Genomic DNA, 69905 nt, shown 5'->3' with positions numbered 1-69905 from the left:
CAGGGAATGGGAAGCATGACGGAATTCTGCCTCCCATGGCCAGGACCTGGCTCAGAGAAGCCCAGCCACCTCCCTCTCCTGCAGTTTATTGCAACTCTAAATCAGCTCCAGCTGCCCTGGCCGGCTGTGAGTCCAGGGCAGGAGGTGGAGATGGGTTTAGTGTGATGTTCCTGCTGGGTATGAGCTCAATAAAGGACAACGCACGTGTGGAATGCTCCTGCTATTCTCACACTTCAGGATAAAATCCAGCACTCTATAGGGGTGACAAGCCATGACAATGAAATTCATTATTTCCCTCTGTTCCACAAGGAACAGTGGAAATGGAACAATAGATTGTTGAGGGACATGACTAGAAAACAAACAGGGTTGGTGGATCTAAAACTTCTTTCTAGGCTTTGTTCCAGACCAGCATCCACTGCTCAGGCAAGTTAAATGAAAATGATCAGTTTATAGCTACATTTCTTGAAGGAGGTAGATGAAAGGATTTCTAATCTCAGTGCAGAGATAATAACTTAAACTCAGCTTTGCACACAGGAGTCAAATAGTTTGTAGCTAAAGCCAAAGATCTCAGATTAACAATATTCCATGCTTTGCACATTTCCTTATCTGCACAGTGGGGATGGGGCCATGTATCTTCCTTGGCATTGGATTATGATGCTAAATCTAAAAGTTCAGACAGGTACAAACATGTGCAAGAGTTATGATGAGCAGCTGCCAAGTGCACAGAACTGTGAATACTAAAACCTCTCTGTTGCCCACAGAAGCTGTGGCTGCCCCATCCTGGAAGTGTCCATGGCCAGGTTGGCCAGCACCCTGGGATAGTGGAAGGTGTCACTGCCATTGGCAGGAGGTGAAATGACATGAGCTTTAAGGTTCCTTCCAACCCAAACCATTCCATACTCTTGTGACTCATCACCACCACTTCAGCGTGCTGGAGATGATCTTGCTAGGAATATCTTTTCATTTGAATGTATTTAATTTATCATACACAAAGCCAATCCAAGATATGGAGCAACAGGATCTGGGACTGACCTCTGAATATCGATACTCTGGGAAAATGTACATGTCAGAGCCAACAGACAAGCAAGAAGATAGAGCTGTCAAACTGTTATTTATTAAAAGCAGACTCCCAGCTGCCAATGGTCCAGGAAAGTCTAATCATATTTTAGAATAACTGAAATGTCCTTTACTCCCAAGTCTGTTATGCTGCAAACAGGAAAAAAATTAAGGAGTTGACTAGTTTTCTGTTACCATGCTAGCAAAACCAAAGGCAACCTTTCGAGCTCCATTTATCTAACAAAAAGTCAAGTTCCAATCTGCTGCACCACAGCAATGCCACCTGATTCAGCAAATGTCAGTCTCACTGGTTAATAAACCCAAGGCCTAAATTGAAGCAGGAAAATTTTCCTGTCCAGTGGCTCCACTCACCTGGCTTGTAATAGCGGTCAAGAATGCTAAGGGTAAGGAATGCTCCATATCCATGTGCTGCAAAAGGAGCCTTTGCCAGAGCTGCCAGGTAGTCCATGTAGTACAGGGCAGGGCCCTCGTGGTCATCATAGCCAGCCAGGAGAAGGTTCACATGGTAAGGGGTCTGCCAAGAGAAATGATGTTTTTGTTAGAGCACTCACAGCAAATCTTTGCATCCTGATTTCCCATGCACCAAGGAACAGCAGCAGAGCTGATTACCCAATTCCTTATCATAAAATGCTACATCAGTCCTGTCTGCAGCACATTCTCAAGCTAAAAGTGATCAGGTCTTCTGGTAACATGGACTGCACAAGCAAATAAAACCATAGAACTCTTTTTCTCTTCAAAACCCATGCATTCGGGGGTTTTTTACAGCTTTCACAACACACTCAAACTTTAAAAAACTTGAATGCAGTTTTCACGCCAGATTCTTTCACCTCAACATAAAAATTATGGATTTTTACTGCTGACACGTGAGCACAACGTGAACATTTTGCAGTTTCTAAGAACTCTTTGTTCATTTAACCTGCCCTGTGCTCTCTTCCCACTCCCCCTCCCAGAGAGCACGGCCCGTCTCAGCACGTATGAAAGCTCTCACACACTGCACTTACACACAGTGTCCTGTTCACTGGCAATTTGGTTTTTATTGCATGTACCAAGTTTAATCTTTAATATTTGGCAGTTTACTCCATGTTCTGGGTTTAGTGTTCCACCATCATGAATAAATCAGACATCTCTTCTTCTCCTATATCTCCTTCCAAGATCTGTACTTTGTAAAACCATGAAACACACATGCACTGTATTATTTTTAAACACAGGATCAGAAAAAATTTGGGCATTGTATGTATTTTTAAAAGCAGCTTTTATATACTTCCAGTATTTCCATATCTACACAATGTTTCTTATTAAATTAATTGTACTAACAGGATATCTCCAAACTGCTGGAAAACCTGGATCAACAAAGCAACAAAATAAGAAAAAAAATGATGATGCAACTACCAGATTAAAAAAGCAAACAAAATTTCACCCTAAAGCCAAAACATTAACTGCATCATAGGAAAAGTCCATTTTGATACTCAATATAGTAAATTTACACACACACACACAAAAAAAACACACACCACTATATTTTTACTTTCAGACAGTATGAAAGAATAAAGCAGGCTACAGTTATATATAAAACATCACTTTAAATTGTGTGATTTAATCTTCAAAGCATCCAAGAACATTTGGAAAGAAGTTACCATGCAGCTGTATTGGTTTAATTAGTCTGTATTTCATCATTTATTTATTCTGAAACATCACACAAGTTGATATTTAAGAGCCATGACACAAGATCACTCAAATTATTGTGTGACTTGGAATTACCAACATTGGCATATGCAAGATACTCAACCATAAATAAATGGTGTTATACAGACTTAAACCCATCTGTAAACTGATTTTCAGTTTTAAGTTCTCTTGCTAATGGTCTCTGAGACTTCTTAAAACTCAAATGTAAATAATTATCCCCCATGCCTTATTATTCTAGAAAGGCAGGATTTAAACATTAGCAAATATACATAATCTATTTACTACTTCCATGATTATAAATGAAATTTGCAGCGTAACACCTCAATGCTGGGACTGGAATTTCTTGTGCGTCCCAATCCTTTTGTCCGTTCCTTCCTTGACTTCTGTAACTCGGTCCATGCCAACAATTCTCAACTCTTTACAAGGCTGGTGTTGTTAAAGAGCCATCAAATGAGTGACTAACACCCCAGGACATTATTTTTAACCCAAACTTCCCTTCCTACAGAAGCACCATTTCTCATCCCAAGTAGTTTTGCACTTGGTGCTGTTTGATTTAAAATAACAGCAGCAATTAGGAGATGTGTGAAATTGTTCAGAATTTACAGCTGAAGAGCACAGTTGTGCCAAGCAGCCCAACCCCGGCTCGGTGGTGACACAGCCCTGTGACATCTGGCGGAAGCCAAAGTCACAGCGAGGGGGGAAAGGTGGGAGCAAGGAAGCCTCCTGCCAAGTGTGGACATGGGGAGAGGAGCTGAAAGCTGCCTTTGGAATCCAGCCAGACCCTGTCACCTGTAATTAAACAGCATCACAATCAGAGACTGAACTTCATCACCTTTGGAGGGCAGGGGGCTTTTTTTCCTACTTTCCCCCCCACACACAACCTCAGCAGTGAGATCAATGCACCAAACATTTTTGTACCAAACTTTTCCCCACCAAACTTTTTACTTTTCAACTATTTTCCTACTCCTAACAGGAGGCACTGACATGTTTTACCTTTTAATTTTTATTTTCATGATCCACATGATCACATTAGTAGCCTCCAGGAATCCCTTATGCAGTTTCAAGCACCAGCATTAATCCTTCTGGTATCGCACACATTATGACGAAAATGTAACAAAATTCACAGGAAAAAAACTAACTCCAATAGCAAGGTTTGTATTGTAAAATTCTAAATGCCACAAACAAACCATGAAGTGCTAAGTTAGAGAAAAAAGCTTCTGCCTGCAATGTGGAGATCAGTGTAGTGTGACAGCAGTGTCAGAGAGCGCTGCGCGCCCTGGGGCGTTGCCATCTGCACCACAGCAGTGTTTTGTCTCCAGTAAATAAACACATCTGCCTCTGCCAGGGTCCTCCCCACGCTGCTGCCCATCTGGAGAAGGTGAGCTGGAAGACAGGCGTGGGCTCAGCAAGGAGTGGAGCCACAGGGAGGATCAGGCCCCAAGGGATGTGGCACAGAGGAAGACAAAGGTGCCACATCAGTGCTGCCTCCTGATGGGCAGGTTTACCAAAAAGCATGTTAAAGGTACTTCAAATCATATGTAATAAATAGCTGCCTCTGCTGAAAGGGGACAGGACACTCAGACTTATTTGTGCAGGTCAGATGTCCCTGAGATGAGCCATCAGCACCAGGGCCAGGCTCCAACAGCATCACTCCTTCACATCAGCCACGAGAACTGCACAGGAATGCACAGAACACACACAGACCTTCCAAATCATACCTCAACACAAGCTAAAGCAAACAGCATCACTGCCAACCATCACCTGCCAGCCATGCAGTTGGATGAAGCCATTTAAACCAGAAGAGCAGTGTGGAATCACAGAATATCTTGAGTTGGAAGAGACCCACAAGGAAAAATTTCTACCTGCAGCTGTGATCCGTGTCAGAAATCAGAACAATAATCTCTGGCTGTTCCTGTTCATGAGTTCTGGAAGAACTCTCACTCCACATGTGTAATTCTCAATAATACATCTCTGAGGTTAATACTGGCCTTTATTTGCTACTGTAAAACCTGATTTCAGGCCTGAGCAGTGCACTGTCAGAACAGCAACACAGTTTAACCCACACTCTATCCTTGAAAGAGCTGAACAACTTCATTCTCAACATCCTCTTTCTTCCTATTTTCTTTCATGTAGCACACTACATTCTTCTCAATGAAATGCTTCCTAACCTTAGATCATTAAAGGTTTGTTTGCCCTCTCACAGCAGCTTTTCATACTTTGAAAAAAATCACCCTGGGAAACATCACTAATTGCAGTTCAGTAACTTGAAAACACAACCCCAACTTGTATGTGGTATTTACCAAAAAGCCTCATGTTGCTGTTTACAAAAGGCACTTGTTTTCCTAAGTACATCAAACAGCTTTGCTCTATGAAATCATTTCCAAGAAGATTAAACGGATTTGGAGCATTTGCATGAAAACCCACAACCTTATCTCGATGTTCAAGAAGTTTAATTCACTTCATGTCTGCAGTGTGTGACAAAGTGTTTATCGGGCCCAAGGCTGCAATTTTAAGTCTATGGCTGTATCAGTTATTGATAAGTGATGTGATAAGTTTTTAAAATACGCAAATCAAGTTCTATTTTATTAAGACATTATTTCAGCAATGTGAACTCACAGAATCTCAAAATCAGTGATGTTGAAGACCTGCAAGATCATCAAGTCCAACCTGTGACCCATCAACCTCTTGTTCCCCAGACCAGAGCACTGAATGCAACATTCAGTTGTTCCTTGACTCCACTAAATCCCTGAGCAGTCAGTTCTAAATTCATCACTGAAGACAGCAGCTCCCACCTTTCCAGACTCCATTATTTGAGGATGGAAATGCTGCCTGGAAGCCTGTGCCAAAATCTCTCATGTTTACTCACCCGACTCCGGAGATAGTCCGCGAGGTTTCGCCGGGTGAAGTTTGCAGCTGCAGTGGGAGACAATTCATAACCTGGACAAGAAATGTGACAAATATTTATTTGGTAACAGCCCAAACCATTCATGTTTCACCTCCCACCTTCCCATGCCTTCTTTGAAATAACAAAATGATCTTTAGTGACAAAATGTAGGGGCTTTTGTCTAATTCTGGTTTATTCTGAAAGCTACAAGCATAAACACAGAACCACAGAAATACATGGCTTCAAAAAATTAAAGTATTAAGGACATGTAGCTTGACTTTTTTTGTCCAATATATCAGAAGCCCTGGTGACAGTTAGCATGCAATGGACATATTTAGAGAATAGTAAGTCTGACAGTAAAATATTTGTGTCATTTATATTGCAAAGAAGTTTGCTAGGATTTGGATAAACCATTTAATTTATACCATACAATCCAGACTCTATTTCTGCATCCTGCCTGAATTATCACCTTTGCTGGACACTAAAAATGCAGGAATCTTCACAGAAGGTTTGAGAACAGCACTTTCCACCAACATTCACCTGGAAACCACCCTTAGCTCTGCTCCCAACCCCCAGGGCCTGTCCTGCTTCACTCACCATTTCTCATTTTGTAGAGCTGAACATTTTTCTGGATGTATTCTGCAAACTGCACCGTGTCTCCAGGCTCCCCCACACACAGCAGTAAGATCTTTTCACTCATCTTAAACATTTTGTCATGGTCTAGGCAAAGAAAAATAACATTGAGTGCCATGGTCACAAGGAAGAATAAATTATTTTGCCAATATCCTGCCACATCAGGACTTTACAGAAGCAAGAAAGAGATTTGGAGAACTGCATCATGACCTGAAGCATCAGTAAAAAGCTCTTCTGAGCACAGACTGACATTTGGAGTTGGTGACACAGAACACAAGAGTTGTTGAAGAGAAACAAAGCCCTTAGGAAGGGAGGCATTCCAAAAATATATAGTATTTCCTACCTTAAAGCAAGGTAGGAAAGAATAAAGCTTCACACAGGATATTGTGTTCAAAGGATAAGGTTTTGCTTCCTGGGATCAGGAGTAAGAATTTTGCTGAGTGACTATTCAACTTTATTCAAATATTCTGCAACTGAAGCAAATAATTTATATAAAGCTGAAATATCAACACATTGAGCAAAAGCAATCTTAGGAAATCCAGAAACAAATTCTATGTCAAATGATGCCCTTTTACTTATATCCAGCAGTCCCAAAAACCAAAAGTTTACATGAATGAAGCTTTTCCAGAAACATTTCTTTTGCTTGTCATTTTTTGAGGAAAAAAACAAACCAAACTACCAAAGAGAACAAAAATTAAAGTAATGAATATAAATCATAATGAAACCTACTTATAAGCAGGAAATTAAGGAAAAATAATCCATATTTTTAGATGCAAGTGCAGTTTAAAACAGTTTTAAGTTGGTGTTGAGCGGATCCAAGCTGTTGCAATGACAGTGCTGAAGACAATCCTGTACTCACAGCATCTCCTCTCACCAGAGCAGGTATCTGGCACTTGGATATCCCAGACAGACACTGAGGAGGTGTTGGAGTGAAGGGACAATCCCTTTTCTCCACTGAGGGCTTGCACAAACACCAAGCCTCCACCTCTGAGCTTCCCCTCCAGCTCACCAAATGGTGCTGAATAATCTCTGCTGCAAGGCCGGCACCGAGTGTCACAATCCTCTAAAATGATGTCAGAAGTCATCACAGCACTGAGCTGCTGTCTGGAGCTCAGGGAAAGCCACTGCCACTGCCCAGCCCTGCAATCCCAGACTGGTTTGGGCTGGAAAGGAGCTTAAAGTCTATCCCCTGCTGTGGGCAGGGACACCTTCCACTATCCCAGGTTGCTCCAAGCCCCATCCAACCTGGCCTTGAACACTTCCAGGGATCCAGGGGCAGCCACAGCTCCTCTGGGCACCCTGTGCCAGGGCCTGCCCACCTTCACAGGGAACAATTCCTTCCCAATATCCCATCTAACCCTGCCCTCTGGCAGTGGAAAGCCATTCCCTCTGTCCTGTCACTCCAGGCCCGTGTAAATTGTCTCTCTCAAACCTTCCTGTAGACTCCCTTCGGGTACTGGAAGGGGAAATTAGGTCACCTCAAAACTTCTCCAGGCTGAAACTGATTTACAAATAAATAGTCTAAATATAGATCTGAAATTTATGGGTTCCCCCACCCCCTCAAAAGCAACTAAATCCTATGTTCAAAGTACATATTTCTTATACATTGTGAACAAACCTACTTTGAAGCAACATTAACTTACAAAACATTATTTACAATAATCAGATTTTTATTTTGTACATACGACCAGCTTTGTACGTACCACAGCCTCTAACACTGCTCCAATTGGCTATCACAGACTTGAAGTGAAATATTTGATGTAAAAGCAGTGCTATAACATTTTTATATAGCTTTATTTATATTCATTTGTACGGATCTAGCAATGTTCTATTCTACAACTTTTTTAAAAAGAGCTACTAAAGCACAGTCTTTAGAACAGAACAAGCTTCAGTCTAGGTCATTGCAACAGCAGGAAGAAAAATTGATTTTAGAGAATTCCAGAGACTTGGTGATGCCCTAGATGTTTTACCATTCAAAGAAACCAAAGCCATGTTTCAGTCTGGCTCCTGCCCCCTGTACTGTGAATTTCACTGACACTTTTGGTCCCCATAATGCCTTTTCTCCCATTAATTACGTTTTATAATGATTTAGGCACAAATGAGCACCTCCTGTCACACATCGTTATCCCTGCGCAGTTTTTAAACACTTTTACATTGCTGTGCAGAGCGAGGTTTGGGACCACAAGCCAACGCTCACCTGAACAAGTAAATTAAGCTGACAACCCAACACAGAGCGGTCACACTCGGTCACGACTGGGGACTTTACCCGGAGCAAGCGGCTCCGCGCTCCAGAGGCCGCCCGGCACTTCCTACAGCCACTACACCTCCCTGAGGAGCCCGGCAGTGCTCAAAGCCAGAAACCTCCCCGGGAACAGCCTCCCCTCAGCCCGAGCGGGCCCCAACCGCGCACACCGCGGGCGCGCCCGGGGCCCTGCGACACCCTCCCGGGCCAGGGCTCAGCACAGGGCTCCGACACCTTCCAGAGTCTCACCGTGCTTCATCTGGATGATGCTGGTGGCCGCCACGGTGTCCGCGGCCACCAGGACGTAGTCGGGGCCCTGAATGCCGATGAGGTACTCCATGGCCGTGACACAGCGCGGCCCGGCCCGGCCCGTCCCGCCGCGCCTGCGCGCCCGCGCGCGCCGATGGCGTCACCGCTCGCGAGAGCCGCCGCCCGCGCGGGGCCGTGGAGCCCTGAGGGGAGTGGGGGGGAGGTGGGAATGTGAGGGGGAAGAGGGGGAAAGAGTTCCATCGATTGGGAATAACGGGGTGGTTAAAGGTGGAAAAGGAGAGGGTGGCCTCGAATCTGAGCAGGTTGGGTTCCATCCCTTTGGAATAAAAGGACGGGGGGGCCTCGAATCTGAGGTGGTCAAATTCCATCCGTTTGGAATAACGGGGTGGTTAAATGTGGAAAAGATCCCAGAGACACAGAATGGCTGAATGAGGCACTGAGGTTGGAAAGACTTCCCAGGTCACTCTCAGCCCACCGTGCCCTCCACTAAACTATGCCCCCAGGTTCTGAATCCATGTATAAGATTCTCACGGAATCATCAGGGCTGGATTTTAGATCATTCAGTCCCTCAACCAGCACTGCCTTTGGAGCCACATCACCCAGCTCCTCTTGGACACCTCCAGGGACAGTAACTCCACCACCTCCCCAGGCAGCCTATTCCAATGTCTGACCATGCAAACAGTGAAATTTTTTTTCAGTATCTGATGTGAATCTCCTCTGTCTCAGCTTGAGGCCAATTCCTCTTGTCCTTCACTGAGCTCACTGGTCTCACTGTAGGAGAGATGTCCCCACCTCACCCACCCGCCTGTCAGGGAGTTATGGAGAGACAGAAGGTCCCACCTGGGCCTCCTTTTCTCCAGGCTGAGCCCCTCAGCTCCCTCAGCCATTCCTGACACTCCAGATGCTTCTCCAGCTCTGTTCCCTTCCCTGGACACGCTCCAGCCCCTCAATGTCTCTCTTGCCATGAAGGGCCCAGAACTGCCCCAGGATCCGACGTGCAGCCCAGCAGTGCCAGCACAGGGGGATGAACAGTCTCCCTGTGCCCCAAACCCATTGAAGTTGGCTCCCCACAGCCAAAGGGACAATCCCAGGCCTACCTCTGTCTCCCAGTCTGGTGATCCCAATATCCTGTTCTCCTTCCAGAAGGGCTTTGCTGAGCCCTCCTGGGTGCATTGCTGCTGCCTTGGGCTGGGAAACTCTGTCCTGAGGGATCTGGGCTCAGCTTTCTGCTCAGTCTCCATCTCATATGACCAGTGTGGGGCTGTGGTGTGACCCAGGATGGTGGGATAGGAGACATTTGTCATTCCAGGGATTGTTTGAGCAATGCTTGCACCTGCTTTTGTCCTTTATTGTCTCTCAATGTGATGTTAGTAAAGATGACGTTACAGTTACTGGAATGCCTGGATGAAGTTTCCTGCAGGAGCTCCTGCTTGCCAGAGAAGAAGAGAAAAGAATCTGCATGTTTCTGCTGTTTCAGGTGCAGGAAATGAAGGTGCAGAGAGGAGAAATGATTTAGGAGATCACAGGGCAGGGTAACAGAGTGGATGGGAATAGAAATGTCTTGATTCACTGAGCTTCTCTCCAGCTGCTGGAGCGTGTGGTTCGGATCACCAACCCCAACATGAACCCTGCAAGGCTTACACGGGGCTTTGCTCCTAATCTCCCTGTCTGGGCTCCACAGAGCTTCTGGAACTGACTTTCCATAGGCTTAAACATGGTGCCTTTTCACAGATTCCCCTCAGGGATGGGCTGGGACAAGCTTTGCCTTATTCATCCCATGCCCAGCCTATGGCAATCCTGGTGCCAAGTTTGGCTCTGTCCTTCCCACTAAAATGCCTGGAGAGCAGCTTTTGCTGAATTTTTACTGAGCAAAGCTACAGAATCTCTTTCACATGTTTATTTTGACAGTGTTAGACACTACCTGGTTGGAGGTGTTTGTCAGTGGAATTTAAATCCTGAACCTGGCTCGCCTGGCATGCAGAGCAGGCTGGGCATCTCCCTTCAGTGCTTGCTTTCAGGGGCACAGCAGCATTGCAGAGGGATTGTTCTGACCTTGGGGTGCCCCATTTCCCTTCAGACATTTCCCAGGCTAACATCAGTGTGCAGACACTGTCCTCCTTGCCCACCACCAGCAAAATTCCTTCCAAGGGTCTTCATTCTTGGCAAACATGTTGGGGAATGTCAGTGCCTGGCTCTGTGAATCCTACAGGCATCCCTCTGCCTCCCAGAGCTGCTCTGCTCCTCACTGCCAGGCTCACTGCAGAGTGTTTTCCTTCCACCTGCTGGGCATCCATCAGAGTGTGTAGGTGAAAATGGATTGTAACCTGTCCTGCCAACAGCTGATTAACGTTTGTATCTCTGGCAGGATTGATTTGAGGGTGAGAGCATTCCAGAGTCCAGCTGGGGCCCTGCTCCTCGGCTGGATGCTCCTTCCCTGTGCTTCTGTCATGGTCACCATTGTCTGCTTGGGGTGGGGAAGAGGATTATCCTCTGTTTTCACTTTTCTCCCTCCCCAGCAGTGCAGACCATCTCCTCACTGTGGTAGCTTTGGGTTCCCTCTCCCAGTCTGATTTGTCACTCAGACCTCAGTGAGGTGGGAAAGCAGCAGGCACTGCAGGCTCTGCTACACAAACCCAGGCTAACCCCAAAAGTATGTCCAGCACTGAGTTGTGTGTGACTCATAACTGCACATAACAGCAGGACAATCAATTTCATGATTGTTGCTAATTATAAAATCAAACCATTAAAGTAAAAGCTGCTTCAAACCAATGAATAGTTTTTTTCCCCTGTGTAGAGGTAGAAATCAAGAAATCTAAATATTTAGCCAGAGATTTCTGCAATGCTGTAGGGGATTTATTGACAGCCACATCTAGTCAAAACTTTCCCCAGTTCCTCTAGCTCTGTACTCTTTGAATTCCTGCTGGTCACTGAATGATTTCTTTTCTTACTATTTCCTGTGCTTTAAAAGTGGGGAAAGCGCAATCAAATTATCGTCATGCTCATTTGGTTAATCACCCATTTAGTTACTTATTCAGTTCATTAACAAGACGCTGGCTATTGTCAGTGTGGAGGAAATTCTGAGAGGCAGGCAGTTAGGAGACAGGATATAGGAGAAATAGGCCATTACTCCAGCGCAGTGAATGGCAATTTCTCTCCCTCTTTTCTGCCATGTCACTTCAGTGCACAGTTTGTTCTGGATTTAAAAAAGCAGCCAGCAAACACGAAGAAAGCATTCTGCTGCAGATCACCGTTGTTTGTTAGATTCCATTTAGGTTCAATCCAAAATTCTGCAGAAGACTAAACCACCTATTTTAGGACTCCTTTTTTTCAGTTGAGAAAAATGTGCTGCTCCACAGGTCATAAGATGCCTGTAATTATGACCCCGAATGGATAGAAATGCTGCTTCTTGAGACAAATTCTATCTGACAGTTTTTACAGTACGTTCGTTCAGAGCAAAATGCCTTGTCCCCTGTCACCCGGATTGAAATTATTAAGGAAGACAGACATTTCACTGACAACTCTAGCCTCAGGGGGGAAAATATTCCTTCTGTTCCCCTCTGAAGGTCAGAGCTCATATAATGCAAAACACTTAGAATGCGCGTACACATGCTCACGCACATGCGGATGAAACTTTCTCTTCAGCAGAGCTCTGGATGGGTTTGATGGAAAATAGGAGCCCACTGTGCAGGCAACTCAGGGAGTTTGGGCCAAAAGAAATGGGCCTTGCATTTCTTCAGTGTTAATTTTCATTGTCTTGTAAGTAATCTCTTTCTTCTCTGCTTATAAATTACATCAGGAGATGGTCATGTGTACTCACATGTTCGTACTTCCCCTCACATGATACGTGCCCAGACATGGCACATCAGTCACTGGCAACTCCTCTGACAATGTGGGATCTGTGGGATAGTCACACTTCCCTGGTATCTGTTTATTCTTTCAAAACATTTCGTGCCTTCTTTTCTGTGCTGTTAAAAGCCCATTTGCAACCTGTGTGTCCCATTTCTCACTTCAGCTGCATTGCCAGCTGTCATTTGGCCCAGTCTGTCACCCAGCAGTGTCCCCCTGCTAGGGATGTGCAGGTCCTCTCCTGTCAGAACACCAACTCTGGCTGCTCCAGAGCTTTTTCATGCTGGAGGAAGGGCAAAGCCTAGCCCTTCAGTGCCTCCCCAGCCCCGGCTGGACGTGTGAACACAGCAGTGCAGCCGCAGATGAGCTGTCAGTCACCATCTTGTGCCTGTAGATCACCAACCTCACTTAATCTAGGGCTGAAAATTGGACCTGAGCCAAGGTGACCAGAGGTGAGAAACCAGCCCACAGCTCATTAACCTCTTCCCATCACACAAAGGCTCTGTCTTCTCCAGACCCAGTGATTTGGATGGCATCAGGGTCATGCTGGGTCCCTGCTGACCACACACGTGTCCTGGTGTCATTTGCACCGAGTTTCCCTGGCAGGACCCAGCTCCCAAGCACTGACCCTCCTTTTCAGCCCGTCCTAGAAACACTTTCAGGGTGTTAATGGGCAGCTGCAAACCAGCTGCCCTCCCAGTACCCCAGGACTGAGCCCTTCACAGAGCTGGCCCACACATCTTCCAGAAGCCCATGGATTAATGCCACCACTTGCCTGTGGACCTGAAAGACCTGCCCAGACCAGCTCATTCCCATGGCAAGGATGTTCTCAAGTGCAGACTGGTACCAGTGCAGGGTGGGAAACAGAGCTGGGAAGCTTTTGTGCTGAATTTACTCTCAGAAAAAGGGTGGAAATCCCAAATCCTACTCTGTGCTGCCTGTTCCATGCATCCTGCCCCACTGTGCTCCTGCCAGGTGGGAACACAGCCCTGTTCTGCCCAACTCCTGCCCCTGTCCTGGCTGCCCTTCCCAGAGGGACACCAGCTCCTGCACAGCATCTTCCTTCAGATCTGAAGATCTTCCTTCTGCAACAATCTCCAAACTTTTCTTTCTTCTTTCTCTCACTCCTTCTTTTTCTAAGTTTAATTCCGAACAGCCGGTTGTGTTCAGCCTGACTGGTTTGTTATGGCTTATAATTTGTGTTAGGATTAATTAACTAATTACCGACAAATGTCCGTTGGCAAGATTCTGCTTCTGCTTGTCAACTTGAAGTATTTAATTATTTTAATCATTTACTTTCATCTTCAGAATTTATGCTCTTCCAAGAGCGTTTCTAGGCATCTTTTAATTATTATTCTGATTTTTTTTCAGAGGGGTGGCGAGCTGGAGGGAGAGAGCTGGGGGATGGGATCAGTCCTCATTAACTATTTCAGTGAGGAAATTTCCTTGGAAAGCCCTCCATGATTTTCCGATGCTGGTGCACAGAAGGGACAGTCTGGAATGCAGGTGTATGGGAATGCACAGAGAGGGATAGGCTGGGCTCTCACATCCCAGTAAGAGTCCTCCCTTCCCCCAAAGGATTTCAGGGATGCAGACTGGGGATGCCACGGGACCTATTCCTTGGTCTGGGAGTCAAGCAGATGTTGATTAACACAGACACTTTATCCACCAGGAATAACCCCTAAATCCAGGGGAGTGCTCAGGACACCCTATAAGGCACAGAAGAGTCTCTGCAGGATGAAAATTGAAGTGGACTCACAGCCATGTGCCAGCAAGTAAATAAAACAGGATCATAAGAAAGCATCCATTGATAGAGGTTTTTCACCTTTAAAAGATTGTGAATGGCTGAAAAGCCACAAATTGAACCCTGCTTTGATCATCTCATGGGTTTGAACATGTAAAGTGGGAATGCATCAGAATAGATTTGGGCTGGGATCCTGTCCTGGGGCTGTGGGCATGTATGGAAATCCCATCCCACAGCTGTGGGCATACACAGGAATCCCAGACCCTGGACATGCTGCCAGCCATGGGACAGGAGGGCAGCAGGTAACTGGAGCAGTGGAGAATCCAGTCAAGGACATCTTTTTTTATACCCATGTGGGTTCCACAGACAAGATCTCACCTGAGCACACTCTGAATGAAAAGTCAGTTTGCTCAGAAAAACAATGGACCACCTGAAAATATATTGTATAAATAATTCAATGTATGCATTTAATGCCTTCCTTCCAAACACACTGGCCTTGCTGTTCCTTCCCCATTTTGATCTCCAGGTGGGGCAGGGCACCACAGTGATGTGAAGGTTGTGCACTTTTGATTTGCACCTGCTCACGCAGTATGATCCCTAACTTTGGGTGTCTTCCCTGTTTTTCCTTCACACACTGAAGCTGCAGCACTTATGTGGGATTAAAACACAAGAGAAAGAAGCATAAGAAGCTGATAAAAGACAGTAAAACTGAGTTTTTCACTAATACTTGTCTTCTGGAAAGTATTAGTGAAAGACGTTTTTTCCCTGACAAATTCTTTATGCTGCCAAGAAACCAAATTCCAAGGGGCTTGTAAACTCTTCCTGTGGTGGGCACTGCCCAGGCAGGCACAGCCCCACATCCTCCAGTGGGACACACATACCCTACTGACTTCAGCAGGAGTCTCTCCAGGAAAGGCTAATGAAGGATTCAGCCCCAAGAATATTTCTTTCCTGAGACAAATGAATCCCTTGGACCAGAGCACTGAGGAGAGTGTGCTATTTAAAAGGTTTCTTGAGGGTACATAATTATATTGAAAATAATTAGGGGCAAGGCAGCAGTATTATTACTACTTATCATATCACTCTAAACTTAATCCAGACTGATCTTTGGGAATGCATTGGGAATGCAGAGGATGGACCTTTCTTGAACAAGATGGGTCCGTGATGTTGCTGGTTTTGGTTTGACATGGGAGACAAAAGTTTCTCTTTAGGAGTCACCTATGGAGACAGCAGCTTTGTCCCAGAGGGGAATGGAGGACCCAGGAAGGCTGTAGCATGGCCCTGGAGTCTCTGGAGTCTGGACTTCCATGGTAGTCCTTTGGTCCTTGGACAAACATGTTCCTGGCAGCCTTTAAGGTGACATCCCAAACCCTTCCCAAAGACACAGCAGCCCCTGGGGTGTGATTTGTGAGGTGAGCGGAGGCTCCCAAGGAGCCCAGGGAAGAAGCATTGCCCTTGTGAGCAGTCATGGAGAGATCTAAATGAGATTGTTTTAATTAACTTCAGAACCCTGTTAATTAGAAGCCTTTCTGCATTAAAAATTGCTCCAGAGACCAGACCAAGTCATGGCTACACATGAAGGCAGAGGAAGAGGCAGGTCAGGCATGGATGGATCACAATTGGAACCTGTTTGGAGCAGAGGCTGCCAAATGTCAGGGTTAAAAATCCAGCTGGGGTCCCAAGGCTGCTCAGAAGGCCCAGCTGAGAATCCCAGGGCAGATCATGGCATGGCAGGAGCAGAGCAGAACTTTTTGGAGAGGTTAAGAGCTGCTGTGGGACCTTGGGAGACAGGAGACTTGACCAAAACCCCAAGAGAGCTGGGCTGGAGTGTCTGGGAGAGCCTGCAGCCAGGGAAACTGAGGCATGGGGGGGAGTACAGGATCAGGGGAATGTGCTATAAAGCTGTGAACAGCTCCTGGGATGGGCTGTATGTTCCCCAAGAAATCATCCCTGTGGAGAGCACAGGGGCTTGGAGGGCTCTCCAGTGGAAGGGGAACAGCTCTGGGGTCACAGAGGAGCAGGAGCTGGGCTGGGGCTGAGGCTCCTTGTGAGAAGGAGAGCCTTGTCCTATTGAAGGCTGACAGAATGAACTTCAGTTTATGCCCCTGGCAGTTTTTTACAGCTCAGCTATTCCATTTAGGGCTTGGGAGCCAGTGGAAGGAAGCTCGGATCGCTTCACTGACCAGCCATAACATCCAGCCAGTACATTAACTGCCCTGCTGCCCTGATCTGATGTGGTTTTACAGACAATAGCTACTGGCTATTTAGGCAATGTATAAATTAACATATTCTGCACAAACTAGGAACATATTTAAATTAAAGGAAAGTGCCCTTTATTTGTCAATCATCCAACATCCACATTTTTACATTCCTTTAAAAAGACAATTTCAGCCATCTTATTCCTACCTCAAACTGTTCGTCTTCATGAGGGAAAAATGTTGTTTGATTGCTCGATTGTTGCTCTGCCCCCCCTTCCCCTGCCTCTTTCCTTTAATTAAAACAATCCCAATCTGCTCTCCTGGAATTTCTTTCCCAGATTGGCTCAGTAACTTGTGACCTTCATTTCTGCTCAGGCTGGAATCTGCTGGCACGCAGGGTCAGAGATGAGGAGATAACAGAGTCACCCCACAGGGTCACCACCAGAACATGGGTGCACACAAGTGTTTCAGGTGTTGCAGCAGCAAACTTTATCTGCTGCTGTTTCACTATTGATGCCTGACATGGCACTAAAGGAGAAATGGGCATTGGGGAAGTGTTTGATTTGACAAAATCATGTTCAAAGGGTGAGAAAAATGACCTAAGTGATATTTTCCAAACTGTATCAGCCTGAGTCACTCAAGTCTCAAGTGCCATTTCCAGTAATTTTAAGACCTACATGATGCTGGTGAAAAACATTTCCAAGAATCTCGGGGTTCCTTGGAGCTCTACAGCTCTTGCAGATGTGAATTGCCACAGCTCAGCAAATTATCAAAGGGCTTTTCTCTTGACAGCAGCTGTCTGCAGTGAGGCACCTTTCCCTGCTTGATGGTCTGATCAGGCACCAGCGAGACCTGGTGGCTCTTAGCAACATAATTCTGTTTGAATGTTTGAACTCTGTTTTTATTTCTTTCTATGTTTACAGAAGATGCAAGTTAAATGAATAAAATGCAAAATAAATCTGTTCTGAAACCTTCCTGACTGCCCTATCCTAGCTTCTGCCTGGCTCCCATGGCATAGTGTTGAGAGAAGGGAAATAAATTTCAAAAAAGGGAAATATTGCTAAGAAATGCCCGTTTGGCAAAGTTTGCCTCTGCCTGTCAGCCAGATGCCAACACCTTGCTTTTCCCAGCAAACCAGGGCCAATGTGTCTATTTAAGACCCAAATCAGCATCGATCAGGATCTGTCAGTCACTCTCCCAGAATAAAGTGCCGGGGTCTGGAGCGTGGACGGTAATGGACACATGCTCCAATGAGCTTGCAGCCATCCCATCACATGCCCCAAGGCTGGAATTCTTTTATTATTATTATTATTATTATTATTATTATTATTATTATTATTATTATTATTATTATTCAGAAATTAAACATTTTGTTTGTTAAGAAACTGTATTTAAGGTGCTGAAATTGAGCTTTCTTTAGCACAGAGGGGCCTTTCCTGTAACTATCAGCTATGGAGAGGATTTGGAGAAGCTGGCTGGGTGCTGAACCTGGAGTGTGGGGCAGCCTCAGCTCATCCTACAGTGGTCCCAAGGGGTGAGGAGGAAGAGAGCTGCTCCAGCAGGCAGCATGGATCCTACGTAGTCTGACAGCATCGTGATGCTGGCTGGAACCAGGCTGTGAATAATGTCTGAGAGGTGTGAACGCTGCAGTGTGCAGGAGCCTCCACATTATAACAACTCACCAAGGGAAAACCACCCCGACAGCCTTCAAAATGGAGTTGCCTCCTCCCTGCTCCCCTCCTCCTCCCACCTGCCTTTCATTTTTCCTCATGCACGGAAGGTATTAATTACCCAACGTCCTTTAATGGCTCGCAGGAAGTGCCCCGCAGCGATCCCGGTATGCAGAGAGCTTTGCCCGGTAAGTGGACAGGGAAGAGGAGCACAGGGTGACGCTGCTGGGGCATGAGCTGTTTCCTGTAGCCCTGTGGAAGGGACCCCATTTTTCTGACTCCTCTCAGCAGCTCTTTTATCTCTGGTGTTCAGCTAAAGCAGCTCCTGTGCCCTTAGGGTGTCTGGGCAGGGTTTGTTAACCTCTGGGACAGGCAAACCGTGATTTCTCTCCTCCTGGGAATGAGCACAGCCGCTTGTTCCTGCTCACTGACATTTGCTGCTGCTGAGCTGTTCCTAACCTGGCTGAACTGTGCCTAACCTGGCTGAGCTATGCCTAACCCTGTTCACCTGTGGGGAGAAGCCAGAGGAGCATGGCCAGGTAACCCACTCCACTATGGGACAATAGACGGGGACACATTCCACTGCAACCCCCATCCTGCAGCAGAATGCAGTGTTGAGATCAGCAAGTGCTGGGCTCCAGGACTCCCCCTTTCTGCTTCTAGCTCTGTGCTCCAGCTGTCAGAGGAGGAGTTTGGGCACCAGGCTTGTGTCTGGCATGAGGAACCACTACCCTCTTCCTGCTTGCAAGGACTGCAAGAATCTCCTACAAAATTGTGTTTGTACCAGTAATTTTAATGAATAATTTGGAAAATAAGTATTTGGAGCAGCAGGGCACAGCAAATTTTTAACCCAAAAAACCTCTTCCTCAGCACTGAAACCTGGGATGCTACTCCCTGGGGAGGCCCTGAGCTTAAATCTGTGCTGTCTCCTGGTGCCAGACTCTGCTTTCATTGCACCAGCCTAAAACCAACAGCAAAGCACTCAGCAGATTGTTCTACAAAGAGGTGGATATGGGCCAGTTCCAGCCTATCCAAGGCTGCATGAGGCAGGAACCAGGGATACCTGAAATACGCTGGCCCTTGACGGACACAGTGCTGTGAAGCTCTGGGAGAAAAGGTGATAAAAACCCTCTTTTGAGAACAGACATTAATTCACAGACTATCACGGCCAAAGATGAACCCTTGGTTTTGCTCTGCCCTGCCCTTTTCCACCACTGCCAACTCCATCCCTGCTTTCAGCACCAGGAGAGCTGAGCACCATCCCTGCAAAGCCAAGTGCCTGGTGCCTGCTGGTGTGGGACCTGCCAAGGCAGCAGGGCTGAGCGAGGGGAGCACGGAGCAGAGCAGCAGCGCACGGGAGCAGAAGGGCATTAATCACCTCACTGTGATTAGGGGCTCACTGAGCACAGGCTGCCTCGGGGCCTTTCTGCTCCCTCTGATGCCCCAGTTTGCTGTGTTCTCCGACAGATGCAGCCCAGCCATGTGCACCAGCCCCGGTGGCTCCAGCTCCTGCCCACCCTCTGCCAATGCTGCTGCAGGTTGTGTTGCCAGGATGGAAATGGTCATTTCTTGATTGTTTTTAGTGCTTTGCTGCACTGGAGACGGGTAAAAACTGAGCATGTCTCCCACTGTGCTCCAGCTCCCACCTGTGAGTCCCCTTTGTGGTTGAAACCTCATTCCTTGTGGAGAAATGAGGTGACAGCAAGGACAGGATGGCCAAGGGTTGTCTGGGAGCTGAAGCCCAGGAAGGACCATCAGGAACACACCAGGGCAGCAAAGCTGATGGAAGAGATGTGTAGAAAGCAGGAACAAGGGGACGCAATTCTCCCAGTGTGGCCTGGGCCACACTGCCCAGGGGAACAGCACCCACCTCACCAAGTCAGGTGTTGGGACATGCAGAGATGGTTTTTCCCCCACCTAGAAATACACAACTTTATTCACTCGGAGCCATCCTTTCATTGCACGGAGATGGATGTGGCCTCACACGTTATTTTAACTTCATGGCTCTCCCATCCGTACATAAAACAGCCCAGGGAGCTGGAGTTGATTCATCTGTTTGCCACAGAAGATGGATCAGTTAGCAAATTATTTTATTGACCCGCAGCGCTGCTCAAGGTCATTTGTTTCAGTGGACAAGCAGCATGCCTGGCATGCAAACGGGGCTGAGAGGGAACCTCCATATGCGACTGGCATATCCCAGCCCCTGGCCTCATTCTGGAACCCTCAGCTCAGGCTGGAGCCCTCACAGCCCGGCTGTGCTCATCAGATAAGCTCAGCATTTGGGCTGTGGTGATGTAGCTTGCTCAGCTGTCTCCAGGCTTCCATCCCTGGCTGCTGCTGGGAAAGAAAATCCATCCTATTTTATCAGAATGTGCTTTGGAATCTTTTTGCTGTGTTCTTAAAGGGCAACAAAAACCATTTGTGGTGAGGAAGGAAAGAAATGGAATTAAGTAGCTCAGTCCTCATCCAGACATAGCCCAGGTCTGTAGATTGTAAGGATGAAGCATCCACTGTAGAAAATCCAGGCCCTTCCCAGGCTGTTGGTCTCCCAAACATCAGGCAAAGAGAAAAGCATAAAATTTCTTACAAAAAGGGGGTTACCTCTGCAGGTTTGGTGAGCATCCCTCCTTCCCCACAGCCTTGTGAGGTCCCACCCATTGCAGTGACTCCTGGCTGCCCTGTCACATCCCACCCTTGGTGTCCTGCTGCCATCCACTGCTCCAGAGCATTTCCATTTCCCACTGTCCTCCCTGAGCTTCCCATGGAGCTGGGGCCTTGCTAACCTTCATTGACTTGCCTAAACATTTATTAATTGATTGCTGCAGGGTTACCACAGGCTTCTGCTGGCATTCGGGGGAGATGGGATGTCCACGGAGTATCCTCTCGTGAACTCCCGCTGTACCTCCGGCTCCGCGGGCTCCGCTCTGCATCTGCTGCTCTTGCTGCTGGAGCAGCTTTTAAGCAAAGACATATGGGGCCCATTAACACGGTTTTGCTTGTTTGCAGAGTCTGATCTTGGGAAGAACTGGCTGATTTCAGCTCAGAGTTAAAAGTCTCAAGCCTAAGTGATGCAGGAGTAGAGCTGGAGCCAGCCCTGCAGCTGGCTGTCAGCACACAGGGGTTCATCAAGCTGAAAATGAATGTGGGTGAAATCTGCAATGGACAGAGAACAGATTAATTTTATCAAAGCCACAGATGTCTCCTTTTGCCCAGCTTAGTGCTGGCTCCTTCCTATGGTAGGTTTCATTCTACCTGCAGCCTGTGTGGATGGAGGGGAGGGGAACTGGGAGGAATGCCCAGGCTACAGGGATATGCAAGGAAACAATCCTGATCCAAAGTACTTAAGAACACCTCTGTCTTGCACCTCTGCCTCAAGAAGTGGATCTAAAGTAAAAGCTGGGCTTTCTCCATCTGTTGCCCCACCCTAGTCTTTACGCTTTTTCTTAACTTTACAAATGTGCCAGATTTAAAAAAAGAGAAGGAAAACCAAAAAGGGAAAGTAGTACATCCCTTTGTGCAAGGCTTTCTTCCAGTCCCTGTTAAGTTCCTGTACATGCTGACAGTTTTACAATTTACATGACAGCTGGCTTGCTTGGAGGAGATCTCTGTTAATTAAAATAACACAAAGGGAAAGAAGCGAAATCGTGTCAGCGGATAATTAATTCGGAGCAGGGCACCAGGCTGTGCGCCGATCCCGCTAACAAAACTCTGCAGGAATTCGCAGCTTTACAGTCCCAGTCCTGCTGAGCCTCCTGGAGCCACTCACTGCTCGGCCCCGTTCTCCACACCAGGCTATCCCTTCCTCCAGGACACACTGCCCTGCCCTGGGTGCACGCACTGCATCCCAGAGAGAGCTGGGATTCAGACACGTGCTTTCCTGAGGTGCTGGGTCCAGCCCCAGTCCTTCTGCCCTCCTCTTCATTGCCAGGGCTCTGACTCTACCAAAGGGATCCTTTCTGCTCCTGCCCTTTTGTTCTGAACCCACGGGCAGAGACCATGGGGAGCATCTCATCCCCCACTCCCTTTCCTGCTCAGTGCTGGGAGCAGCCAGCAGGTACCCGGCCAGGGGCCAGCACAACCGAGGCCAAATCCTTCCTGGCGGCAGCTGGACGGGTTATCTCTTTCCTCCAGCCCCACTCAGCATCAGAAGCTGATCCAGAGGCAGCTGCTGGAGAAGAGCTCTGTCTTTCTTGGCCAAGCAGCAAATCTGTGGCAAGATGAGCCATCGGTGTCTCTCTGTCAGGATGGGACTTACAGGACAGGCAAGGAATGGGTGCATGAGGGTGAGCCCTGGGAAGATTTGGGGAATCCAGGGGAGACTGGGGAGCAGGGAAGGCATTCCTACATGGAGTAACAGGGAATTTAGTGGGACTGAGGACACTGAAGCGAGCCAAGCCCTTGGCTGCCGGCCGCAGCTCTGGGGCGCTGGCTGCATGCAGGCTGTGCTGTCACCATGCTCATGTCCCTCCGTGCCACCCCAGTGCCAGTGGTGGCACCTCACAGTGTCCTGGTGCTCCCTGTCCACGAGCAGGGACAGTGGGTGCTGCCAGCACCCTCCCCAAAACCAGCCACTCAGCACCTCACCAGCCGAGTTGTGCTTCATTAACGATTCTGCAGCTCGCTGTCGCTGCCTTAGTGTGCTGATCAGGCGGGCTCAGAGATGGGGAACAGGAAAAAAACATGGAAAGAAAAGAGAAAGAGCAGCCCAGGGCTCCAAAGCAGCTGAGGTGTCAAAGACAGAGATTTAATGAATGTGCCTGCGGTTCACCTGAACAGATGAGCATGAGCTAGAAGGAGAGAAGGAAGAAAATGGAAAAAAGGAAGGATCATTTTTCAGATTGGCAGCTCCCCTCCCAGACATCTTTTAACAAGAGAGGGGAAAAAAAGGCTTTAAAGGGCCAGCCAGCTTCTTCCCTGCATCATGGTGGGGATCCGGGTGCTCTGCACCCATTAGAGGGGTCAGGCTGGGTTGGGGCTGTGACTCCCAGCCCCCCGTGTCCCCTCAGCTGCCTCAGTGCTGTAGGGCCTGGATGCTGTGGGACCGTGGTGGAGAGAAGGATGGGGAGCAACTTCTGAAAAGGGGTGAGAGGAGGCAAAGCTGCTGGCTCATCCATCCCTGCACCAGCCCCACAGAAAGGCAGCAGTATCTGCCTTCAGAGCCACTCTGTGCCCAGAACACAGCAATAAATGGTGGCTTAGCAAGGGCCAGCCCAGGACAGCAGCTCTCCCATGCCCAGAGCACCTGGGACACCTGGGCATCCCTTGGCTCTCAACAGTCCATGACTCTGCTCCATTGCATCTTCCAGGAGTTGCTCTGGGAGAGCCTCAGTTCCAGAGTTTCTTTGCAGTTTTTCAAAAGAGAGACATTTCTTCTCCAGTGCAGCTTCTTTTCTGTAACCATTTGCCCTGCATAAACCAACAGTCTGTGCCCAAGCAGTTGGCCATCATTTTATCCAATGTTTCTCTTTCAAATGTCTACTGGGAACAATATTAATAAAATACTGTATTTATATAATAAATATTAATACAATTTTATTTAATACAATTGTATTAAGTGCAATGTATGATTTGTCCCACGCCAGCAGCTTCCCTTTGCTCCTTCACATGGGGACCCACACCAAGGTTCTCATTCAGACATCACTGCTGAGCTCCATGGGCCTGCAGGATCAGGGACAGGAGTACTCCAAAAATAAAACCAGCAAGGCCAGCATATCCCCATTTTGTTCTTGCCCCTCCCAGCTGGGTGCTGGGACCTCTGGGTCCCCCCCAGCCCGTCCCCCACTCCAGCACTGTGCCAAGCGCTGCGCGGCTGCCACAATTAGGGCGATCTGGATTTCTTCGTAGCTGCAGGACAACGTTTTTGAAGGCAGGACTTTGATCTTATTTCCTAAGAGTTTCTCTTTCCCTTCCTTTTCATGTGTATTTTCCCTGGGTTTTGTCTCATTACTCAGGTGAAGGCTGATGTTCCCCACGGCGGCCGTGCCGAGCACGGTCCCCATTCACCCCCCGCCGTGGGGACCCACGGGCTCGGGGACGGGGCATCCTCACGTCCTGGAGCAAGTTTGTCCATGGGCCTCTCCTGGGCAGAGGCTGCCAATTATGCTCAGCATGCCGAGCTCTGTCACATCAGGTTCTTGTCAGGGAAAACACTGCACCGGGGTCCTCCTTTCCCCTGTTTTTTTTTGTCTGTTGTTGCTTTTTTCTTGATATTTTTAATGATTTTGCAAAGGAGCCCTAACAACAGAGATGAGGGCATTGTCCATGTGCTGCTCTGGGGAGTCTGGGACTGTCACCCCCTGGCAGGAGAGGATGGGCACAGGGACAGCCCTGCAGCCTGGGGAAGTACCACCAAAGTCCAGGCAGCCACAGGGAAGCTGTCAGTCTCTCAAGATGTGCTGTTGGCTCAGACCTGAATATCAAAGTCATCCTGGATAAATAAATAAGCAAATCTTGTCCCCTGAACATTAGCATTTCTTCTGAAAACAGGCCCAGCCTTCTAGCTGCCCTAATCCTACCCAACACCAATCTCCAATTAAAACTCCAGTGCTGAGTGAGTTGTAATTCTTAGCACCTCAGGGCCATTTTATTAATATCTTTTTTTTTTTTTACCCATTAAAACCTGTTTTCTCTAAATGAAATAAAATAGGGGCAGAGATAACAAAACTCATTGCTTTTTCATATATATATATATATATATATATATATATATATATAAAAGAAAGAAACAGTTTGCATTAAAAAAAAGAAGTTAATAAATGGCCGAGCCCCAACAGATGGGGGTGTGTGTGGAATTTGCATTTTTCAGATTAACATGCACGAGCAAAGATAGAAAACGCACTTGCCCCGGGGAAATAATTTGAGAAATCTTTGCATATTTTATTTAAAAGCATGCCACGTTAGGCAGGGTAATAATGCAGAGCGATGGTGATTAGGTTAGGCCTGGAGGGATTGAAGCCTGGGACCCTCCCTCCTCTTGATCCGGCTCATCCTTTTGCCAAGCCCCCCTCAAACCCTTGGTGTTACAGCCCAGACACCCATCCCAAAATCCAGCCCTGTTGGTGTGTTAGTGGTTTAACCCCATGGATTTGAGGCAGCTCCTGGCATGTGGTCCATGAGCTGCTTCTCTCCTCACTTCCAGGGGACAAAAGGATGCCAGTTTAGTTTCATCCCAAGCTCCTGTGCCATGGGATCCCCACACATATTGGGAGGGATGCCCTGCTCAGGATTCAGCCTTCTCACAGGTGAGGTGTCTCCCTGGGGCTCTGCAGATCCTCTGGGATTTACAGCATTCATTTACAGGAGTAGTCAATGGTCCCAACACCCCAATCCCTCAGGATGCTTGGGAAATCACCAGGTGGAGTTCAGGTGTGGCAGCACCGAGGTCCTGCTTCTGCCAAAGCTTTTCTGCCATTATCTCCTGTTTGAAGGCAGGGAGTAGATCAGAGCTCATCCCCAAAAGTGCTGGGGACACTGTGCATGGAATGTCCTTTAAAAATTCATGGACTTTCCTGAAGGATTCAGGTAGCTTGGGAGAAATTGGGTGATCTTTCATAACCTCTGACAGCATGCTCGTGGCATTTATAGAGCCCCAGACCTCTGAGCTGAAAGGTGGTTTTTCTCTCATCCCACAGTGAGGAAGAGGAAGATGAAATAAGGTCAGTTTCAGGTGACAGTGGCCCTTCAAGACACACTTCCCCCAGACAGCAGAAATGGGCAGCCTGTGCCCTACTCCAGGGTCACAACCATCAACCATCAGCACTAACCAACACCAGGGCTAGGATGCTGCTTTGGCCTTGAAAATATTATTCTCCTTTTTAATGTCAGCCTCTGCATTCTGGTGTTTAAAGCTTAAGATCTTGTTTGCCAGGTTTCTTTCAAGATGATGAGATTTTGCCATCATTCAAGAAATTCTTCAGCTGGGGGGTTGGAGGGAAGACAGTCCTGTGCAGTGAAGCAGAGCTTGGAGCAGCTCCCAAGCAGCCAAACCAGTGGTGGGCACTGCCCATTCCTTCCCAGCCATATCTGGGGGGTTCCAGGCGCTCAGCACCCGCAATGTTCCTCAGAATCACCACCAGCACCTCTACACCCTGCTGGAAAAATGGCAAAAGCCCTCCTGCCTGGCAAAACCAGGCCCTTGGAAAGCTCCTGCCACTTCCCTGGCTTTGAAATCTGACCCAGAGCCTGACTCTCTCCCTGTCTGCTCCCATTATTAATAAACTTTGAAGGGCTCCCTTCTGTCCTTAATGAGATTAGTGTTATTTTCATGCATTGCTGCAGGGCAAAGGACTGAAAAAGTGGCTGATCTGTAAACTAAAGGGTGCTAATCTATAGAGGGTGTGTCCCCCATTCTCATGGCCTCGGGGGCTGGGTGAGAGTAATCAATTAAAAGAGGGGATTAGAGGTGCCGTGGTCACCTACTTTATTGAGGTCACCCTGACACCCTCCCAGCCGTGGGCACAGGCAGGTCCAGCTCGGTCATTGAGGCTCTTAGAATTAAAAAAGCCTTAATCACCAGTCCCTGTTCAGGCTCTGGACCCAAAGGAGCAGTAAGGAAAATCTGTTGTTAATATATTAATGGGCACAATTTGCTTAGCGGGTCTGTCTGGGCTTTGTAAATTAATGCTAATTTAAAGCACAACCTCACTGTCTTGTGTTTATTTTTTTCAACTTTATTCAAGTGCCTCCTTTTTGCCAGGAACTTGGGGAGGAAAAAATACTTGACCTGGCCAAATAGGGAGTTGCTTTTGCTGTGGATTCGTAGATGTTCCAAAGGCAGATTGTTTAAGGAAGGAAGGGGTGGTCTTGCGCTGACTGAGTGTGTCCAAACACTGCTCCAGTGGCCATAATTGTGGAGAGAAGAGATTTTCTCTCTGAGGATTTCCTTACCAGAAATGCCTTGGGTAGCTCTGGGCAGGGATTGAGTCGCTGCCCCTGTGCCCTGTTGGTTAAAAACCAGCTGCACTGTGCATGTTGTACTCCTGGGATTTCTGTCCTTCACTTTGGATCACAAATCTGTGCCTGAAAATGGCCCAAAGCCTTGACCTGCCCTGGCCCATCTTTGGGGAGAGGAAAGAGCAGTTTGCTGCAGGACTTGGGCACTGACAGTAATTAAAAGCCTCTTTGCAGCCAGCAGGAGCCTCAGAGCATCCAGCAAGGACTGCAGCACACCTGAGCCCTGGGCAGTGGCATGCAGCACACCTGTCCTCTAATGTCCTTCCCCTGGGATGTCCCACCCACCTCAGGAGCCCCCAGGGCATCTGCCAACCCCGAGCCCAGCAATTCTCCCCTCAGCCAAGCCATGCCCCAGCAGCATCCTGAGCATGGTGGGCATGGGAAGCAGGGCAGGGGTGCCAGTTCGGGGTGCCAGCGTTGTCACCCGCAGATGCGGCTCGGTGGCACTGTGCTGACACTCATTCACCCTGAGCCATCGAGACTTGTCACTGCCACTGTGACACATCTCCAACACCCACAGGGTCCCACCCCCCTGCTCCCCAGAGAGAACCCTGCCCTGCTTCTCTCCTCACTTCCACATGTGAAAGGGATGTCACCTTGGGTCAGTCCCGAGCCCTGTTGCTGTTCTGGAGTGCTAAAGGGATTAACTGCCGTCTCCTGAGCCAGGCTCAGGCTCATAACGCAGAGACTGTGAAAATAATTGCCTTAATTTCAAGACCAACTTTAGACAGAGGAAAAAATTTATGCTATGGGGGAGACAGCACCTTTTCTGGGTGCTGGGGGAATGTCAGGCCCAGAGGAAGGAGTTTTCCATAAATTGAGGCTGGGCAGCATGTGCCAGGAGCCAAGACTGTCCTGGATGTCACCAGGCAGTTGGGATGTGTGGGACAAAGAGGTGTGGGCATCCTCAGTTACCAGTCCTGGTGATTGTAAGACTGCTGGTTTTATATGGGGGCTTGTGGCTCACCCCATGACTGCCTCAGAAGGGAGATTCCTCCTGTACAGAGCTTTATATTGGGAATATGGGCACCTGCTCCTGGCTCGGACCTGAGCTGGGAGCTTAGAGGCAGCAGCCATTAGTGAAAAGCAGCTGATCCAGTGACACATGGCACAGCCTTGGAAGTCCTCAGGCTGGGCAACTTAGGAGCTGTCATTTGCTATGAAGACTTTCTGGAATTTTGTCTAAGGACAGGAGGAATAAAGGGTTTCTTTGGGCTGGAGATGCCACTGGGGACACGGAGGCTCTTGCTCCACCCTCAGCATCTCTGCTGAGCCCGACATCAATGAGGTCCCAACATCCCAACTCCTCCATAGGACCAACCCCAGCCCTGGCGCTGCTCCCTGGGATGAGGGACAGGGTGACCGCTCTGCCTCCCTGCCTCCACCCCACCTCCTGCGCCAGCCCCTGGAGGGACGGATGCCCCGGAGGGCTCTGGTGGGCCGGGAAGGGGGGACAGCCCAGGGCACCCCCCAGCCGTGCCACTAAACCCCGGCGCTGGCAGTGGGCTTAATCCGCGCAGCCCCGCTCCGGGCTGCATTGCCATGGGCGATGCTGGATTAGGGACCGGCCGCCGCACGCCTTTGTCCTCCCTTTGTGCAGCATTTTGCTCGCCTCTGCCTTAAACCTTGTAACCATTTTGCTGCCTTTTAAAACCGCCTTGAATAGGGGGTGGGATGGAGAGGGGTGCGGGGGAGAGGGGCCGAGGCTTTGAGGTTGAAGAGCGGCATTCAGGCTGCAGCTGCCCCGTCTCAGCACATTCCCCGTGACCCCCACGGGTACCGCCGCGGCCACCGAACAGCATTGGCAACGCGGCTGCTCCGGGACAATCCACCTGCTTTCTCGGGACAAGCACTTTCATGCCTATTGGGATTAGAGATTTTAAGTGTCGTTCCAAATTGTGCGGATAAACAGTCTTGTGAAAACTTGTTATCGTGGGGAAACGGCCCCGCTACCACCCTCCATCCCTGGCCTTTTGTTTGGGCAATTTTTATTGCCGGATTGGATTTGATGAGGTTTAAGGTTTATTCTTAGGACTCCATTGAAGAGCTGATCCTTTGTCTCCCGCCGTGGAGCGTGAAGAATATGAAACGTAGGCAAAAATAAATCTGCTTTTCACACGTATTAGCCCCTGGTACACGTGGGGACCACCAAACGCAGCTGAGAGCAGCAGCACCCCCGGCCCTCTGCCCTGGTCTCTGGCTGCACGAGGTCCCTCTGGCCTCCACACCCTCTCCCCAGTTTCCATAGTCCCCTCTGAACAGGGGACTGGAACAGGGAACAGGACTGAACAGGGAACAGGAACCTGGGTGGTCACCAGTGGCCATCTCCCAGCACAGTCCCACTGCAAGAGCCACCCAGGGCAGCTCTGGTGATACAGATTTAAGAGGTGTCAGGTCTGTAAAGAGCCCAAATGGTGGTAGTGGTGGGGGGAACAGCCCTCCCTTCCCACCCCCACAAAACCCCAACCCCACAGGCAGGTCAGTCCCTTAATCGCTTCATTTATCACCAATGATTTCGGGAGAGATTAATCAGCAGGGTAATTCCTGAGGAAAGGCTGCTGCAGAGGCTGCTTTCATTTCAGAGGAGCTCCCTGCAAATTTCACCTTTACTGCAGGAACCTGCTCTGACACGCTCCCAGCAGCACCGGGATGAGCCCTTGCCCTGGGCTCCATCCCCACCTTGTCCCCTGAGCCCAGGTAAGGCTCGTGCCTGGCATTTGAGCTGGCGACTCCCGAGCAGCCTCCAGGGCAGTTTTGGCAGCACCAGGACCAGCAGCAGGCGTCTGGCACAAGCCTAGAGGTTGAGTTTCTGGAAAGTCTGGAGCTGGAGGCGGAAAATCATGCAAAACTTGGCGCATTGGGCTTGTTCCAAGCAAAAAAACCCTCAGCCCAGGGCATGGAAAACTTGCTCAGAGCTGAACCAGAGTAGGGCTGCCCTGGAGGAGCTTGGATGGTTTCAGTCCACACCTCTCCTGGTGGCTCCCAGTCCCTAGAGATCACTGGACACAACTTCTCCATCTGCCAGGTCCCACATCTGGGAGCTGCCACAGCCTCATCCTCCACCACGAGGAAGGTGCAGGCTCTGGCAGCACCAGCAAGGATGCAGCCTCCTCTGACAGGGCTTGGAAAGAGCTGGCAAATGAGCAGGATGGGACAAGAGCTTGCCATTCCAAGGATTTATAGCTTGCCATTCCAAGCATTTAGGATGCTTGGAGATGGATATCTGCTGTCTTTATGGCTGTTCCACCATGATATATGATGGAAGGGGTGGCAAAGGAGGAGCTTGGCTGGGATCCCCACACTGGTGGCATGCCCTCAGGACATTTATTGTCCCCCTGTCCCACCAGGCAGCCCTGGGCAGGGTTCACATCAGCCTATCCCCCATCCACCACATCGTTTCCTGCTTTGCATCTCATGAGATGATTCCCCAGATACCCAGGGATGTTCCAGCTCCTCCTGTTTGGATAAAATATCGGTAATTACACGCATGCCTAATTTGAATTATTTCCACAGTGCAATCCTGGCGCTTTGGACCTCACTGAGTAACGTGGCAGGAGACTCCTTGCTCAGCAAGGAGATGTTGGGTGGTGGCACTTCTGCTTCTGGCCTGGGTGACCAGTGTGGCCATCAGGTGACCCCCATGGGGTCATTCCCAGCACCCAGAGAGGGCACGTTCCCAAATGTGCTTTAGGTGTCCATAAAGGTGATTGGAGAGGGGAATTTGACATCTGCTTTCAGACCTGCCGTGGGTGTCCCCACAGTGAGGGTGTGGGGGGTTAATTGCTGTGCCCATGGCCTCCTTTGTTGCCACAAAGCTGACAGATGCTCTCCCAGCCTCCACGCTGCTGTCAGGAGCTGTGGAGCTGGTGGAGAAGGTTCTGGGTGAGTTTCCTTGGCCCAGGCTGGGTAAAATGTCAAATTTGATTTGTGTCATGGCTCCTCCTGGCCCTGCAGTTGATGAATGCTGAACTGGGGCTGGCTGGAAAACATGAACTGGTTCATCAACTGTTCAAGGTTTTAAAACTTGGTTTTCTTCCAGCATGCAACCAAACCAAGTCCTTTGGAAAGTTTTCCATGGTGAGCTGCCTGCATGTCCCAAGGAGCTGGGGGCAGAGCAGAAATCTCCCACAGCAGGTGGAAATTTTTGGGGTGCATATCGCAGCCATGGGCATCTCCAGCCCCCTGTTCCCTCTCTGCTGCCTGCCCACACTGATCCCTGCTCTGGCAGGTCCCTGCCCACACTCTTGAGCACATTCTGTGTGCATGGTGGGTATCCCTCAATGCAGGGGTCTCTGCAGCCCCTCACAGCCCCTCGCTGTCATGTTGTGTTATTTGCTCTTGAGAAGTGACTGATGAACCTTCTCCTGCTGTTCTCCTCTCTGCAAAATTCCCAGTGGCCACCCAGAATTGCCAGGGCACCAGGGGGGATGCTGGAAAGGAGACCCCAGACCTCAGCACCCATTGCTGCCTCCCACCCACTGGCATCTGCAATGGGTGCCTCCAGGATTGGAGAGGGGTATTTTTTGGGGATTAGGAAGTGACACCTCAGGTGGGACTCATGCCCTGATGCCGTCCTGGGCACCCCCCACCCAGGTTCCTGCCCACTCCTGGCTTTGTGGGCAAGGGTCCGGGCAGGGCTGAGCCCCTTGTTCGGGGCACAGCAGCTCCCCCTCCACATCTCCTCCAATTCTTAATTCGTTCTCCATCATTTTTGTCTCCCCCTCCTCCCCCTCTCTGTCTCAGCTGCCTGATGAATGAAGGATGGGTTTTTAAGCCTTTTTTGCCCCCAAGGCCTGTAGCTCTGGCTCGGCTGCTATCGCTGGGATAAATGCAGCTTTTGGGCCCGGAGCAGCATCCGTCGGAGCCGCGGCCCCCCGCGCCGGGTTATCAATCCCCGCTCAGCATCGCCAGCGCCGGCCTGGGTCCTCTCCACTGGGAGCCCTTTTCCTACCCTCTGGCCACAAGAAAGACCAGTCTGACTTAATTCTGCACAGTATCAACACCAAACAGATTCAGCCCAGCACTACTGGCTCTCCTAATTTGGCTTTGTATTCCTTGGTTGTCATGAATTTTTAAAAAGTTTCCATTTCTCCCGGGTTTCGGCGGGTTTGCTGGGGTGTGTGTGCCCCAGTGCTGGCTCTGCATCCTCCTCCTTGCCCTCCTGGAGCAAACAAAGGAGACAGAAAGTCAGCTTGGAGCTCCTCAGCCTGGGAAGTTTTTGGATGGCTTGAGAAACCAAGGGTGCCACAACTCAGGAGAAGAATTGGTCGGGGTGGGGATTGGATCCAGCACTCGAGTCCTGGCTGCCAGAGTCCTCCCTCTGGCAGCACTCAAACGTGAAAATACAGATGGTGCCACTTGCAGGGCAGAGCTGGAGACTTGGGGGAGGCTTTGGGAACAGAAAACAAAATGAGACAAGCCTTAAATGGACTTTAAAAACTCAGATGTATTTCTTTGTTATTTCACTTTGTTGTTTGTGTGAAATGCAGCCTCCATCTGTGACTGGGAGCTGGAAGCTGCCTTCTCCCTCCAGGCCTGTCCAGAGCAGAGAAATTAAGCCAGGACAGAGGAAAATGGAGATTCCAAGACGGAAAACATAGATAGAGTCTGTGAAGGCAGCCGAGCCAGGCACTTCAATTTAAGTCTAGCACACAAAAGCTGGAAGCCTCACTCTGCCACACTGACCTGAGCTTTTGTCCACTTCCAGTGGTCCACAGAGAGCTTAGAGACCAGTCTGGCCATCCCAGAGGCTGAAACCTGGGCCCAGCCTGCACCCCAGGAGCTCCTGTCTGCAGAGGTTGGCAGTGGTGACACTGCAGTCCCCTCTATGTCACAGAGCTGGAACCTGTCTTTGGCAGCCCCCAGCCCCATCGCAAAGTGCAGCAGCCTGTGGGGAATGGTGTCCCCCCATCGTGGCCAGGAGGAGCCAGCAGCCCCCCCAGTGAGCCCCTGGGGCTGCACAGGGGTTTGTTGGCTGTGCAGGAAGAACCTTTGCTTTTAGCCTTCAATCAAACACTCATGGACAGGCCCTGTGTGTGTGGCACTTGGATTATTAACATCTTGAAGGAATAAAACGCAGCACTGGGGCTTTTGGGATTCAACCCAATGCTTCCAGGCCCCAGATATTCCAGTGCTGATGCTGAAAACCAGGAAGGCATTCCCTGCAGCCAGACAGCCACTACATCACCCAGGACCCATGTGAGGAAATAATGATGTACAGCTGGCCTTGGGGCACTCTTTGCAGCTCAATTGGCCTCCCTGGCAGAAGAATAACCGAGAGTTTATTGCCTCTCTTCCAGTGATCTTTACTCCCAGCTGTTTTCTCAGGGAGGCCTGGATCCCCATACCTCATCTGAAGAGCCACGAGCTGCTGGTGAGGCACTGAGGTGCTGGTTCCTGGGACAGGGCTCTGCTCTCACAGGGGAAATTCTGCCCCACCTCTGCCCAAAGCAGAGGATGATGTCTGGGAGCCCTTTTCCCCTCTTCCTGCAGGTGCAGTGAGCTCCTGGAGCAGCACCAGCACCCTTGGCCTCAGCACCCAACCATCCCAAATGGACAGCACCCATGTCCTCACTCCTTCACACCACACCCCCTTCCCCAGCACCAAACACCCAGTGCACCTGTGTCTCAATGCTGTACCTGGACAAAGCCCCTGCAAGGGGTCCAAGAGCCCATTTCTGACTTAAATCCCACCTGCCTGGGCAGGAGAAAGGGAAAAAGAGCCCCTTCATGACCAAAGCTGGTGATTCCTAGCTCCTGGTGCTGTTTACAGAGGGCAAAGGTGAGGTGGTGGCAGGTGATTTTTTTGCCCCTATCCCTGGCCCTGCTGCAAACAGCCGGATTGCTTCAATTGCTACAATTCCTCTGTCATTAAAATGTAAATGAAAACAGACACAAAAACAATCTGAATTTCCAGCCGAGTTGCTCTTGCTTAATATTCTACCCCAAGGGGGATGTGCGGAAGCAACAACATTTCAAAGGGAATCATTAAAGAAGGGAGGCTCTATCCTGCGTTTCCATCAGATAGCGCGGCAGAGCTTGGGGTCCCGCCCATCCCAACGCCGCTGCAAAGGACGAGCAGGAACCGGGTCCTGCCAAAACGAACCATCCAAGGTGAGGAGGATGCCCACACTGAGCTGGGCTGTGCTGCTCACAACATTCCAGGGTGAGAAGGATGCTCCCACTGAGCCGGGCTGTGCTGCTCACATCCCAGGGTGGTCCAGCTCTGCCTGTGGTGCTCCAGGTTCATGTTTCCAGCTGCAGCCATCAGGCTGGGATGATGCCCAGATTTTAACACATTCCAAGGTTTTAGAAATACCCTGGAAGGGCATCAAGGTTTGCAATGTGTCCTGACACCCCAGCAGTGCAAGATGAGGGGAAGATCCTGGTATTGCAAACCCTGCCTCCCTTGTCCACCCCGAGCTCTTGGCACTGCTGCTGCTCTGCTCTGTTTCAAGCAGGAGGTCACTGTATTTCTTCTGTATTTATTCTGCCAGTGTGAGGCAGTTAAAATGAAATGTAAAACATCAGGGAGTGAGAATAGCCTGAAAAATCCTGTGAATGGTGGTTCTGTCCCAGTGGGTGCTGCTGGAACAGGAGGGATGCACCAAGGCTCAGGGCCACACATGAACTCCCAGGATTTGTCTCCAGTTCCCACTGGTCAGTGCCACTTACCCAGGGCTGCAGGAAAAAGGAGGATCTCTCTGTGGAGAGACTGGAGCAGCAGGACAGAGTCCCCCTGCTCCCCACCACCCTCCTGGACCTCCCAGGCAGTGGCAGGTGCTCCCAGCACGGTGGCACATATGGATCCTATAAGGGCTGAGCTCATCTCTCCAGGCAGCCTCACTCCTCCATGCCCCAGGGAGCAGCCTGGGAAGGATGGTGACAGTGGGACACGGGGTGCCCAGGGGGTGATACCCCTCAGCACCCTGGGTGCTGCCTGAATGTGACATTTGGGGTGAGAAGAGCAGCTCTGGCTGTGCTTACCTTCCCAGCTGAGAGCAAGGAAAACCCTTTACCCACTGCCAACCAAACATGTGGGATCTGGAAGTCTTCGAGACACAATAAACAAGGGATCCTGGGATGCTTTAAGTGTGTCCCAGTCTGGATCTCTGGATAATGGCCTGGGATGATTAATTTTCTTTTGTACTTTCATTGCACCAGTTATCACATCATTCAATTCTATTTTTAAAGACTTGTTTTTAAACCCACAAAATACTGGAAAGGGTTAGAGCGGATTCCAATTACAAGGTAAAATATTTCCCTCTAAAGCTTTATAAATACTTGATTTTGGTTTAATGCCATTATTTTAACTTTCAAAGCAAGGCAGCCTTTGCCAAACCCTGCTTTGTGCAGTAAAACTGGCCCAGCGTCACAGGGATTTGATATAATAGTAATAATAAACTTTCAGAGGAGGCCTTAAAACCAGAGGGGCCGTGGGTCAGGCATGGGAATTCAGACTTGGATGCTGTGGGGTCCATAGCTCAGATCTCCCTGTGCTTGGGGGAGCCCCAGCGTGGCTCCAGATCAGACCAGTGGCTGGATCCAGATCCTGCTGCTGCCATTCCCACCCACCTGGGGGTGTTTGGGGCTCCTGCCCTGAGAGCCAAGTTAATCCCTCTGTGAGGTGAGAATTCAGCCCCTTTATGGAGGCTTGGCAATCCCTGAGGATGGGGAAATGCCTGGCATGGAGTCCTGGGTCAGATCCTGCCTGTGGCACCCATCCCACCTGAACTGCAACCAGAGGGCTAAGCACAGGGTCAGATTATCCTTGGGGGTGGGACCCTGCCCAGATTGTCCTGGGGGGTGGGATCCTGCCCCCTCCAAGCTGGCCTGGGCTCAACCCTGCAGCATTTTGTGTCATTATTGTTTTTTCCCCCCCGCAACTGGTCAGGTTTTTAATTAATTCCCAAATCTCATTTGGGGCACGGGAGCTGGGGGTGGAAAAGCTCTGTCTGAAGTTGATTTTGCAAATCAGTTCTGGCCATCTCCAGCCAGGTCCTGGGGCAGGAGCAGGGAGGAAGCCTCTTGTTGCCAGAGCAGATCCACCTCTTTGATGTGCTCCTGCAGTTATTCTTTCATTTCTTGAGCAAATATTCTGGATTTTCACAATATTTACCTTGGAAATAATTATTTGTGTAAAGCATTTGACCAAGACAAACAGAGAATCTCTGTCTTGCTGCAGGGCTGGGAGGGCTCATTTTCCCCCAAACCTGAGGGAGCATGGGCTCCATGGAAAGTGGATGAGGTGAGAAACGGGCTCAGAGAGGAGCACCCCCCATCCTGTGGAACCCCCGAGGGCTTGGACAAACCTCCCGGCACGGATGAGGATGGAAAAATGTGGCCACTCTGCCCTTCGTGCCTTGCTGTGTCTGTACATGGATCCCTGAATGGCATCCCTGGATTCCCACAGACTCAGAGGCTGGAAAGGAGAAGCAGGAAGGGGTGGGGGGAAAGGTGAGAGAGGGTTCAAAGGGCTGCTACAGCCTCGGTTTTTCATCTCTAGTTAATCTCTGTGAAGCCTGAGGCAAAGTCACCTTTGGGTCAACACTCAGGTGTTGTTATCTGCCACCCCCATCACCCGGAGCTGCCCCCAGCCCTCCCCACGAGCAGGGCCGCAGGGCAGGGTGCCAGGAATGCGGGAATCCGGTCCCCCCGGTTCCAGCCCGGCTCTCCTGGGGCAGAAGGTGAATCCTGCACTCAGACCGCACCCCAGCTGCCCCACGGCAGAGAGGGGAGGAGCAACACACACCGGGGTTTAAAAAAAACCTGCAAAAATGGAGCCTGGATGAACTGCCAGCGCTGGCCCAGCAGGCCAGCATGCCCAGGGGTGCAGGGATGGGAGAAAGGTGCCAACACCTGTGCCCTCCACCTGCCATTCACCCAAGCTCCACCTGCACATGCCCCAGCCCCTACAGTGAGCAGGGGGTGGCTGCTCCCAGCCCTGCAGCCTTGGAAAGGGAAAGGAAGGAACAAATCCAGCTGGGGCTCGGCTCCTTCAGCTCCAAGGCTTTTATTAAGGTGTGCAACATGCCCACAATCACAGGTCTGGGATACAACAGAGGCAGCAGGAGCTGGACACGAGCGAGCAGAAGGGAGGTGAGGGCAGCATGAGCCTTGCAGGAAGCTGCCAGAATCTTCCAGTGCTGGCGCAGGTTGCTTTGAGCTGAGTGCACCCCTTGCCACCAAAATGTCCTTTTTGGAGGAGGATTTTTGTGGATCTCCTCATTTCACCCACTGGCAGCAGCCCCAGGGGGAGCAGAGACTGTGCTCCATGTGGGGCAGGAGGAGGCTGGGGCTGCCCCTGGCCTGTGGGGCACTGGTGGGCTTGGCCACAGTTGTTTATCCACAGTCCAGGAGCATCTGGTGGGTGCCAGGATCTGACCAGGCTGCCAGGTTCTGCTGCTCCCTGGGGTCCTGGTGAAGTGGCTCCTCCGATGGCAGGCAGCAGTTTGGCTGGGAGGAATCTCTGGAATCCCTCATCACCCTCCTTTGCAGATGAGAAATGGAATCAGTGCCCAGCTTTGCTTGGCAACCAGGGCAGGATGGGGAGTGCAGACCCCTCTGGCTGAGCCCTGCCCACTGCTGCTCCTCCACATCAGCACTGCAATGGAATGTGTGTTCTATGGATGCACAGCAAAGCACAGCAAACACACACAGCAGCTCCTTTTCCATCTCTAGGTAAGACAATTGTTCTTTGGGTTCGGTGTACAGCTCTTGCTAGATAAAATGCAGATTAAAAAAAAAAAAAAATCTTTTTGCTCCCAAATGATAAATTAATATAAACACCAACACCACAAGTCCATGAGCAGCTTTGGGATCATGCACTGAGTGAGAGCATTGCCCACAGCAGACAGACGTGCACACACACATAGACCTAAATTAACTTTTCACTAATACTGACATTAAAAACATATATTGTGTTGGATCAATTGACTCAAATTTACTTTCCAGCATTCTGAGGTCACTTCTCAGAATGACTTTTTTTCTCTTTTACAGCCCAGGACACCTCACTCTCACCACCAAGCAATGTTTACCAGGGGCTGGGCTGTGGCTGCAGGGATGCACTGGTGCAGGTGGGATGTGGGGATGCAGCTCGTGCTGGAAGTGCTTTGCCCAGGGAGGTTCAGAAGCTTCACTGCCCTGGGGCCCTCACTGCCCTGCAGCTCCAGCATGGCCATCCCAGCACTGGTGTGGCTAAGCCAGGCTCAGCAATGAACTAGATTAGGTTTAAAGATGAGCCTGGCCACCTCAGGCTCAGCAAACCCCAAGGTCCTGAGGTCAACCCAGCCCAGTACCACCCCAGACCGGGGTGCAGGACAAAACAAATTCCAGTGCAGAGGACGATGGAGATGAACTCTTCGGGGACTCGTGGCTGCGTTGGAGAGAGAAGGGAAGGGCAGGGTGGGCACCCAGGGCCCCGGTGAGCGCTTGGCACAGGATGGAGATGCCACCAGCCAATACCACAGCATCTGGAGGGTGAGGGCTGGGCTGGGCTGCGCTGGTGGCACCTCAGGGGCCAGGGGCAGCTGCAGCAGCGACGCAGGCTGGGCCCTGCTGCATGCAGCGGATGAGCTCCTTGCGATTATCCAGGATGGTGTCGAAACTCTCCTGCAACCGGTTCTGCTGGTCCACAACTCTCTGCTGCAGGCCGTGGATCCAGCGCAGCAGGGCCAGGCGCCGGTACATCACCAGCTGGATGTGGTGCTTCTCCTTCTCCTGCTCCTTGAAGCGCTCCTTGTCCTGGAGGTGCTGCACGGCCTCTGCCAGCGCCGGGAAAAGGGTCCCCAGCTCGGGCTCAGCTGGCCCTGCCTCAGGGGGGCTCTCGGCTCGGGGGGCAGAGGCAGGAGGGTCCCAGGTGGTGCTGCAGGTGCTGTCGGGGCTATCGATGCTGAGGGAGCTGCTGGCGTAGCCGTTGTCCTCTGCAGGGGAGCTCGGGGGCTTCGCACATCCCCCGGCCGCCTCCCGGGCAGCGCTGTGTCCCCCTGCCCCGCTGACCTCGGCTCCCTCGGGGGGGCTGCGCTCCCCCTGCTCGGGGTGCGTGTCACCCAGGCCCGGGGCAGTGTCCCTAAGCCGGCCCTGGACCATCTGTCTCTGCATTAATAACAGCAGATTATCAGATGGATTTGTGGTGTTTTCGCTCTGGCTGGAGCCCTCCTCCAGCGGGGACCCCGGCGCTGGCTGGCTCCAGTTCTCGTTGCTGTCACACACCTCTCCCACGAAGTTGGAGTTGGAGTCCGGCCCATGTCCCGCCCCTGGGAGGGCCGTGCCCAGCGCTGGGCCCCCCCGGCCCTGCCGGAATGGGGCGTTTGCCGGGCAGACAGCAAACATCTCGCCGGTGTCCTGCCTGCAAGAGAGACATGGAGCCGTGACACACCTGTGGGCACCTGGGCTGGCACAACCAGAGCTCGGGGCAGCTACAGTGGGGAAAAACACGCTCATTGCTTTATTTACCTCTTTAAAGGCACTGGACCTACCATGGGGTGAAGTGTTCCAGGGTGTTTGACTGCTGCTCTCACCATGGCCCCATGCAACATCATGGAATCATGGAATGGATTGGGTTGGAAGAGATGTTAAAGCTCATTTAGTTCTCACCCTTGCCATAGGCAGGTGTGCCACCCATCCAAGGGCATCTTCCCACCTGATGCAGAAGCTCAAGGAGCCACTTCCCATCCCATCTCCCTTCCCTGAGAGATCCAGTCCCAGCCCATGTTCTTGCAGCATCCCTTGGGTGATGCCAAAGGGCATCACGGGGCACAGGCACGCAGCTGCACGTGCTGCTGGCAGCATTTGTGCTGTGGCTGATGCAATTAATTTCATGCTGGTAAAGGTGTGCTTGGAAGGAGATGCTTTCCCGACAGCAATAAATGTCTTTCAGCAGCTGAGACTGCCTGGGCTCCTCTGCACAACCTCTGTCACCAGCTCTGCATCAGGGTGGGGGGCTGGCCTCAGCCTGTGCCCAAACTGGTGACACCACTGACCTTCCTTCTCTGCAGGACTGGGAACAGACTGGCCCAGAAAAGGGAAGGTTATCCCAGCGTTTCTTGCTGGGTCACCGGCAGCGAGAGGCGCCCTCCAAGCCCTCTCCTACAAGGAATCCTCACAGCAATTGCAGGAAGGAACCCATTGGGGTGTCCCGGTCTGACCCCGGCCAGCAGCGGGGCACCAGGAGGGTGCAGGAGCCCGTGCCTAGCCCAGGCTGCTGCCAGAGGCCTGGAACCCCGGGACCCCCACCCCGCAGCCCCCGCAGTGACTCGGTCCGGGGCTGGGTGACACCCCCATAAAACCGCTGCACCCCACAGAAGAGCTGCACCCCATAGGAGCTGCACCCCACAGGAGCTGCACCCCACAAGAGCGGGGCCGGGCTGCGCTGCCGGGGGATGCTCGGGCGGGGGAGGGGTGAGTAGGAGAGCATCCCTGCCCTGCAGAGCCCCCGCGGAGCCCCCCGGAGCCTCCGGGATCCCAGCCCCGCTGGAGGGGTCCCGCTGCCTCCGCAGAGCCCCCGCAGAGCCCCCCGGAGCCCTCCCCCCGGGAGCCGCCGCTCCGCTCCCACCGCCCGCCCGGCCCCGAGCACTCACCGCCCCGGTCCAGCCCTGCTCCGGCCCCGGCCCCGGGCCCGGTCCCAGCCCCGGTCCGGGCTCCGTGCGCCGCCGCCGCCGCGGGTGGGAGCGGGAGCGGAAGCGGCCCCGCGTGGGGAGGTGTCACGGCCGCACTTCCGACAGCGCCGGCGGGGCTGCTGGGGGGGACAGGGATGCTGGGGAGGGACAGGGATGCTGGGGGGGGACAGGGATGCTGGAGGGGACAGGGATGTTGGGGGAAAACAGGGATGCTGGGGGAGACAGGGATGCTGGGGGGGGGACAAGGATGATGGGGGGGAAACAGGGATGCTCGGGGGGAGCGGGATGTTTGGGTAGAACGAGGATGCTCAGGGGGGTAACCGGGCTCTCGTAGCCGCCCGGTCCTGCCCGCTGCCACCCGCCCCTGGCTGCCGTGACTGTGTGTATCTCTATGGGTCCATGTTCACCCACGGCATCCCTCGAGAAACTCCCGCCGTTGTCCTCCACGGGAAAGGGGAAAACTCCCACCCGTGTCGGGGAGAAGGAGCTGGACCCCCCTGGCAGGCACAGCCCGGCGCTGGGTGGGAGGTGGTGGGAGCTCCCCGACACGGGCGGGGTGGCTGGATTGGGACACTCTGGCTCCTTCCCACCGGCCCGTGGGTCCCGTGAGGCTCAGCAGGTCCCCGTGGGGATGGGGACGGAGCTGAGCGCTCAGTGGGTTCTTTATTCCCCTCTCCCGGAGCCGGGGTGTCCGCGCTGGGAAAGGAAAAGGCTCAGGAACATCAAACGGTTCCCACGGGCCCCCACCCGGCGCGGGGGTCACATGAAGCACCGGCAATGTCTCGGGGGATAAAGAGGCTTTGTGGGGCTGGGAGCCGCGGTGGGGGCAGCCGCATACTGCCCAGTCACCCACAGAGCTGCCCCGGGCGGGGATGGTCCTACCTCCTGCCGGATCACTCGGTGTGGCCTTCCCTGGCATCCTGTGCGAGCTCTGGGATAGACACGGCACGAGCAGAGCACCCTCCACAGCCCAAACCCAGGCTGGGCTCGGCACCTCTCACCTGCCCCGAGGGGGAGGAAGAGGGATGGAGGTGCTTTCAGGATGGACAGAGGCCCTTTTGAAAGCTCTGAATTGCTGGATGTGGGATGTAGGGAGCAGATGTTCCTCCATGACATGGTGAGGGTTTGGAGCAGTGGAATATATGAGTGATAAACAAGTTGGTTTAATTTCTCATCTGCCTAACAGGCCCCTTGAGAACCTCTCCTGCTCCTGGTTGCTCCAAAGGCTTTGACAACTCCATGGAGGAGCAGTCAGAGGGGCAGGACCAAGAGCTGTAACTGGGACACTTGGGCTGCAGCTCCAGGGGAAGCCTGAGATTAAAGGAGCAAACCCTTCCTGTCACACAGGAAAGGCAGGAGCTGACTCAGGCACCTCAGAATAGGCAGGACAGAAAGAGGAGTTTGGGCACACAATGGACCCAGCTCAGCCTTTGCCATCAGCCAAGCCTTTGCTTTGTGCTGCTCTGGTCTTCACTCCCATCATGGCCTGAACTCAAACTGAGTGAATTTTTCAACTCTGAGAGCACAGAGGGAGTTTTGATCCATTCAGGGACCTTCTCCCCCAGTTTACCAAGGGGCACATCCCAAACAGGCCTTTTCCATCTCTGGTTTAGATTTCAGCACAGAAAACCATGAGTGCCACTGGAGTTTGGCTCCAGGGCAGAGCAGGGTTTGCTCCTCTCTCAGCTCTGCTTGTCCCCACCCCAGGAATCCCCACAGGCCAACAGGTGCCAGTGTGCTGTAGCCTGCTGCAAACCTGCTGCCCTGGCTCTGGCTCCACTGGTTTGGGGGATTTGGGATTCCTCCCCCAAGTGCCAACCATGGTGGGAGCCAGGGAAGTTCTGGGTTCACAGAGGGATCCAGAAGCAGTGATTTTAGGGGTCTGTTCTCACTGGGATTTTGTACTGGTGCAGCTCAGGGATTCAGCCCAGCTCCTGGGATTGTCTCTGTCTGATGGAGACCATCAGGATTTGCTGCTTCCTGTGCAAACAGTTCCCTTCCTCTGCAAACCAGTGTCCCCTCAGGCCCAGCTGTCCCTCTCTGCAAGGACCTGCCTGTGGGGACACTGTGGGGAACCCCAGAGCAGGGAACCCCAGCTTGGGGCACAGGATAGAGGGGACATGGTGACTCAGGGAGGGGTGGTCTGGTCCTTTCAGGGACAGTGGGAAAGGGAATGTTTGGAAGTGGAGAGGGATGGACTTCAGAGTCATCTTCCCCTCCCCTTCCCCAACTTTGTTCCAGAAATAAATTAAAAGCTCTCCCTCCAGGAAATTAAAAATAATTTAAGAAAACTGAGCACAGGACTTGATGTGCTTGGGTTTTGGAGCTGGGGATCCTGGGTTTGGAAGGGAGAAGGGTGCTGGGGTGACCCACTGGAGCTTCTGCAGAAGGCACTGGCACCAATTACTCCACCAGGGCCATTCCCTGGGTCCCAGATGCCATGTCCTTCCCTGTCCTGGCTGGGGAAGCCTCTGTGACCTTGCACCAGCAGAGACCTGCTGCCATCACAGGGACATGCCAGAGATGGCAGCTTGGCACTGGCCATGGTGGAAATCATCCTTCAATCCCAGGGCCCAGCTTCCACTCCCTGTGCTCTTCCTGCTGTCTGCTTCTCATCTGCTGTGTGCCCTGCTGACCACTGCAGTGTGCCACGAGCTTTGAACCAAATTGGTCACAGAAGGAGCCCTGGCACTTGGCCCTGTGCCTGCATGACATCAGCCCCATGTAGGGGACATGGCCAGTCCTGACCCCTCTGCTGGGAAGGAGGCAGCAGAGTTTGGAACCACCTGGTACAAAATGAGCTGGGCATGCACGGCCTTGTTGGGAGCTGGGGGTGCAGGAGCAGGTAAGTGTTGGTGCTGCTGCCCCTCAGGTTCTGCCTGCAGCCCCTGTGCCCTCTGCACAGCAACACCCTGAAGATCCCACCCTGTCCCTGAGAGCATTGTTCAAACCCTCTTGGAGCTCTGGCAGCCTTGGGGCTGTGACCGTTCCCTGGGAAGCCTGTTCAGTGCTCCAGCACCTTCAGAGGATTGAACTCCTTCCTGATATCTAACTAAACCTCCCAGTGATGCTCGGATGGGGTCATGATGGCATCTTCAGCACCAGCCCAGGTCACAGCTCACCCAGGAGCCACCATCCCTCTCATGGGCTCATCTTGGTATCCCAGTGCTGAGATGGGCAGCTTGTCCTGAAAGAGTTAAGGGTGAAACATTGCAAATATGAAAAAAAAAATTACGAAAGAAAAAAGTGCCCTGAACCACATGTGACCTAACCTCCCCAGCGGCTCATCTGAGTTTAATAATGGAGGAGGGAAATCTCCCAAAAAGCTCTCAAAGAAATTAAAGTAAACAGTGTGCTGACCTCCAGCCCGCAGTGCCCCGACGCTGACTCGCTGGCCACGGCGCTCTGCGTTCCCTGGCATCCCCTGTAATTGTAAACACATTCAGTAAATACAAGGGGAGGGGACTCAGGGTCTCTGGGGAAGCAGCTCTCCCCACAGCCAGCTGAAACTGGGGCTGAGCATTGGGTCAAAGCCATGGGTGACGTCTCTGGGCAATGTGGCCATGGATGTCCCTGGCTCTGAGGGGCTTCACAAGGCTTGGGGACTGTGAGGATTGAGGTCCAACGTTGCCAGCAGGAACAGGAGCCACTGGGACCACCACACTGCCCTGTGACTGCAGAGCTGGGGCTGGAAAACCTCGTGTTGGGAGCAGGCCCTGCAGATGGAGAGAGGAAGAGGAGGAGGATGCTATTAACAGGTTTGTCCTCTTGGCCTCACAAAATTTAAAAACAACACTCTTATTTTCATAGACCTTGGTCATTTTTTTAGGCTGAGGAAAAGAAAAGCAACCCCAGGCTGTATGAGAGGGGCCAGAAAAGTTGCCAGTCTGGAGGGAGGAAGCTGCCAGCCCAGTCCCATCCCTGGCCTTGCTCCATCCTCAGCCCCAGCCCTCTGCTGCTTTACACACAGAATCCCATGGTCTGCATTTCCCACAGGATTTTCTGGGGAAAACACCACTTGGGGAAGAGGCAGAGAGGGCTGGATCCAGACAACCCCATTTCCTTGTCCACAGCCCCTGCCCAGTCCTCCTGCCTGGTGTCTGCCTGTAACTCCTGAATTCCTTTTCAGTCAGAATCCAAAGCAGTGGCAAATGCACTGTATTTGGTGAAAAATGCCAGGGATCTGCAGCCAGATTGGGTTTCAGAGGAGCTGAGAATCTCATGGAGGTCAGAGAGTGCTCACTGCAGCAGCTCCCAGCCCCAAGAATCAGCCTTTGGGTGGCACTGGGAGGAGGAGGAAGAGGAGGAAGAGGAGGAAAGGGCTGCGGGGTTTGGGAGCCCAGCAGAGGTGTGACCCTCTCACCAGTGATGGGGATGTTGGGACAGGCAGCTCTGTCACCCAGCAGGGGCAGAGACCCCCTTGCCAAAGAACTCATTCTGAGGAGGAAGCCTCCTTATTCTTTGCTTTCCTAACCCCCCCAAAAATGGATTTCTCTTGGCCAGGGGAGCCGGGCTCTGCCAGGGAAGCGGGGCTGACTCCCACTGACGTTTCCTCTGCGGTTTATCTGCTGCTGAGCCACAAAAAGGGAATATTGCTGCCAACTCTACCCCTTCCATCCGACCAGGACCCAAAAATCACCATTTCCTCTTGGCCTGTGAATCACTAATAAACTCCAGACAGAAATGGCTGATTAGGAAATTGTTTGGGAAATGGAAAGGAAGGGGGAGGCACGCCACAGCCGGTGCCTCTGGGTGGCTTTGCCCCTCGGCGTCACCTCCCAGAGCCGCGGGCGGGTCCCCACCTTGGGGTCTGCAAATCTGCTCCAGCCACAGCCCCAACCCCGTGGGGCTGCAGGCAGAGCTCCCCAGTGGATGGATTTGTATCTCTGCAAGCATTCGGGGGTGAAAATCTCCGTGTACATTGAAATATGTGTTTTTTATTTGACCACCATCCCTTGGCTGTTCCGAACATTCCAGACCATCCTCAGCAGAGTGTCCCTGGAAGGGCTGGTGTCACTAACTGGGAAGGGGACGTGTGACGTGTGCTGCAGCCCCGGGACCATCCCCTCCCTCCCTGCCGATGGAACGGTGACGGCCCCAGCACCCCCCGAGTGCTGCACGCTTGCTCTGACACAGAAAGGCTCCACATTTGGACTTCATAATGCAGAAAAAACGTCAGGATTTTGAAATTTCAGCCTTGGACCCAAATCTGATACATTCCAGAAATGCTTTAATTTATCCCTTTGTCACAACATTCAATAAAAGGTTTCATTTCAGCTGCGCCGCTTTGATTAATAACTGTAACAGATTCTAACCTGAAGGAATCCTCTGATATTGTGTCCATGGAAATTAAATGTTTGATTGCACATAGTCAGGATTTTCTGGTGTGGAAACAGCTCCACTAGAGAACTTTGAACAAGCTCTACTCAAGAAACACTTGGAGTTATTTTTCCTTCACCTATAACAAGTCAAAACATCTGTTAAAAATTCAATCAGAGCACAACTGGCTAAAAAAAAATTAAAATTTGGGGTGTAAAATGAAATGACTGTCCAGGTTGAAGCCAGGTGGGATGCCTGGACGTGAGCTCAGCACTGGTGCCCACCTGGCCAGCACAGGGTGTGGGGACCATGGAGGGGTCCTACAGCCCATCCCCTCCTGCCCTGGCATCATCCAGGTGCCACTGTGCTTGTCCCTGTGCCCTCCACACCACCAGCACCTGCCACAGCATCCTGGGGATGGTGGTGACTGAGGCAGCAGGAGCCACTTGGCACCCCTACAACAGAAAACTGGAGCAGAAGGTGCATTTTGGGCTGATGAGGATGTTTTCCATATGCTTGAAATCCTCTGTGCTTTATGAAAAATGGAAATGTACTGGGATTTCCATTGTCTGGGCACATTTTCCTTTCTCTTTCTTCCATTTCCATGGCACTGCAAGGGGTTCATATCTCCTTAAGCAGTGGGAGAAGGCAGACGGATGGGAAGGAAGAGGGAAAACCAAACTCCCATAAGAATTTGGGAACAGGAGCATTTTTCCACGGGGCTCACGGCTGGCAACCGCTGCTATCAGCCCTGATCCCGGCTGAGCTGTGCCACAGGTGCCCCTGTGCCAGATGGGGAGCGGTGGCACATTTTTGAGGTCAGAAAGCAAAGTTTTCAGCAATTAGAGCAGCATGCCAAGATAAACCCCCGCTTCCTGGCGGAGCCATTCCCATCAGCCATCGTCCCAGCAAGACAAACCCCGGCTAGGGGAGCAGCCCAGCAAATTCTCTCTGCATGGGTGAAATTCCCTCTGCTACTGAGGTTATTATCTCCCAACAGGAACCAACAATATCCTTTCATTTAGGCACTAATTCGAACAATGTGCACCGGCCAGGGGAGGAAGGGCGCTCCCTGCTCCAGAGCCTTTGAAAAATCTAGGCAGGAGCCAAACCAGAGGGAAAACAAAACCCTGGGATGATGTGAATGGCTTGGCAAGGCAGGGCCAGGACCAGAGCAATGCTGGAAATATGGTGCTGCCAGTGCAGGGCATGGCACAGGGGCATGCAGGGCGCCTTTCTACCAGCTCCTGTCCAGGGAATGTCATCCAGGAACCCATCCGTGGGGGGTTGCCCACTGGCAAAGTCACCTCCTTTACTTAACCAGTGTGTTCAACCTCACAATTCCAATTCCCATTGGGCAGGAGGGTGCAGTGAAAGAATTCCAAACTTCTTGTGTCACAAAGCCTCACACGGGGCACCAGGAAAAGCTGAAGTGTGTAACTGAGAACTGTGAAAACATCCTCATTTCTGTTTTTCAGCAGCAAACAGGACAAACACAGCAGAGGAAGGGAGCCCCCACCACTGCAGCACCCAGGGGCTGGTGGCCATGTCCCATGGGCTGTGCCCACCTTATTTCCTCTGGTTTGTGATGGGACCAGCATGGTTTGGAATTGCTCCTCAATAGGGAGCTCTGCTGGCGTGTGTCTGGCAGAAGCATCCCCATCTTCATTCTCATCCTCACTCCCATCCTATTCTCATCTCCATCTCCATCTCCATCTCCATCTCCATCTCCATCTCCATCTCCATCTCCATCTCCATCTCCATCTCCATCTCCATCTCCATCTCCATCTCCATCTCCATCTCCATCTCCATCTCCATCTCCATCTCCATCTCCATCTCCATCTCCATCCTTCCTGACCTCATCCCCACCTCCATCCCTGTCTGAGTTCCTGCTGGGATGCAGCCTCCCATTCCCACTGGCTGTCTCAGTGCCAATCCCTCCTGGGCACACCTCACAGGGGTTTCCAGGGGAATTTAGGGGGATTCTCCCATATTTACTCTTCAGGTGCTGCTGCTATGAATATTTGCTCTCGTGTGGGGAGAGCAGGCACACTCCCTGACAGGGATATCAGTTGGAACATCATCTAATTGATTACATGGAAATTGCTCCTGGTGGAAAGGGAAGCCCTTGCCTTGCTCTCGGTGAATTAATTTTGCTTTTGCCATTCTTGGCTGTGCTCAATTAATGTTATTAAAGTGATAAAATTTTAGCTCACACTTCACTCATGGGGTACCAGGGAGGCTCCTGGGGCTGGTTAATCACAGAACAGAGTCATGGAATATCCTGAGTTGGAAAGGACCCACAAGGATCATTGAGTCCAACTCCTGGTCATGAACAGGACACCCCAACAATCCCACCCTGTGCCTGGGGGTGTTGTCCAAACACTCCTGGAGCTCTGGCGGCCTCGGGGCCGTGCCCATTCCCTGGGGAGCCTGGGCAGTGCCAGCACCCTCGGGGGAAAGAACCTTTTCCTGATATCCAACCCAATTCTTCCAGCGATGACGGGATGAGCTCCCCAAGGCGCTTTCACGGCCACCAGCCCAGCCAGCACACAGCTCCCCAGGAGCCACCATCCCTCGGCTCCGTGCCAGCCCTGCGGTGCCCGGCGGGACCCGGGGCGCTGTCCCCGCCCGAGACACCGCGGCCACCGGGATGCGGGATGCTGCTGCGGGAGCCGGGGCTGTCCCGGCTCCGCAAAGAGACAAAGAGAGGCGGCCCCGGCAGCTGGCGAGGGGGGACGAAATCCCACAAAAGTCCTGCTCCGGGGGGCTCAGCGGGAGAGGTGAGGGACACGCCGCCGAGCCCCCGCCGCCGCTGCCCCGCTATTGACTGCCTAAACAGTTCTTTGGTGATTACAATGTAAATATAGCTTTTCATGGAGTAAAGGCCTTTTATGGGATCCACACACACTTAACCACTTAACCCCGGCGACAAAAAGAGCAGTGAATGAGCTGTTTAGAGGCTGCTCGTGCAGAAAAGAGGGGTCTGAATAGGATTTGGGGATCTCTGTGTATCAATTGCTATGCTCTAGGGGCCCTCAATGGGGCTTCAGCGTTCGAGCATGTGCCAAAGGGCTCCGTGGGTACGGAGGGGTATCAAAAAAAAAAAAAAAAAAAAAAAAAAAAAGAAAAATGAGAAGAAAAAAGGCAGCTGCTTCTCTTTAATAAAACAATGATTTATTCATAGCAACTTGGGGAAAGGGCAGGGGGACACAAGGACGTGCCAAATTGATGCTCATCCTGCTCCACACTCCCGAGAGGCTCAGGGGATGAGCCTGCCTGGGGAGCAGGAGGCATGGAAACACCCAGGGCAGCCCTTGGGGACCCCAGAGCTGCCCAGGTGGCAGAACCAGGTCCCACTGCACCCCCAGCCAGGTGAGAAGGGCGCCCCTGTGGCTCCACTTCCTCACCCCAGGCATTTTTAGGGAGTATGAGCTGGGGGCTGGGGACTCCTCTCTGCTCTTCCTCTGCCACAAGGGCACCTTTGCAGCTGGTGCAGCAGTGGGGCCATGCAGGGACTGACATAAGGCTCAGCCTGACATCCCCCATGCCCAAGATTGAGCATTTTGGGCTGGGAGCAGGGAACAGTGCCCAGGGCAAAACTCAGGGGTGCAGGTAACCCCTGAGCAGCCACTTGGCATCTGTGGCAGGAAAGTGGCATCTGAGGGACACTGGTAGGTCCTGTCCCCACCTTGTCGGGCCACAAATGGGATCATACCCAAAATCCCCACAGGCTGACGAGGCACAGACTGAGTCTGGACCTATTTTTAGGCCTGTGCAGATGGAGGGATGAAAGCAGAGGGAGGGGGGCAGGGCAGGAATGGGAATGAAAGACAAACAAACGCCAAGCAGATGTTGGGAGCAGGGCTCTTCCCCTCGCAGGATGTGCACGTGGCTCCTGGCAACACCGGCTCAGCCAGCCCTGACCCAGAGTTGGGGGACCATGGGGGACCAGGGCAGAGCACAGGGCAATGTCCCCTTCTGGCTGTCCCCCATCACTGGGGATCATGCTGGCCCCCCAGGGCAGTGGGACATCATCAGCCCCGTGCCCTCAGTAGTAGTGGCCCTGGCAAAATTTGTGTGAGGATTTTGCTGTAAGGTCCTGCATTTTGAGTTAAAAGCACTCCGTGGTCACTGTGGCACAGCTCCTGGGATGGAGCTGTGGCTTTAGGGAGTGGAGCCAATGCCTGGCTCAGCTGCCAGCCCACCAACACCAGCCTCACCAGATGGGGCCATCACCAGCACCACGATGGGATTTGGTTTGGCATCTCCAGTTTCCTTTCAAGCTGGAGACCCCAGCAGTGCCATTCACAGCTCACAGCAGGAGCCACGGGGACAAATCCCAGCCCTCAAGACTTGGGTTGGGTGCTGGCTGAGGGGTACCAAACCCAGCTCCTCCAGCTCTGCCTTTGCCCCTGCAGGTGTCCAGGGGTCTTTGCCAGCCACACTGATGCCATCTAAGCTTCCTTGCCTTCCTTCCTTTTCCTTCTGCAGGGCAGGGGATGGACAGAGCACCCACTGTAGGTCAGGCTGGTTGCACTCACACCTTAAGAGATGTTACTCATCCCACCTCTGAAGATCACACAGCCTCACAAAGCTGTAGGTGGAGCCAAAGACACCAAAACCAGCCCAGTGCTGCCTGGGAGCTCATCCCAGATGCCTCACCTGGAGATTTGCACTGCCAGTATCACCTCACATCACACAAAATGGGGACCACAGGGAGGGTTAATTGCCTGTTGATTTAATTATCTTCTCCCAGCAGTGGCTGGATGGGTTGGCATTGCCTTTGGCTGGAGTGTCTGTGCTGGCAGTGGTGGAGCTGGGATGGGAATCCTGCAGGGAATGCAGCTGTGGCCACCACGGATAGGGCTGGGATATGGGATGGGATTGGGGATGGGATGGGATGGGAGATGTCTTGAATGCCAAAACCTCTCTGTGGGTCCTTGACTCAGAGCTTGCTGAGGGAGGCTCATTGAGGCACCTTGAGACACCCCAAAACCTCCATCCAGGGGGCTCAGGGTGTCCCACTGAGCCACAGCAATGTCCCTTTCCAGCACAGTGCCAGCCTGGAACTGGGAAAAAAGCCAACCCAAGTGGCAGCTCCTGAATGTCACATTCCCAGGCACAATTAGGCCCCTCTGCCCCATCCAGGCTCACTGAGGAGCAGGAGGAAGGAAGGAAAAGCCATTTTTTTCTCTAATCTGGTGTTATTTGGGAAGGGTTGAGGGTTTCCTTCAGGCTTCATGTAAATTAGGAATGTGGAAATGCCACCTCTGGATCCTGAGCCACCAGAAAGGTGGCATTAGAGCCATTAATTATTCTTCCTGCACAGAAAGGAGGGTCTGTGAAGTGGCAGCTGGAAACTGGGCAGTGCAGGAAGATGCTGCAGGGCTGGCTTGTGATCCTTCCAGGTGGGACCTCAGGGCAGCCACAGAGAGCCATCCAGGATGGAGTGGGACCTCTGGGCTCTGTGCAGCATCCCCATGGCAAAGGTGAGGGCTGGGACACCACAGGTGGCTTTTGGGGTGTGAGGACACATGTGAACATGCCCCTCAGATACAGATGCCCCATGGCCACGTGCACAAACACCATCAAATATTGAAAATCAATGGGCCACTGCAAGGGAAGCAGCACAGAGCATGTTGCATGAAAACAGCCCTGAGGAGCAGAGAGAAATATTAACCAAAAATAAAATTAATCTCTTGAAAGCTGTAAGATTTGCTGATCCCCCTCCCCCCACACACACCCTGCAATCTTTTATGTCGCTTTCTTTAATTACAGCTGGTTTAGATCTCTGCTGCCTGGAGAAGCAGAGCTGGAGTCAGCCCTAAATTGGGCTTTTGGATGATACAAGAGAAAATAACATCTCCCAAGGACTGAACATCTGTCTGCACAGAGCATGCGTGGTGCTGGAATTAATATTAATGACTAATAGTTAATACAAAATGGAACTTTTGCTTTACAGGTCACCCACAAAACCCTGCAGGTCTCACAGAGCTGTTTTCTAAGCCACGAGCTTGTCTGGACTCTGCAGAGCCAGGAGCACCCCTGGCTGCCAGGGGGCTGCTCCAGGCTCAGCCCTGGGGAATGCAGCAGCAATCAGGGTGTCCAACCCTTTAGCAACAAAGTGCTCTTGCTTTTATTTCTTTTTTATTTCTGTATTTCTTGCATTATCTATTCCCTTTCAGCCATCCATGTTGCTCTCCATCTCCTGTTTTTCCTTTTCCAACAAGAAAATCCAAAGGAGAAAAAAAAACCCGACACCAAAAACCATCACCTGCTCTGCTCCCAAACCCAACTAAAATATTTATTTAGGCCCAAAAAAATACCCCAGCCATCCCTAGGGAAGGGATGCACCAGTCAATGAGCAGAGTGAAAGCCAGGGAGGGTAAATAATTGTGACATGGCTGCTCTGGAAGACATCCCTGTGGGTGCCTGGGGGTCTTTTTGTCCTTTAACCCTCATAATGGGTCTGGGACAACTGATTAGAGGCCCAGGACAGATGAGGTGCAGAGCTCACATGGTGAGTGCTCACCAAACCTGCTCCATGCTGCCTTTTATGTGTCCACTCCAACATAATTTTTCACATGTTGGAAATACAGATGATTTTAGCCTGGGTCCATCTGGTTTCCCAAATAACCTGTCTATTTGATAAATAACATAAATTAAATTAGACAAGACAAACAAATAGTTTTTTTTCTCTCCCCTTTTCAGTCTCTTGGCAAGAAAGGGAAAGAAAACATAATTCAGAGAGTGCCTTGAGCCCCGAGGAGCCGTGCAGCGGCGGGAGCTGAGATTATAAACGTGTCTGCAATGTCAACCTTTACCACACACCTAGGGCTGCTCCTCCCTCTGCTTTTAAGTCCTTTTTTAAAAATTCTCCATTATCATTTGGGTTCCCAAAAGCTCATTCTCTCTGCAAACTCAGCAGGTAATGATGTGTAGAAGCAGCACTGCTCTTATCGAGGTTCCTGTGGTGCAGTCAAGGATCAGGAACTCACAGCCCATGGGTTTTATTCCTCCTGAGCCCTGGGTGGGAAAGGGAAACTGAGGCACAGAGAGGTGTTATTATTATTAGAGCTACCCAACTCAGATGAAAATCTCAGGCCAAAGTCAAACCCAAACCAATCACAACATTCAGCTTTAACTCCTCTGAGTTATCCCAAGGCACACTTAGGGCAGACAAAAGGGAGGGAAGTGGAAGAAGTGGAATCAGCTCTTCCTTCAGCCCAGGATAGCCCTGCAAACACCATTCACAGAATCACTGAGGTTGGAAAAGACCTCCAGGAACATAGAGTCCAACCTTTGAGCAGCTTCTGCTGAGGCTGAGCTGCAGCAGAGCCTGGATGCAGGACCCCCATCCCTACCCTGAGCCATTCCCTCCTTCCCAGCCCACTCCTGGCACTTGCAGCAGCATTGGGGAGGATTTTTGTCCCTGTTAGCACAGCAGCCTCACATCTGTGCCAGGAGGGGGGAGCTGAATCAATACCTGAAAATGAGAAGGCAAAGCTGAGTTAATGTGCCAGACAGGAGCAGAGGGGCAGCCCTGGAAAAGCTGGAGCCAGGAGCTGGATGGGAGCAGGGCAGGGCTGGGAGCTCAGGTGAGGGTCAGGCCAAGCCCCCAGCTCTGGCACAATGAGAGCAGCAGCATCTACAATAGCTCAACCCTCCCCTTGATATTCCAGCTCCCACAGAACCTGTCCCTGGCATGGACTATGCTCCCAGGCAAGGAATTTTTAGGGTGCAATGCAGAGCTTCCAGCAGCAGCTGACAAACCCTGAACTTCTGCAAAGTTGTTGTGGGGGAAATGCAGCCAGAACCCTTCCCCTTCCCTGTATTTCAATTTACAAGCTTTTCAGGCTCAATGGTATTTTCTACCCTTGGCTCTGGAACAAGGGAAATGTATTTTAACGGGAAAATTCTACAGGGAAAGCAAAATAAAAGCCATAATTATGGCTAGTAGCATGTGCTGAGGAGAAGCCAGGAAACCACCAGGACCCAGCCAATCCTCTAAAGGTGCTCTTCAAACTACCACTTTCTAATGCAAAAACGTGGCAATTATAGGTCTCTATAAATTTAATCCCTTGCAATGCCAGAGCATGGAAAACTGCAAGAATTTCCCCTGGAGTCAAGACACAGTTTAAGCTTTAATGATTTTGCTTTGCCCCTTTGCCAGAGCAAGCACATTCTCTTGCTGCACTCTAGTGGCAGAGAAGGAGCAAAATTCTGAAAAAATGCTCAAATTTGGAGCTTGAATGTTTTTACCCAACAAAGCTGGGCTGAATTAGTCCAACTTTCATATCAGTGAAACACTGATAAAGAATTAAGTGGGTGTTCAGAAATCTTTTTGTAACTTGGTCCTTCAAGAAAAGTCTGATAATAAAGAAGGAAATCTCCAATCCCAAATCCAGGTACACCAATCATTAGAATTGCTGCCCTGAACTGAGATAGACATTTCTTATGACAAAGATAAAGAAAGTTTTGTCTAGGAACTAAAAAATCCAAAACTATTGAAGCAGGAAAAAACCATAATTTTCAGGCCAAGAATTTTATGCAGACCCAAGTGGAAGACTTGAGGAGTTGAAAATCCACACTCCAATAAACACAAAGGTTGTTTTGGTTGTATTCAAATATTTTTGCAGCTGTTCCTAGTGAAGGGCTGAGTTGTGGCTACAAAAAAAAGGCAGCAATGAAAAAACAGACATAGACAGAAATAAAAAACATTGGGGGGAAAAACCCCAAGACACAACTGAAATCCTATAAATTAATTCTAACTGCCTCCAAAATTAAAAACATGTTTTATTGTAAAGTTGCACTTCAATTAGTACCATAATTCTTTATAACATACTGTACAATAAAATATTTTACACACAGCACACCAGGCATGTGCTCAAGATGTTACAAAATTTACAGCTCAGACATTTCTCCAACAGTGTCAGCACCTCAGGTATGTGACATCCAGTCCCAGAGAGGTTTAGTTTTAGAGCAGGACCCTGTGGCACCATTATCTGCTCTCCAACACCTTCAGCTTGAGATCAGAAACATCAGGAATGCTGGACACTGGCTCATGTTCCTGTCACACTGTTTAGAATAGTTGTGAGTGACAAGTCTTTATAAATTCCATTGTTCTAGAGCAGCCCTTTCGTTACTGGCTGCTCAGCAATGGATGGTTTCTCTTGGATGAGTGCAGCTTCCATGAAAACAACAGAATGGATGGTTAAAGATAACCTGAAGTTGGGCAAACCAAAGCAACCCCAGCAACTTCCCCCACCAATGCAAATAAACCCCCCCAAACCTTTTCCTCTCCCACACGTTACTCACATTCTTCCCTCTCCACACACACATCCATCTTCAAGTTTAAGGACATCAACAGTAATAAAAACTTGGAAAGAAACCCTTCTCATATTGCCTCAGAAGAGACTGGAACCTTTTCCACAAAGTAAACATTTCAAGGATAAATTAGAGCTTCTAAAAAGGAGAAGCTTAATAAATGCTCAACGTTAAAGAAAATAAGACACTGGAGGGAGCCACAGCTAAAACTTTGTGCTGCAAGTGTAAACAAGTGTCCTGCCATGGCAAACACTGCTTCATTCTCCCCCAGAGCTGTAGAAATTCCTCCTTTATTGTGCTTTCAGCTACCTGAGGTATTTCCTTTTCACACCAATGGCATTTCCAGGTGGAACTGATACCTCTGCAGCACCTGTGAGGACAGCCCACAGCAGTGGAAGTTTCCTTAATGCTTGGGAAAGATCAAGTCAGCATTTCATTCCAAACCAGGAATGGATTTTGTGCTCCCATTTGCCACAGAGGACTGAGAAAAAACAAAGCACAAAACCACTGCCTGGAAATTACTGGAACTTGTGAATGAGGTGGCACCCATTTGTTTCCTTGCCTGGTGATTTCTGGCAGATTGGCAAAACAAATTGCAGCTGGCAAAGAGGAGACAATCTCTGGCTCCAAACAGGAATATTCAGCTCTCCAAGTACTGGAAAATGCTTCTGCTTTGACTGGTTTCCTCTGAGCTTTCTACCCTGGGCCGCTTTGCTGCTGATGTTACCACTGCAGAAGGGCCTCTCTTCTTCACCTAAGGGCAGTCAAATACATTAAAAGATACAACATGTCCATAAAAAGGTTTAAATTCAAAGTTATTAGAGAAAGATTTGGCTAGAGAGCACACAGGGAATATTTAGGACAGCAGTGCTCTTAACTGCTTGGCAGATTTCAGTGCCTGTATATTCAAATAATAACTGGCAACACCTGCTACCCAAATCTTTACCTGAGGTTTTGATTTCTCCTTTGCCTCTTCATTCTTCTCTGGTGAAAGTGTATGAAAGACAAAATTCCTTGAATTTCGAGGGGCATTTGGATTAAGATCTGACATTGCTGCCAGCTTCTGAAGGACAGCTTTAGGTCTGTTCAAGAGTGACCCATTTTTTATCTGAAAGGCAAAGAAAAACTAAACCACTCTCAGGAAACGAGGCAGGTTGCTTAGTAAGTTACTCTTCAGAGAAAATCTACTCTCTACTCACACATTACAACACCACAGATCAGGAGTGCCCAGGATTCAGGGGCAGCTGATTTGGCTGTGTTGGGAAATGCCATTTTGAGGACTGGTACCCACCTGGCTGTCACTGGCAGGTCTGAAGGCTTCAAATGGGTTCCTGGGTAACAAAGCTGAGCCTTGTGCCACCACTGCTGGGCTGGCTGGCAGAGATATGGGGGAAAGATCAGTTTGTGAACTCTTTCCCTCTCTTCTTTTCTTGTCACTTCCATAAAAACCAAACTCACCTTTCTTCTGCAGGGACTTGGCAGTCACTTTTTTTGCCAGCTTCATGAATTCACTGCCTCCACCAATTTCTTCCTCCTCCTCCTCCTGCTCTTTATTTTTTTCCTTCTGTAGCAGAGAGAAGACAATTGAAAAAATTTATATTACAAATGGACATTTCATTCAGTATCTTAAATAATTTTCTTTATGTAAATTAATTTTAATTTACTTTCTACTGTAAGAGGTTATTGCAATTTCTTAGATATTTCATCATCCTTATTCTATTAATGAAACCATGACATTTAGCTGAGAAATCTGACCTAATACTGACGTTTGACTTGAGGAACAAACAATTTCACATCCAGCAATGAGACAAAGACTGAGCAAGCCCTTCTAGCAGCTCAGCTCACCCTACCTGCTCACGGAGCCACTGCTCTCGCTCAAATCGCTCCTTCCTCCACTTCCCTTCTGTCTCATCAAACTCTTCATTCTCCTCCTCATTATCTGAATCTCTCTGGAACAAATCCATCTGTGAAGCAAAATCTAAGCAACAAAACAAGACAGTCAGCTATCAATTTTGAAAATGGAGGCTAGTAAAAAACAACAAAAAACCCCAAAACCAACCAAACAAACAAGGCAATAAAACCCCAGAATCACCTCCCCACCAATTTATTGCTGAAATACTTTCTTGAGGACCACAAAGTGCTACTTCACACACACCCACAAGCCCTGTTTTCAATCTTTCTCCCCCTCTATGAACTCTGGATGATGGGTCACCTATGTTTTTCCATCTGAACCTCCTGGTCCTGCCTGGGCCATCGCTGTGCAGGTCCCCATCCAGCAGGTACCTCTCCTGGTACAGGCGGAGCTGGCGTTTGTCATCGTCCAGCATGGCCTTCCTGCCAGCACAGGAGACAGGGACAGGTTAGCCCAGCTTAGCCAGGGCCTCACACCCCCAAAGATCTACTGAGAGTGGCACTGACATGTGGAATTTCTGTATTTGGTTTCCTAATTCTGCATCGTTTGGGAGCTCCTCGTCGATCATCTCTTCTTCATATTCGTTCAGGTCTTCACCATCATACTCATCCTCACTTCCCACATCGCTCCCTGACAGCTCTGCCTCCTCTTCCATGAAATCTTGCAGTTTTCTAGGAAAAAAAAGTCAAAAGAGTTCAGTTTGGGAGCAAAACGTCCATCACACATATCTTCTGAAAGCAAGAGTCATCTTCTGGCATAAAATGAAGACGTTTCCTAAGGATGTATCCTAATTTCTCATGTAATTTTTGGAAACACCAAACCTTGAGTTCTTGCACATTTACACACATAGCCTGGCATCATGTACCACCCCAAACCATTGTCATCCACCAGATTCCAAAGATGATGGCAAAAACTGTCAACTCTGGGTTTTTCTTGCTAGAACAAATAAGATCTTAAGACATGAGGAATGAAAACAATATTCTTGCATCCTTTTTTTGGTAAAAAAAAAAGTTGCACTGCTTTTATTATGGAAATAATGGAAATCATCTATAAGCCACAAGTGCCACAGTTAAATTCATGTAACATGATAGCTCCAAAGTAAAAAACCAGACCATATAAACATCTGCTAGAGAGGGAATAACTCCAAACTAAACTTCTAGTGCTATTAACATACTATACTCTCTGGTCATTAAGATTTAAAAAAATAATTACAGTTTTTTCTTTGAGCCTGGTCTATGTCTCAGCAGTTCTTCTTCATCATCACTCACTTCTGCTTCTTCAGCAGCACTATCTTCACCTTTTTCATCCTGTCAAAGAGAAAGTTTCCAGAAATAAGGAATTTCTGAGAGTGGATTGCTTTGTAACAATGGATTTGTCTGTTCTTCAGTTAACAAGACACTAAAACATCAGGCATAGTTCAGAGGATTTGCCTTTTTCACTGTACCATTATATTAAAGAGATCTTTAACATAATCCAAAAAAATGTTTCAGTAGCTTGTTAGGGAAGTTGTGGTACTTTGTATTGATGGATATATTAAAAACCTAGAAAGATAAATGGAATTATCCATTTTATCCAGCAGCTGCCTGGCCCCATCAGTTCACACCTCTTCACTTGCACAGGCCTCATCATCTGTTAAAAGCTGAAAACCACCAAGTTCTTCTTGTTCCTCCTCTTCTTCCTCTTCCCTAGGGAAAACATAAATGGGAGAAAGGCATTTTCATTTTACCTCCAAGTAAATCAAAGCAAAATTTCAACACCCACCTCAGCTGCTATCAAGCAATTCCCTGGGAGTGCTCAGAGCCCCAATCTGCCAGCAGCATTTAGCTATAAATGCCTCAAATCCCCATCTGAGCTGATGTTTTAAGACTTCAGGTCTTCACTTGCAGAAACCATGGGACAAGCATTGTTTTTTCCAAGTTTTTTCCTCCTCTCAAATTCCTCTTGAATCCCCTTAACATTCCCACTTATTAAGCCTCACTATCCTTTTGTCAGGCAGCCATACACTTTCCAATTTAGTCAATAAAAAACTCCAAGTATCCAACTTTTACATTTGGTTATGGCAGCTTGGCAAGAGCCCAGACCAGACTCCAAAAAGTCCCATTTTTAATCATCTTTTCTCAGTTTAATGAAAGTTCTTCACTGTTTCTTTCACTATCAGCGTAAGACAAAGGACTTCCCTTCACAGTAGCTCTGGGAAACACTTTAAGCTGCCAATTAGAGGGTAATTGCTGAGCAATTTGCAATATTCTTCACCTCCAAAAAAAAGCACACTTTCACTGACAGCAAATTGATGTTAAAACAAGAAAACACTTCTAAGAGTGAAACAAGACAGTTACCAGAATTAACTTCTGTAAATTTGAGGAGAGCAATGCTGACCTGTCTGTGGGAAAGGAGCCTGAGCAGAGCTCCAGAGCCTCTGCCATTGGATCTTCTATGTCACTGTCTTTTTCTGCCTTGGAAGACACTGAAGAAGCCCATGTTGGAGAACCTGCTACAGAAAGAAATAATATGCAACTTATTTCTGCTCTTAAAGTGGGAGAGAACACCCCAGAAATAAAACTGCATATGCTCCCAACAAAGACAAAACTCCATGTGTGGCATCAGTGCCCAGACTTGAAGTCACCTCAGCTAATAATTTCTAAATCAAGTAACCAACAAAGCTGAAAAGAGAATTCAGGACATACTCTGTGACACGAATTTCCCTGAACAAAGATTGAGCAGTTCCTCCATGTTCTGCTTTTTGGTGCTGCTGGTGTTTGGCACGTGCTCAGCTTGGCTGCTGAACTGCCCAGAGCACAGGTCCAGTAACTCATCCATGTTGGCATCCATGGCATTCTCATCCATGCTAGCCAGTGGCAGCTGATGCTTTGAGGACTGGTATTTGTTCCTGTGTTGTCCAACATTCAAGAAGCTGAAAGAAATGCTGTAGTTAGAAAAATCTTGCTGGTTTGCACATCCTATTTCTGTGAAACACCATCCTTTACACCCATCACTCACCCATCAGCATCAAGCAGCTGGCTTTGAGTGTCATCTTCCAGGGAAAACTGAAACCTTGACTCCCCAGCCCCTGGAAATAAACTCTTGGGCTCAGGAGAGGCATTATAGAGGTCCTGGGAATCTTCTATGGGAAGAGAAGGCTCAGAGGTCTTTCCTGAGCTCTAGTCAAGGGAATACAAAATTATAGAAGTTGTTTAGCATGCTTAATTTTTAATTAAGGGGCACTGGAACAGAGTTCCCAGAGAAGCTGTGGCTGCCCCATCCCTGGAAGTATACCTGGCCAGGCTGGATGGGGCTTGGAGCAGCCTGGGACAGGGGAAGGTGTCCCTGCCCATGGCAGGGGATGGGATGAGCTTTGAGGTTCCTTCCAACCCAAACCATGCAGGAGTCAAATCATGTCCATGCTGCTCCACCACACCACAGGAGTTCACTGACATCAGATGTTATGTAGCCCATGTAAGCATTCTTAAAACCATATTTATGATGCACACATTTTAGATATAAAAGCCAGATTATGGCATCATTTCTTTAATGCTTTAGAATATAAGTTTTATAATGTTATTTTTGTCCATTCCGATGTGGACACAAACCCAAGGGGCAGTTTGCTCTTTTGAAATCTTACAGGTACCAAAGCATTTGTCTGGGTTGATTCTTTTGACCATCAGGATAAAATACATTTATTTACATCCCACTGTGTTAGTATAAGACACAACCGGGACTGATAATCTCACCTTGGAAGCAGAGCTGATAAAACTTGTTTTGAAGAAACCTGGGGAGGGTGACCTGAACCCCCCTGCTGCAGGAAAGAAGCTCCCTCCCCTCGAGGCCTGCTTGTTACAGGGCTGGTAGGATGGGATCATGGAGCCAATGAACTCAAAGCTGCTGTTGTGGCTGTTCTCCTTTGGCAGTGCTGGTAGAGAAAATGAATCATCATCCTCTGGAAAGAAAAAAAAATACAGTGTTTAACTTTTTGTGTGTGTGTGAATCCCGCAAAACCTCAATATAATATTTTGCAACACTGACACCTTGCTAAAAATTCATTTTGTGGTCATGTTGGATTTCCTTCTTCTCACAGGAAGCATATTTCATGTTTTTATTTATCTTATTGACTTCTGACATTTCATATTTCTCCCAGTATTATTTTGAACAGTATTTTTCCCTCTAGTTTTTTGAAGCCCACCAATCTAAACTTTTAAAATCATACTGTATAACTATATACTGGTGATGAAATAACAGAAATACTGAATAGCAATCTTAAATAGAAACTTACACATATGCTAAAGAAAAAAAAAAAAAACCAAACAATTATCTAGGGCAATAATTCTACTTTACCTAACTTGGTAGGTCCTTTGTCTACAGTTTCTTCCATTTCCAGTTTTTCATCAGGAAGAGAATATCTGCAATTCATAACAGGTATTTGCTGATAGATTTAGGATTTAAATTTATTTAATTGCAAATTGCAAAAAAACCCAAGAGAACACAAATATACTTATAAAAGGCACATTATATTAAAAAATCTACACATGCTGATCAAATTTAAAATTTCTCAGTCACCACCTTTAAGGCTTGGATTATTTACCCCATTTTTGAGGAGCTGTCCTTGAAAAGCATCAATGTAGACTCTGTTGAAGGATGTTTTAGAACAGAATCACCATGTTCAGATTTCTCCAGCTTTTCCCCATCAGTTGATTCATTGTCAGTTTCTTTATCACCATCTTCAGTGTGTTTCTCTTCTGTATCTTCATTATCTTCCTCTGCTTCATCAAGGAGAAATTCTGAATTCTAAAAAACATCCCCAAACACAGCACAGATAATGATTATTGTCATGGCAAACCCTATCCCAGGTGAGGCATGTGAGCTGTTTGGCCCTGCCAGCAATGAGCCAAGGATTTATAAAAAGGGAAAGGGGCATCAAAACCTTTTAAACACTTCTCTTTGGTTTTATAGTGTTTAGACAAATAAAAACTCATGAATTCAAGGTTAGACAATCTATATGAATATGCCAAGTATAGAATTTTTTAGCTTCTAGGAAGAATTCTTAGCAATTCCCCAATCAGTAGTGTACAAAAGTCCCATCCCACTGGGGAGAGGAAGCAGAACAGAGATGCTGATGAGGTTATGGAAAAATGCTGCATACAGACCTCATGATCACCTTCTTCTTCTTCTTCCTCCTCAGACTCATCTGTCATCTCTTCCTCCTCCTCCTCCTCCTCCTCTTCCTCCAGCATCTCCTCATTGTCCAGCCTGAACAGCGCGTGCCGCTTCTGCCTCTCCTCGGTCCTGCGGAGCTTCATGGCCTCCTGGAGCTTGGCCTTCAGGGCCTGCAGCTTTTCACCTGCACAGCAAAAGATTCAGGGAAGGGTTTGGGTTGCAAGAGATGTTCAAGATCACCCAGTTCCACCACTGCCATGGGCAGGGCCACCCTCTACCAGACCAGGTTGCTCCAAGCCCTGCCCAGTCTGGGCTTGGACACTTCCAGGGATGGGGCAGCCCCAGCTTCTCATGGAATCAGGAAAAATCTAAGGAATGAATCACAAAGATCTGACTGAGGCTGTCCTACACAGGCCACTGCTATTTCAGTGGTCTACCAAAAATTTTTTCAGGGCTATCCATTAGGGGGAACACACCCAGGAATCTTACAGGAGAAGATCCCTTCACCTTTTGTAGGGCAGCACTGAGAAACACAGAAAAAAGTGTTTTCCAATTCAATCCCTGTCTCTTCTTCTCCTCCACCAACCTGGCTTTTTGTGGATTGTTTCCTCCAGGCTCTCTGCAGCCAAAACCGCTGGCACCACATCTGCTCTCAGCTCCTCTGTCCCATCAGATGTTGCTTCCTTACGGATAATGTTCATATTTATGGCCCGTTCCCCTTTGGATTTTGATGTCTGGAGAGTGTGCTTCAAGAAACGTGCTTTCAGGGCTTCTAGTTCTTGAAATACATATTAATTAAATCAATGTGATAGCATGTAAAAGCACTGATTGTTAGAAGAGTAGGTCTTGAGCAATTCTTGCCCCCAAAGTTAAGTTTAAATCTAAGTTTAAAAAAGGATAGTATAAAAGCTAATATTAAATACTGAATGCTAAAATATTTGCAAAACCATTCTATTCAACTAATAATAAACCACCACAGAATATTTATGCTGCAGCTTGTTATTAGCTAATATTAAATTATTTTACCATTGACTACCATTTGTCCACAAGACCTCAATTCACTTCCAGCCCAGCCTCCCATCCACCAGGCAATTCTCAATTTCTCTTAACACATCTCAAAGAATCCACACTAGTAAGTGAATGTGTCTGACTTCTATCACCTGCATATTTCTGAGTTTTCCAGCCAAGCTCAGATCAACACTGCTTAGGACTACAACTTGTGATACCTTTATTTGAATCAGCTTCATCGAGGTTTATGAAGGATTCATTGTCAGAGCAGATTCTGGGCTGGATGGACAGGTCTATTCCCAGTTCACGAAGTTTATCCAGCTTGGATTTCCTCACTTTTTCAGGCTGTGCCACCAGCCCAGGCCTCACTTGTTGAGTGTTTGTTTCACCTTGAACATCTGGTGCTGTTTCTCCTCTTTCCATGAGGGCATCTCCAGATGCTGGAGGAATTTCACTCTCTTTTTGCTCATCACAGTCAGTGCTCAGGCAGATGGAGAGCTGCTGTTCCTTTGTGTTATCATCAGTTACAGTCTCTGTAACTACATGAGAATCCTCCCTGTCCTGCCTGGGCTGCTCAGCACAGTCCTCTGGCAAGTTCTTCCCTTCAGCAGCAAGAGGCTCAGTCACAGAAGCATCAACATCTCTGGCCAGGTTCATTTCTGGCTCAGCAGCTGCTGACTGATCACCTTCCACTGGCCCATCTTTGCAATCCTTGCTCAAGCTCCCAATGGCTGCAGATTCTTCATTTAGGGACAGCTGGTATTTAGAGGACCTAAAAGTGGCAGAAAGAAACATACCACCCATGGTTAGTGTGAAAGGGAGATAAGGCTGAGGACAAACTGAAAGAAACAAACCATTTCCTAATTATTGTCCTTAATGTGTAGGAAGAGATGAAGGAAAAATCTGGAAAACTTTGTGAGAACTTAGAGAAGTGTAAAAGCTTTGTGCTGGTTACAGTATCAGAATATGAAATTCCTGAGGGATTTTGTGACTACTGTATCTTCAGTATTTTACTACACATTACTCAGAGAAGAAACAGTCCAAGTAAAATATTGGGGTTCAGCCTAAATCCCATTAAAGTAACTCTGCATCAGCAAGTTCCTTCATCTGAGTTACTCCTGGCCCTGATCACTTCAACATTGTGACTCAGGAGAACAGCATTGCCTGATGTTAGCAATGACATTCTCCTAATTTCCTACTTGCATGGATTTAAAGGAGCCTAAGAAAGTCTGGTTATCCTCCAAAGAAAAGCTAGAGATGCTTAAAGTTTATGAAAAAATTGGATGAGGAAGGTTTAAGTCCTTACTTCAGCAGGGCCATGGCATTTCCTTGACATGCTGGTCGAGGTCTGCTCTTGAAGAAGTCATGAACACTTTTGGCCTCAGGCACGTGATATGGGAGAGACACAGATGATTCTGCCAGAGAAAAACAGCGAGAGAATATTTAAAACATCATCTGAGCCCTTTATTTGGTAACAAGTATCTTTATTTTCATTGGTTACAAAAATACTTTTAACAGCTCCTTCAATAATGGTCTTGCACCCTTCAACCCTCAGTAAGCCCCATTAGGTCAAAGAAGGCTCTGACCTTCTGGGTAAACTCTTCCAATTTCTCCTCTGAATTTCTGAACAGTTCATGCCCATTTACATATAAAGAATTGAAGTTTTACCTCTCAGAAGCCGTTGGGTCTCACTGTGTAGCTGTTTAATGGCTTCTTTACTCAACCGTGCTGCTTTCCGCTCCTTAGGGGGAGAAAAAAAAGGCTGCTGAAGTCAGGACACAAAATATGGGGCTCTTTCTCTACTTCTTAAATAGCTTATTTTTCCCTTTCAAACAGCAAGGAGTCAGAATAAAGCATCCAGTTAAAAAAGAAACAAAACCACACTGTGCACACAAAACCATTTTAGTTACGACAAACAATCCAGAGCTTTAAAAAGATGAAGACTTCACCTTCCTTTTTGGCTCCTTTAATACAGCCTCCTCATTCTCCTCATCAAATACATGTTTGTAGCCTTCACTGTCAGGAAAACGTTCTTTGTTCTATGGGGCATGAGAAGAAATTCAATGATTTCTATCAATACACTGGCACTATCAAGGGCAAACACATCACAAATGACTGTACTGAGTACCACTGGTCAGCAAAGCCAGCAAGTGGCTCCTAAACCAGCCCAGACCCCACACAAGGGCAGATTCCAAAGCTCCTAATCCAGAATTATCTTTTTAACCTGCCAGGACAACATCCCTCCATCTTTAAAAAGAAATCTAGAAGGCCCTCCTCTCTCCTGCCACAGCACAACTCCACTGAGGTCAAAGAGAGTTTTAGAGTCTGTTCAGGTACAAAGTCCTGCTAAATCCAGTAACCACGGAATGATTTGGGTTGCAAAAGACCCTAAAATTAATCCCATTCCAACCCCTTCAAATATCCCAGGCTGCTCCAAGCCCTGTCCAGCCTGGCCTTGGACACTTCCAGGGATCCAGGGGCAGCCACAGCTGCCCTGGGCACCCTGTGCTAGGGCCTGCCCACCCCCACAGGGAAGAATTCCTTCCCAATATCCCATCTAAACCTATTTTCTATCAGTTTCAAAGAGAGTACATTTACAATAATTTTTGTATCACAGCCAACTGTTACCTTGTATTGTTTTATTTTGTTTTTCACAGCTGCTCGTATGGATTCTAAGGACTCTTCATCCTCTAGGGGTTGATCATCCTCCTCTTCCAAGCCATTATCAAAGAGGTCCTTGTCATCCAGAAGACATCCACTGTCATTGAAGGGAAACCTCTCACCACCATCCACCTGCTTCCAGAAGAATAAATTATTTGTGTGATTCCTTTCAGGAGGTCCCTTTGGTTCTTTGAAATTAATTTAAAATGGCATTCAATAATCAAGTGTTAGGTTTTGTAGTTTCTTAAGCTGCAAATTTAATGGAATTTAATTGAAATGAACCTGCAGATTTTGTATGTTGTGGATCCCAAACCTGCTGCAGGAATGTGGACACAACACTGAAGCTTTGCAACAGAATAACCACAAGCAACAATAAATTTAACTTAGTTGAGAAATTATCTGAGGTTTTGTGCCAAGACACCCACCTCTGCCACAGGCTTCTTCTCCTTCCTCAGCTGTTTAATTGACTCCATTATTTTCTCTTTCTCCTTTCTCCTTCTGGATTTTGCTCCAGCTTCTTTTGCTGGCTCCTCTTCAATGCTGCGTTTATGTTTATGCTTTCTGTACTTTTTCCCAGATTTTAGGGGTCTCTCCTCTCCCTGCTCACCCTCAGGCAAGGCAGAGCTCCTGCCTGTCTCAAGGTTTTCAATCTGCACTGGGTCCCCAGTGTCACTGTCATCACTGTCCAGCATGGCTGGGAGGATCCGATGGGATTTCTTCTTTTCAGCAGTAATGTTCTGCTTTTCCCCCTCATTTCCCTTGTCTCCACCCAAAGCATCTTCCTGCACAGGTGAGTCTCCACCCTCCTCCTCTTCACTCTCACTGTCCTCAAGCACCTTCTGGTTTTTTGCTTTTTTACGCACAAAAATTTCTTCTTCTGAATCTGGCAAAACCCATGAAAATAAAAAAGTGCAACAAATTAATTAACAAACAACCAAATTTACAGCCATTAAATCTGACACATGTCACCATCCACAGCAAATGAGCTTCTTGTGGAAGCATGAAAAATCTTTCATGCTTCAAACTCGGCTCTCCAAAATCCACCTCTCCCCAGAGAACAGCATTTAACTAACCCAAATTGATGTTAAAGGCTTTTAACCTTTGAAAAAAAAGGCAGAGCTGAAAAACTTTCACTGAGAGTGTCTTGCCTTGAATTAATAATAAAAACCACACTATATAGATTAAACAAAACAGGAGAAAAAGCGAATAATTAATTAGTAATAAGTAAAAAAAGAATAAGTAATTAAACACATCCCATCCAGTCTTTTTCTTTCTGTAGCTTATAAAACACTCTTCAGAAATTTAAAGATCCCTGCCCACATTCTGAGCAACAAAAGAATTTGGATTCCTACAGGTAAAGCAGTGAATCTCCTAGAAGGTATTTATGAAACAAAAAATGTAGTGTTGGAAAAAACCAATTCATGGGAATGTTACAGACCTCTGTCCTCGAAGGATGCTGTGCTCTTGCCAAGTGGCCCTGGGGATGCTGTCTCACAGCTGCCCTGGCCACTGTCAGAGTCGCTGTCCAGGGGCTTCTGCAAGTCTGGGTTCAAATCCTCCAGTGGAAGCTACAAAGCAAAATGTGATTTTTTTTAATGGGGTAAATATTTCTTAATGGGGTAACATATTGTTTATGTAGTCCTGACTGCTGGCATCCAAATTGATTCCAAAACCTTGGCTAAGTCCTCACACACAATGAAATCCACATGCAGTCGCCTTATAATCTAACTATCAATGTTGCTATTCACAGATTTAGCAATATTTCTAATTATTATAGATATTTACCATACTTATCAGTACAAATGGCTATCCACCTGTAGGGCAGTATATGTGCGAGTTTGAACAGCAAAAGCACAGCATCGACATTGGCTGATGTGATCGTATTTAGACCAGACGACTTTTACTCGTTATTTTATTATTTATGAATTTTATTCAGAGCCGGAACCGCGACTCCAGCAGCCCTCCCGGCATGCACCGCGCCAACGGAGACAGGCTGAGCGCAGCCTTCCCAGCGTGCCTCGCGGCCGGCAGGGCGGGCACGGGGGATGCTGGGAGCTGTAGTTTGCCAGGAAGGGCGAGCCCAGTGAAGGCGCGGGACCGCCCGCGATCAAGGGCGGCGAGCGGCGGTGGCCGGTGGCTACTGGCTCGGCCACCGGCACTGCTATCTAAATGGGCGCCGTACCGGAACGGTTACTGGAACCGCCACCTCCCTCGCTGTACCTCCCGGGCCTTCCACCTCGCCACAGCCCGAGGAGCCGCAAGGTCTCGGGCAGTCGCGAGCCGCTTCGGCCGTCAGCAGCCAGCCGGCCATGCTGAATAGAGGGGAGCGGCAGGACTCACCTCACCGGAACCCTCCGTTGTTACCGGTGCCGCCGCCATAGCCCGCCCGCGCTCCGGCCGCCCGGGGACCGCTTCGAGCCTTCGCGCGCTGCTCTGGCCCCGCCCCAGCCCAGGATCACCCAATGGCTGCTCAGATGAGCGCCTCGAGCCCCGCCCCTGACCGCCTTGCTGGGCGGGGTTCCTTGACGCCACGCCTCTTCTGCAGGGGCCAATCGCTGCTCCCGCTCTCGGGCCGCCCGCGCGCACTCTTGCGCCGCCTGGTGACGGGTACGCTCCGCGCGCTCGGGCTGAGGCGGGACCGTGAGGGGACGCGAGGGGACACGAGGGGATATGAGGGACTGTGAGGGACCGAGGGGGAGCGAGTGGGACGTGAGGACTGTCAGGGGCCGAAAGGGACCGTGGGGGACCGAGCCGGGACGAGAAGGGATGCGAGGGGACGTGGGAGACTGAGAAGAGTCATGAGTAAATGAGATGTGGGACCGAGAAGTGTCATGAGGGATCGAGAGAGGCCATGAAGGCCCCGGGGATTTACATCTCTGTCAGTTATCGACGTTGTAGGGACAGGCCTCTGCTGCCAAAGCATTTCATGTCTTTTTATGGGTTTAACAGAGCCTATGTTTGGTTTTGATCTTAGGGGTATGCTACATGTCATGTCTCCCAGTGAGCGTGTGGGTGAGAGCAGGCGAGTCCAGCTCATGGATATTAGATACAGCTATTACTGTCAGCAGTGTCCTATTTACAGAATAAAATACATGTACTTTCCATTGGCTGCTGTACAGACCTACTCTGAGCCAACCCCACTCATGTTAGGTGAATGAAGGCCGGAACCTTTTGGGTAAACGCTTTCCATTTCTTTCAATTTCTTCCTTGAATTTCTGAATATTCCCTCTACATACAAAATATTTAAGTTTTACCTCTCATAAGTCATCAAGTCTCATTATGTAGTTATTTAACAACTTCTTTACTTAACCTTGCTGCTTAATGCTCCTTAAGGGAAGAAAAGAAAGGCTTCTGAAGCCAGAAAAATTTACTGAAAACACGAAAGTCAATGAAGAACTACTCAACAGATGCAAATCACTTCATACTTCACAGATTTCACAGAATATTCAAAGTTGGAAGGGAACCACAAGGATCATCGAGTCCCAAGTGCAAGGTGAATGGCCCATACAGGGATATTCTAGTACAGAATCAATCCAAGTATGAAAATATTCTATTTTATCCATTTTTGCTTTGTTTAGTTCTGTAGTTCTTTTGCAAATAGCTGAAGGGAGAGCCTTGAGCTGGGGTGAGTGTCAGGGACCCTGTTCTGATCTGCAATTGGGGGTATTTGGCATTTTTTCATAATTACAATTACTTTGTAGAACATACTGCT

General features: G+C 49.4%; 3 protein-coding genes across 9 annotated transcripts in view; all 3 read right to left on the bottom strand.

Moving 5' to 3' along the window:
- Positions 1–8909, bottom strand: part of PSMB2 (proteasome 20S subunit beta 2) — a 10220-nt gene extending 1311 nt beyond the window's left edge. The window contains exons 1-4 of one of the 3 annotated variants that reach the window (XM_009097588.4): positions 8769–8909; positions 6242–6364; positions 5627–5697; positions 1429–1591 (exon numbers count right to left, since the gene is read on the bottom strand). In XM_009097588.4, coding sequence (XP_009095836.1) covers positions 1429–1591; positions 5627–5697; positions 6242–6364; positions 8769–8859 — 448 coding nt within the window. In that variant the 5' untranslated portion in view covers positions 8860–8909. Of the gene's footprint in view, positions 1–1428; positions 1592–5626; positions 5698–6241; positions 6365–7286; positions 7415–8474; positions 8663–8768 lie in introns of those variants that run through there. The other 2 variants (XM_050983310.1, XM_050983309.1) reach the window with 2 other exon arrangements.
- A 28286-nt stretch (positions 8910–37195) lies between these two features.
- Positions 37196–42034, bottom strand: C23H1orf216 (chromosome 23 C1orf216 homolog). Of its 2 annotated transcripts, none has more exons than XM_009097586.4 (2): positions 41698–42034; positions 37196–39545 (listed from the first exon to the last, which is right to left on the bottom strand). In XM_009097586.4, the coding sequence occupies exon 2, from the start codon at positions 39527–39529 to the stop codon at positions 38711–38713; it is 819 nt and encodes a 272-aa protein (XP_009095834.2). In that variant the 5' UTR covers positions 39530–39545; positions 41698–42034; the 3' UTR covers positions 37196–38710. The 2 variants fall into 2 exon arrangements, with proteins under 2 accessions (XP_009095834.2, XP_030087705.1); XM_030231845.2 differs by lacking the exon at positions 41698–42034 and adding an exon at positions 40777–40860.
- Positions 42035–54913: 12879 nt separating this feature from the next.
- Positions 54914–68625, bottom strand: CLSPN (claspin). Of its 4 annotated transcripts, none has more exons than XM_018922556.3 (25): positions 68534–68625; positions 67632–67761; positions 66619–67076; positions 66161–66328; positions 65482–65571; positions 65201–65273; positions 64839–64947; positions 63751–64304; positions 63111–63302; positions 62515–62708; positions 61953–62155; positions 61706–61770; positions 61105–61310; positions 60374–60534; positions 60061–60287; positions 59753–59867; positions 58980–59061; positions 58589–58683; positions 57883–58047; positions 57677–57798; positions 57315–57442; positions 56923–57028; positions 56756–56838; positions 56411–56572; positions 54914–56218 (listed from the first exon to the last, which is right to left on the bottom strand). In XM_018922556.3, the coding sequence occupies exons 1-25, from the start codon at positions 68570–68572 to the stop codon at positions 56105–56107; spliced, it is 4041 nt and encodes a 1346-aa protein (XP_018778101.1). In that variant the 5' UTR covers positions 68573–68625; the 3' UTR covers positions 54914–56104. The 4 variants fall into 4 exon arrangements, with proteins under 4 accessions (XP_018778101.1, XP_018778103.1, XP_018778102.1 ...); XM_018922558.3 differs by having other exon boundaries at positions 59753–59864; XM_018922557.3 differs by having other exon boundaries at positions 66161–66325.
- Positions 68626–69905: the final 1280 nt, after the last annotated feature.

Source organism: Serinus canaria, chromosome 23 (assembly GCF_022539315.1).
Source record: "Serinus canaria isolate serCan28SL12 chromosome 23, serCan2020, whole genome shotgun sequence".
Taxonomy (NCBI): Eukaryota; Metazoa; Chordata; class Aves; order Passeriformes; family Fringillidae; genus Serinus; species Serinus canaria.
This window is presented reverse-complemented; position numbering and strand designations above follow the sequence as displayed.

Coding starts and splice junctions, on each gene's coding strand:
- C23H1orf216 (XM_009097586.4), bottom strand. CDS start 39,529: ATGTTTGCTGTCTGCCCGGCAAACGCCCCATTCCGGCAGGGCCGGGGG.
- CLSPN (XM_018922556.3), bottom strand. CDS start 68,572: ATGGCGGCGGCACCGGTAACAACGGAGGGTTCCGGTGAG. Junction 67,077..67,631: donor AGCATCCTTCGAGGACAGAG/GTCTGTAACATT, acceptor GGGTTTTGCCAG/ATTCAGAAGAAGAAATTTTT. Junction 57,799..57,882: donor CAAATACAGAAATTCCACAT/GTCAGTGCCACT, acceptor CTGTGCTGGCAG/GAAGGCCATGCTGGACGATG.